The following is a 61,499-nucleotide window of genomic DNA, read 5'->3' as shown; positions in this document are numbered from 1 at the left end:
TTCCCTTCCTGGAACCACCCGCTCCTTGCCCCAGCCACGGAAGCACTGCCTGGCAGGGATAAATAAGCCTGTCACAAAGGCTGGATTCTTGTTGCTGCCTGAGCACTGGGCGGAGTGATTCAGGCTGGAGCCCCTAGATCTAAGGAGGCTGGTGCGGGAGGTGAGCTAGAGCTGGGTAACCATCTCTAGCAGGTTGGTGGAGTCTCCTTGTCCTGCCTGCATAGGACAGAGAGTAGAGGCTGGGGTGACTGGGGTGGAGTGCCTGCTACATGCCAGGTCTGTGCTGGGCCTTTGCCTGGAATGGTTGGCTCCTTGGCCAGTGGGGCCACTCCCAGTGCCTTCAGGGCAGACAGTTTTAATACTTTCAAAACTATTCCAGGAAAAAGAAAATCAGATCTGCCTTTGAAGAAGGAAATTCCTCAGCCTCCCTGAGCTACCGGACAACAAGTCCTGGAATCCACTTCAGGCCTTTCCTCTAAGCAGGGTAGAGTCAAGCCCATTGGTGGGAAGTAGCAACGACCCAACCTTGGTAACCCTCAGAGCACTCATCCGTGGGTCAGGCAGACCTGTTTCGTGGTGTTCCTTGTCAGGAGCATCAAGACTCCGCGCTGATGGTCAGAGCCTTGGCAGCTTCGATATCCCTGCGCCACGCCCCCCCCCCCCCCCCAGCTTTGGGTACCGTGATTCCCCTGGGGGAATCAGTTTCACACTAACCAGGCACGCTTACCGAGCTCGCACCCGAGCTCCTGGGAAATGCAGCCCGGATCCTGGACCTGGAACCCGAGCACAGATGCGGAATCCCCGGGGTGGCTAGGATCCGGACTTGATGGAACCTCCCTCCGGACGAGTGCCCCCCCAACCCAGCCCACCGGAAGTGACGGCGCACGCGCAGGCCGCGCTGACGTTGGAGGGTCCCGGCGTTCCTGGTTATACGAATGACGCTGGGGGAGGGGCCGGGTGCTCAGCCCGCGCCTCTGGGCCCTCGGGGTATCCACCGACCCCACACGCTGCGCATCTAGGGTGCTCCCACCCCTGCAGGCCTCTCTACCCTCCCTGTCCCCAGACTCGTCATTCCAGCGCTGGGCTTAACGTTGCACTGAAAGACCTCACCCCTTCTGTCCCCTCCAGCGGCCTGAGGTCAGCCCCTGGCGGGGTAAGGCGCTCAGTAATACATTGGATGAGTGGGGTCATCCGGGGTCCACCCCACCTTCCCCCCTCCACCATCTGAGTGTGTTCCAGACAACGGTCTGTTCTGAAAGAGGAGTTATGTTAGAGTCTCACGAGTCCTTGTGGTCAGGAAGTGCTACTGTGTGTCTGCCTCAAATCCCTACAGTTAATCCCTGCCATCAGCAGTGACCTTTAGGATCCTGCTGCGGGGGTGTTCTCCAGTGGCGTCATTCTTACTCCTTCAATACTTGCTCGTGGGGTTGTTTGGAGGGCCCTGAGTTAACACAGACCGAGGGTTTAGAACAGTGACTGGGCCAGGGGAGCACTATTCAATATTTGCTCTTAGGATCATTATTATCGTCACTTTTGGGGGGGGCTGTTGTGGGCCTTAGTTGCAGCATGCAGGATCTTTAGCTGTGGCATGTGGGATCCAGTTCCCTGACCAGGGATCGAACCCAGTATCCCTGCATTAGGAGCATGGAGTCTTAGCCACTGGACCATCAGGGAGGTCCCTATTGTAACATTTTTACCTGCAGAATCCACTGTTTGCCCATCACTACCCCTCTTCTGGCATGGGCCCCTGTTAGGGGCTGGGGAGACAGTCCAGGGGCCTTACCTTCCTGGTGGGGGATCAAGGGGTCAGTTCAGGCCTGCAGTCAAGGCCTGAGATGTGGGCCTAAGAGAACTGGCTGTCTGGACTCCCATCACAGCACTGGGCCCCCTGCATGGAATCCACTTACCTTCCAGCAGGCTGAGAGCTCCTTGAGGGCAGAGACTCCAGCTGGCACATAGCAGGTGCCTGATGAAGGAACAAATGAATGCTCTAAAGCCAGTGGCAGGGGACTTCCCTTGCAGTCCAATGGCTAAGACTCTGAGCTCCCAATGCAGGGGGCCTGGGTTCGAACCATGGACAGGGAACTAGATCCCACAGGCATAATTAAGATTGAAGATCTAAGACCCGGCACAGCTGAAATAAAACAAAGACATTGGCAGAATCATATTCCTTGACCCTCCTTCTTTATCCATGTCCACTCCAAAACACTTGCATCACTTGAAAGACGTGTGTGCGTGCTGAGTTGTTTCAGTCGTGTCCAATTCTTTGCGACTCTATGGACTGTAGCTCACCAGGCTCCTCTGTCCATGGGATCCTCCAGGCAAGAATACTGTAGTGAGTTGCCATGTCCTCCTCCAGGAGATTTTTCCCCACCCAGGAATCGAACCCCCGTCTCTTAACATCTCCTGCAATGGCAGGTGGGTTCTTTACCACTAGTGCCGCTGGGAAGCCCTGAAATCCTCTCAAAGGAACTAAAAACTGAATCTGAGAAGCAGCTGGTGAAAATGTGCCTTTCCCATCGGTTGAAGTGGATTACCAAAGTGGCTCCATCTTCTGTGATCACCTAGGAGTTCTCTCTTCACTCAGTTCTCTGTGTCCTAGGCCTGTGCTGGGTGCTGGGAGTACAGAGAACAGAACAGAGCTGGCCCCTGCCCTCGTGAAGCTTGCATTTCAGTAGGAGACATAAATCAAGGAAAAAGGCAAAAACGTTGAACACGGTGGTGAAAGTTTTAGGAAGCACACTGAGGGATGAGATAGCAACATCTGGGGACGAGAAATCGCTCAGGAAGAGTTTTTTCTGGCAGTGGCGTTTGAGCTGTGCAGCCTGTGAGGATCCCGATCAGGGATCAAACCCGTGTCCCCCGCAGTGGAAGCACAGAGTCTTGATCACTGGACCACCAGTGAAGCCCCTGGGAAAGGAGACAGGACCCTGAAGCATGAGAAGGGCAGCGACATGAAGAGCAGGCAGAAGGATGTCTCAGTCCAAAGGCACCACTTGTACACAGATCTCAGGAAGAAAGAACTTGGAGGCTTTGAGGAAATAAAGGCAGACCAGTGTGAGAGCAACCTCGGGGCTCCAGGGAGGGAGAGCAGACTCAGGATGGTGCAGGTCCTTGGAGGTCACAGTGGGACCCAGAGAAAACTGACCCTAACCATGGGCTCCGAGGTGTTTTCGGGGGGAGCATCTTAAGCGGTATTGTACATTTCCTCGGGCTCTTGCGCAGAGAATAGATTAGAGGGGGCGGGAGTGGAGGCTGTGGTAGATGTGGGGTGATGGGTGTCCTGGCAAAGGTGCCAGCAGCAGAGGGGTTGCTGTTTAGTCGTTAAGTCGTGTCTGACTCTTTGCAACCCTAAGGACCATAGCCCGCCAGGCTCCTCTGTCCATGGGATTCTCCAGACAAGAATACTGGAGTGGGTTCCATGCTCTCAGCCAGGGGATCTTCCCGACCCAGGGATTGAACCTGCATTTCTTCCATGTCCTGCATTGGGAGGTGCGGTCTTCACCACTAGCACCACCTAGGAAGCCCATAGAATAAGAAAAGCTCCTTAATGGGATGTGAGCCTCCCCTTATGGCCTGGCCCTGGCCCACCTCTCAAGCTTTCTCTCTTATCACTTTCTCCACTTTACCCCAGTTTCTATGTCTGTTCTCTGGATGAACAAGGCTCCGTCTGCTTCTGGGCCTTGCTTCCACTCTCTCCCACTACCTGCATATTGGACACGTTCCCTTTGCCCTTTAAGATCTCTTTCCATCTGCTCCATCTGCTCCATGCCTGGATGGCTGAAGCTCTCATGGGCTGCATCAAGAGTCTTGTGGAATCCATCAAGTCTTGTGGGCTCCCTTTATTCCTTGCTTTCTGTTGGTCCACGGAGGGAAGCAGGAAGTTGGGGGCCAGAGACGAGTGAAGGTGGGTATCTATCTCACAGCTCTGTCCCTCCCAGATTCTGGGAGCCCGCTGCTCCTCTTGGCCCTCTCCTGTGGCTGGGCTCTCTTTCTCTGTGTTCCAGCAACCATTTCATGTCTCACCACTTTAGGTTTAAGGATAGCTGAGGCTCCCTACTGCTTCTAGCCCCAGAGTGCCTTGCGACCCTTGTTGGTTTCCCTTCTCCTTATAAATCACCCCTTGATTAAACTCAATTTGGCCAGTCTTTCCAAGTGCCCATGGGTGACCAGTAATATCTCAGTGCCACCTGGAGTCCCTGGTTGCAAACCACAGAAATGGCTCTGAACAATGGGCAAGACCAGAGGGCTCACAAACACTGTCTTGGGGGATTTCCCTGAGGGTCCAGTGGTTAAGACTCCACGCTTCCAACACAGGGGGTGCAAATTCAATCCGTGGTCAGGGAACTAAGATCCCATATGCTGCATGGTCAAGAAATAAAAACAAAAAACAATTCCTCCCTTTGAATGGTCAGTTAGCACCAGGTCTTGTTTTTTCTTTTTTTTTTTAATTAAATTGAGCTATAATTTACTCACAGTAAAATTCATCCCTTTTAGGTGTAAAGTCATGTGAATTTTGATAAACATACACAATCACAGAACCGCCCCCACAATCAAAACAAAAAATGTTTTCATCATTCCAAAAGGTCTCCTCATACCCTTTCACAGTCAATCCCCTCATCCTGCTCCCAGCCCATGGCAATCGCTGGCTTGTTTTCTGTCCCTATATTTTGTCTTTGCCAGAATGTCATAGAAATGATGCAACACAGTACGTTGCCTTCTGTGTCTGATCCAGCCCTTTTGAGATTCATCAACACTGTTGCTGCCTGTACCAATAATTTGTTCCTTTTTATTACTGAGTATGGGCTTCCCAGGTGTCTCAGTGGTAAAAAATCCGCCTGCCAGTCCAGGAGAGGTGGGTTTGATCCCTGGGTCAGGAAGATCCCCTGGAGAAGGAAATGACAACCCACTCCAGTGTTCTTGCCTGGGAAATCCCATGGACAGAGGAGCTTAGTAGGCTATGGTCCATGGGGTCGCAAAGAGTCAGGCACGACTGAGTGACTAAACAATTGCTGAATACTAGTCCACTGTATCAACGAACCACAAATGATGGACATTTGGTTTGTTTCCAGGTTTTGGTGATTATGAATGAAACTGCCATATGCATTACTCAGTCTTTTGTGTGGATCTATGTCTTCATTTCTCCTGAGTAAATTCTAAAAATGGGATTATTGAGTTATACAGTAATTGTATATTTAACTTTATTTTTTTATTTTTTGGCCACACCAGGGATCAAACTTGTGCCCCTGCATTTGAAACACGGAGTCTTAACCACTGGACCACCAGGGAAGTCCCTAGAATTAACTTTATAAGAAAATACAAACGCTCCCCATCTTCACCAGTATTTGGCATCATTAGGTTTTTGTTTTTGACCTATCCTAATAGGTATGTAATAGTAACTGTATTGTGGTTTCAGTTTGCATCTCCCTAATGAATAAGATTCAGATTTTTTAATGTCACACTGGCCTGGACTGGGACTGGGTGATTTGTAGAGTGGACAGGATTTTTTTTTTTTTAATGCCAAATATAGGTACTATTCATTTGTTATCTTGAAGTGATTATAAAAGCCATGGAGCCTGTCCAAGATTTCATCCAGGGTAGGGAACACCCACCTCAGGAGCAAACACAGAGCTGCCCGTCCAGTCTGTTCACTCAGGGGCGTGAGGACAACCTTGTCCCCCTCCTTCCTGCCCTCCACCCCGTCCTGCCCTGCCTTTGTGCCTAGACAGTGCACCCCGCATTTTTTACCCTTGGAATTCCAATCTAAGCTAAATGTCACCTCCTTTTGAAGCAGCTAGGATTTCTAGAAGCTTCCAGACATAGCATGCAAGGCGATATTGTCGAAAAAAACGCGGCCTCTTTTGGGGCCAGAGTTGGATTTGCTTTTTTGGTTTTGTTCCTTACCAGTTGTGTGACTTTGGGCAGCTTAACTGCTTTGAGCCTCAGTTTTCCCTAGCGTAAAGTGGGTACAATACCTACTTCAGAGGTAGGTTTTTTGTTGTGTAAGAGATGTTGTTGTCACTATTGATTATTAATTTGCCTCTATCGTAGCCTCACTGGGCTGAACCATGGCTAATCTGTTCCTTGTTTGTCGCTCTAGCTAACTGGTCTTAAAGGGCAGACCCTGTGCCTTAAGCCAGACCCTGTGCCTTAAGCCTCCTCGGCCCCAGGCCCTGACACCGTGTTGATAAATCCTAGTCCCTAAACGTATCTGTTGACATGGATGAACCTAAGAGGATTCTCAGGGAAGGCAAGTGGCCAGAAAGGAATTGTGGGACTCAGAAAGGACCCCTCGCTCTCACCAGGCCGCGGAGCCCGATGAGACAGGTCAGAAAAAGGGGAACCAAATGAGTGGATGCCCGGAATGCGAGTACGGGGAGGGGTGGACAAGAAAGATGCTGGAGAGGACTGGCTTTGAAACTGTGGGCCTAGTGATGGCGTGGGGACCGAGGGCGAGGATGGGGCGGGGGACGGAGGCTGGGAGGGTTGCGGGCCCGGGGGGTGAGGGGGGTGCGCTGGGTGTAAATGGGAGAGACCGAGGGGGGATAACGCTCCCACGCAGAAGGCGCCCGGTACAGCTGAGAAGGGCGTGGGGGTGGATCCGCGGGCCAGGCCCCCGGACCGCGAGGGGAACGCGCGGCGCGGGAGCGGCAGGTGCGGGGGGCGGGGTCTGGGGGCGGGGCCGACGCCGGGCCGGCGGGCGGGGCGCGCGGCTCGGCTCCTGCGAGAGCCGCGGGGACCGCGGGGCTGGAGCTGGATACTGAACCGGGGCCTGGGCGGGAGTCGGGGCCAGGCCGGAACGGGCTCCTACGAAATGGGGTCGGCCGACTCCAAGCTGAACTTCCGAAAGGCGGTGATCCAGCTCACCACCAAGACGCAGGTGCGCCCCGGGCCCCTGCCTCCCCACCCACCTGCCGGGCTGGGGGCTGGGCGGGGCTGGCGCGGGGGAGGGGGGCGGCTGCAAGAACTTGGCTCGCCGGGGTCTGGGGGGATCAGCTGGCCAGGAGGGTGACGCCGCAGCCAGGGCCGGAGCGAGACCCCTGGGCCTGTACCCCAGGGCTCCATCCCCTAGTCCCCCACCCCCAGCCTTCTCTCCCGGGAACATCCCTATTTCCCGCAGCTGCTGCTGCCACCTTAGGCTGACGTGTGCCTACTCCCCAGGCCGGCGTCGCCGCTGTCCGCCCCGCTGTCGGCCCCCTCATCGCCCCTCCAGCCCCGCAATCTCCAGCCTCTCCCCACCCCCACCCACCCAAACACCTCCTCTTCTCCCTGCCCCTCGGTGCCGGCGATCCGGGAGGCACAGACCCGGTTGACTCAATACAAACAAAGCCGACGGGCGCCCTCCCAGATCGGGGAAACAGCTGGTGCGCGGCGGCGGCCTCGCTGGGCCGGGTGGATGCCCACGGCCAGAGAAGGCCTAGGTCTTGATGGGAACACGCAGAGTGGGGGACAGCGCTGCAGCCTGGCCAGGGGAGCTGTTCCCAGGCCCATGGAGTCCAGATTCCCAGCTGGGGACCACTGCTCCAGGGGCTCCCCTTTCCAGGCCCTGCGGTGGAGGTGGCTGTGTTTGCTGCTACCCCGTGTTCTCTGGGGCAGGGCTAAGAACTGTCCAGGCTGCCCCTGGACTAGGTAGGTGCTGTGGGGTCTGGGGGTACCGGTCCATGCTTGCATAGTCCCCTGAGCCCGCAAGTGGCACCAAAGCCAACTCCTTGCCCCCAAGACAAGGGCTGGCCCCAGCAAGGCTATCTCCCTGCCCACCCCTCTCTTCTCACTCCTTGAGCCAGGCCTCTCTGGCCAAAGAGATGCCCACCTCTGCCTCCCCAGGTCCCTCACTTTCGAGGGAGTCAGGACCTGCTGCCAGCGGGGAATTTCCTTCTACCTGCACCCCCAGGGCTCTCTCATGCTCTCAGCAAGTAAAGTAGGTTCAAGGAAGCCATTTCCCCCACAACCAGCTGGTTGCAGCTCCAGGGGCCAGACCTCTGGTCCCACACTCTCTGGTTCCCACATGAGAAAGGTCAGGAGCCCGGCACACCCAGGGCCTCTGTAGGGTCCAGCCCCAGCTGAGAGGCATTTGATAGAAACCAGGCCTTGCTAATCGCCCCTGCCCCCAAGGCTCCTGGCTGTTTCTGGCATTTGGCTCTCTTGGCCTGGGGCTTCTAGATCTGAGGGTGGCAGGTGGGCCTGCCTCTCGGTGGGGGGCCACAGGGAGGGGAAGAGAGGGAGGCCTCCACATTTACCTGTCTGGGGAGGAGAACACCTTGTTGCTACCGGCTGTAGGTTCTGCAGCCAGGGTCTCTGCCAGGCCAGCAGGACCGGCTCAGCTGGGTCCCAAAGGATTCCTACAGGCTTGGGCCCCCTCCGCATATCACACTGGGCCTCCCTCCTTCCCTGGCTGTGGCCCTATGACAGGGTGGGCTGAGGAGCTGCTGTCTCGTTTCCCAGATGGGGACAGTGAGCTGACTTTGGACAGGCTGGAGCCAGAGACCAGCCTGAGTCTCTCTGGGAGAGCCCTGGGGCCCTGCAGGTGAGAGGGGACCTGGGCTGCCTGGAGGGAGAGACCCTCAGGGCCTGAAGCCACGGACCCTGTGCAGTGACCTGGTTCAGACAGCTCGGGAGTCAGGGCCAAACCCCAGATGGTTGTTCCAGACCTTGGCACCCAGTGTCCCGAAGGAGATTCAGGCCAGTTGTCCCCAGGGTGTCCTCTTGTCCCAGGGCCTCTGTGATCACAGGGTTTTGCAGACAAGCCAACCTAGCACCTTTTCCCCGTGGCCTGGGCCCAAGCTGGTTGGCTTTCCTGGCCTTCCTGTGCTGTATCCTGTTTTCTTCCTGCCTCGGTCTAGGCCCGACCCTGGTCCTGAGGCCGGCAGCTTTGGCTGTTGCCCAAGCCTTTCCCGGTGTGGGTGGGGCCCTGGAGGGGCATATTCCTGGACCCGGGACCCTCTCCTCGATCCTTTCCTTTTGGAGATTCTCTGTCGTAGGCCAGAGGATACCTGGTGGGTCCGTGTGCACACGTGTGCACATGTATGAGTGTGCGAATGCTGTGGTGACACAGTCCTTCAGTACAGGTTACCCTTGGCAGGCTAGACCACAGCTGGTCCTTCCCTTCTCCTCCCAGAGAGGTTCAACAGATGCAGCTGGTCCTCCAGGCTGGTGGGCGTCTGGCCTGAGCAGGTCCTGGCAAAGCTACACTAAGAATATCTGGTTTCCCTCCAGGGTAGCTCAGTCCCTGTGCCCCTGGCAGCATGGGCCTGCCCACCTCCACCAAAAATACTCTTTTTAAAGAAACTAGCTTGGATTTTAGAAGCTTCTTTGTGTTGGGTGGGGCTGGAATAACTGAGGCAGGAACTAAGCTCTGTCCCCCCCACCCGACTCAAAAGTTCCAGCGAACCTGGCCAGTACCTATAGCATCAAGCTAGCCTCCCCTGGTCTGGTCACCAAATTGAAGTATCCGAGCCACAGCTGGGACCCGGAGAAGAGGTCCAAGTTGGGGTGGGGGGGGTGAAAGTCATTAGTCCTGAAGTTCAAGGCCAGCTCCCAGAGCTGGGACTTCCCTCTGCTTCAGAGCTGGGCTGCCCTGGGGCCTCTCAAGTTCCCTCCTAAGACTCTCTCCTCATTCTTAATTCAGTCCCCAGGTGACACTTGCCTGTTGAACTCGGTCAGAGGTCAAGTGCACTCGATGAGTTTCTGTCCCTTTAAGCTTAAAGGGTAGTGGCTACATGGGAGGAGGAGAAAAATGGCTTCCCAGAGGTGCTCTCAGATGCGGGGCATGGGGGGGAGGGCGGGGAGTTGGGGCTCTGCATGTGTTCCGAGAGGCTCCTTCCCCACTTCCACCTGGTCACCCACACTGGGGCGTGCTTCCCTGGACCCCAGAGAGGGTCGGAGGGCAAGAGGACCAGCCAGCTGCAGCCCCAGGGTGCAGGCTTTGGTCTTTGTCCCTCTCCCCCAGCTAACTTGCTCTACCAGTTCTGGGACCCAGGGTGTCCTGGTGCCAGGCCAGCCCTGAAAGCCACAGGCTGCCCTGTGCCTCAGCGGGCGGCCTTGTTGGGGAGTGGGCTGGGGTAAACTGGACCCTGGGGAGGCTTGTACCCAGCCTTGTGCTCAGCTCTACCCAGTGAAGGGGCTGAAGGGAATCTCTGGGACAGATTACAGCCTTTAGCTGAACAAATACTGCCCGAGCATCTGCCATATGCCTCAAGTGCATGGTCCGGGAGAGGGGCTGGTGGAGGGATGGGGCCTCCAGGCAAGTGTGGAGTCAGGCCTGTGATGAGTGACTGGCGGTTGGGGAGCAGGCTTCCAAGGTGGGATCGAGCCCACTGGTAGAAACTCTGGGAGACTTCTTGGAAGAAGTGGCTTTAGAGAACAGAATTTTTATTTTAAAATATTTTTTCTATTTGGCTTCACCGCATAGCATGTGGGATTTTAGTTCCCTGACCAGGGACCAAATCTGCGCCCCCTGCATTGGAAGTGCGGAGTTTTAACCACTGGATCTCCAGGGAAGTCCCAACAGAATTATTATTATTTTTTTAATTCGGCTCTTTCAAACAAGGCAAAAGTCTAATTTGATTGGAGCAGCCTGGAAAGGTCTCTTGCAGGAAGTGCTATTCAGAAGGGTAAGAGGACCTTGGTTGACTCTCAAACAGATGAACATTCAAAAGAAAAAAATAGCAATACATGCATATACAGAAGAATATAAACAAACAAACAAAAAGCCACCCCACAAGATAATTGCTATTGCCACTTTGTCATTTTCTTCGGAGAAGGCAATGGCACCCCACTCCAGTACTCTTGCCTGGAAAATCCCATGGATGGAGGAGCCTGGTAGGCTGCAGTCCATGGGGTTGCTAGGAGTCGGACACGACTGAGCAACTTCACTTTCACTTTTCACTTTCATGCACTGGAGAAGGAAATGGCAACCCACTCCAGTATTCTTGCCTGGAGAATACCAGGGATGGCGGAGCCTGATGGGCTTCCATCTGTGGGGTCGCACAGAGTCGGACACGACTGAAGCGACTTAGCAGCAGCAGCAGCAGCAATAGTCTAGGCTTTTATTCCTCTATAATTTTACAAAAAATCATGATCATCCTCTAGTTAGTTTTATATCTTCTCTTTTCTACATAACATTGTACCACGAGCATTTTCCATTCATTCGCATTCTTTGAAGACACGATTCTGATGGCTGCATAATATTGCATTGTAGGACTATGTCTTAATTTTATTTTGGCTGAGTCGTGGTATGCAGGATCTTAGTTCCCTGACCAAAGATTGACCCCATTCCCCCTGTAGTGGAAGTACAGAGTCCTAACCACTGGACTGCCAGGTAATTTCTTGAGGAGGACATGGTAACACACTCCAATATTCTTGCCTGGAGAATTCTGTGGACAGAGGAGCCTGGCGGGCTACAGTCCATAGGGTTGCAAAGAGTCAGACACGACTGAAGTGACTTAGTAGCAGCAGCAGCAACTTTTTAAGCATTCCCCAATTGTTGGCTATTTAGGTTGATTCCAGCTTTTCACTGTTATCAACTCTTCAGTAAACATTCTCATACCTGCATATCTCAGATCATTTTCTTAGGAAAGACTTCTAGAAGTGGGTTCATGATTCAGATTGGTTGTTCATATGGCTGACTATATGACTTAAAAGGCATAAGTGTATTGAAGGCACGTTGCCTCGGTAGGTCTGGTCGGACTTTGGACAGTGCTGGGTGGGGTGGGCATGCGGGGAAGAGGAGATGGTCTGTGCAAAGGCGACCAGAAAATATGGCAGGACTGTGTTGCTGGGATCGTGAATCCACGTGTGCCTGTGTACGCATCCATGTGCACGTGTGTGTTTGTTGTGTGTCCGTGTGTGTGTCTGTGTGCCCAGGTGTGTGCTTGTAGGTGTTTAGGTGTGATCTTGGCTGACTGTCCGGCCGAGGTCTGGACTCAGCAGGCAATAAGGAGCCCTAAGCGTCTTTGTTGAGGGAGCAGTGCCTTCGGTGCTGTGCTTTGAATGCTGGCTGGGGGCAGTGTGGAGGCAGGATTGAGGGGGTAAATTTGGAAGGGGAGCCCTGGCAAGAGTGGCCTGAGCTGCAGCGCCAGTGGTGGGTACCGAGAAGAGCAGAAGTGGTCAGAGAGCCGGGGGGTGACTCCTTTAGATTTGCCACTAGGCTGGTGTACCGGGTGAGGGTGGAGGCTAGGATGGAGGGGGCAGCCTGCATGACTAGAAGTGGGCACATGTCCCCTTGGCTTCTTCCCAGGGGGAGGGGCACAGCCTGGCTCTGGTCCCTGGGCACGTGACTTATGGGTGTGGCCTGGGGAGGCCCCCAGGTGGGGAAGACCTACCAAAGGGGGATGGTGAGTTACTGGGGGTCACAAGTCTCTTGGGGACTGGGTTGGGCTCTGGCTACTGAACTCAGTGCCAGCCGATCCCTGACCATCTGTGTCAAGTGTCCCAGCCTGCCTGTGCCAAGCAGGACTCATGGCCACTGAAGGATGTCTCCATGGGGGAAGACTCCTGGGCACCAGCAGGAATGGAGGAGGGGGCTTCCCTTTCCGGGGCTCCCTTGGTTCCAGAATTGGGCACACTGTGGGCCTGCTGGCAAGAGATCGTTCGACTCTGGACACTCGGTCTCCCTGCAGCCTGTGGAAGCCACCGATGATGCCTTCTGGGACCAGTTCTGGGCGGACACGGCCACCTCGGTGCAGGATGTCTTTGCGCTGGTGCCGGCAGCGGAGATCCGGGCGGTGCGAGAGGAGTCACCCTCCAACCTGGCCACTCTGTGCTACAAGGTGAGGGGTGCCTGGCCCCTTGCTGTCACCCCCACCTGAGCCATTCCCCACAATCCCAAGGAGGCTGGAGCTGGCCCAGCCCTGTGGTCCAACAGGGCCGGCACCCAGGACATCCCCACCCAGTCGAGGTGGCCCCAAGGCTTCACCGCCTTCTCCCCCCGGGCTGGGCTCTGCGGGGAAGCGCTGGTGGCACTTGCCACAGGTCAGCTCGTCTAGCTCACCTTGTGTGGTTGGTGGGCTTCCCTGGTGGCTCAGTGGTAAAGAATCCGCCTGCCAATGCAGGAGACAGCGCAATTTGATCTTCTGGGTCAGGAAGGTCCCCTGGAGAAAGAAATGGCAACCCACTCCAGTGTTCTTGCTGGGAAGTCCCATGGGCAGAGGAGCCTGGCGGGCTACAGTCCGTGGGGTCGCAAAGAGCCGGACACGACTGAGCATGAGTGCAAGTGTGGTTGGTACTGTCAGTGTTGCCATTTTACAGATGAGGAAACTGAGGCTGGTCACTTAGCAAGGTCTCAGCCAGTGAGTGGTGGGCTGGGTCCCGCTCCCGGATGCCTCAGGCTGCTCCCTAGCCCATGTCCTGTCCCCCCGGGGCTTACTGACCCTGTCTGGAGGGGTGGCCCTGCAGGTTGGCCCCGCTTCCCTCCCCCTCTGAAGCCCGCGGTGCCCAGCCTGACCCCAGGGGCCAGGGCCTCATCCCCCCTGCCCCCCGCCTCTCTGCCCATTCCCACAGGCAGTCGAGAAGCTGGTGCAGGGAGCTGAGAGCGGCTGCCACTCAGAGAAGGAGAGGCAGATCGTGCTGAACTGCAGCCGCCTGCTCACCCGTGTGCTGCCCTACATCTTTGAGGACCCTGACTGGAGGGGCTTCTTCTGGTCCACAGTGCCCGGGGCCGGGCGAGGAGGGGTCTGTGGGCCTGGCTGGGACTTTGGGGGGCGGGGAGAGGTGGGGCTGTGGTGGACAGAGGAAGAAAGCTGTAGGACTGGCCACCTTCCTCCAAACCTCTTCTGGGGTTTGGGAAGGGCCGGGGGAGGGGGGTCAACTCCTCCTCAAGTCCTGGGTTTCTCTCCCATCGGGGTCCCTACCCCTGCAGCTGGGCCCTCCCCCGGCTCACCCCACTCCCTCCCTGGGCTTCTGTCCAGGCAACTGGGGGTGCACGGTGTTGGGTGGGCAGGCCCAGTGATTCTCAGCAGGGCTGAGGGTCTCAAGTTTAGGGGGCTCACCCAGCTCCTCCCAGTCAGTGGAGAGGCCTCCTGACTGCTCCCAGCCCTGCTCCCCACTGTCTCCCTTCTGCCTTGGGAGGTTTGGGGGTGATTGGGGTCCACTGCCTATTCCTTCTCCCCCTGCTTCCTCTCTCCCTCTGCCGTGGGTGCCTGCCTGGGCCGACCCTGTCCTCCACCCGCTCCCCAAGTCCTGGGGCTGCCTCTCCTTGGCCAGTCACTACTGAGGGGCCTCCCGGGGCCATGTCCCAAGCAGGGAGAGGATGATGACGAGAACGCCCGGCCCCTGGCTGAGTCCCTGCTCCTGGCCATCGCTGACCTGCTCTTCTGCCCAGACTTCACCGTGCAGAGCCACCGGAGGAGCGCTGTGGTGAGCCCCAGCCCCCACCCCAGCCCAAGAGGGCTCTGTCCCCAGGCTAGGGCCAGTTGAAGTTCCCTGGGGCAGGGACTGCCCTGGGAGGGCCAGGCTGCCTGGTACGCATGGTCCCAAGAGAGGGTGGCGGCTGGCACGGCTGGAGGGGAGCCAGCTGGTACAGGCCCTGCCCTCTGTATCCGGGAGGCAGGGCACAAGCACCCATTGTCTTGGCCTGGGCCGCGGTGGGGAGTGGGGCTGGCACACTGGAGGCCTGGCCCCTCACTTCCCGGGGGCAGTGGACTGGGCCTTGAGGGTTGTCCACCCCGCACGCCCACACACCATGAGGGGCCCCCAATTCCTCTCTGCTCACTGCCTGTCTCTCTTCCTGTCTCACACTGGACTGAGCAAGCACCAGACTGAAGGAAAATGAGCTTTCCTAGCACCTGGGGTGCTTTGAGAGTCTGTCTTTAGGAGAATATGAGGGTCTTTGCCCCCCCCAAGGACAGTGGGGGCGCTGATCTCTCCCTAAACCTGTCCCCAGGACTCGGCAGAGGACATTCACTCCCTGGACAGCTGTGAATACATCTGGGAGGCTGGCGTGGGCTTTGCTCACTCTCCCCAGCCCAACTACATCCACGACATGAATCGGTGAGCTTGTTCGGGCTGGACCCCAGGCCTAGCCCCCTGCACAGCTCAGAGAGGGAGCCATGTGTGGGGGTCTTCCAAAGAGACCCTTTGCTTCCCTGGTGGCTTCAATGGTAAAGAATCCGCCTGCAATGCAGGATACCTGGGTTCGATCCTTGAGTCTGGAAGATCCCCTGGAGAAGCAAATGGCAACCCACTCCAGTATTCTTGCCTGGAGAATCCCATGGACAGAGGAGCCTGGCGGGTACAGTCCATGGAGTTGCAAAGTCTGATAAGACCTAGGGACTAAACAGTAACAAAGGAGACCCTGCCCGCTGGTGACCCAGCTCCAGCCTCAGGGATAAAACGGAGTCACTTCTTTTCATGGGCCTCAGCGAGAGCTGGAGGGGTGGGTGGGGGCGTGCCCTCCTCCAGGGGAACTGGGAACCTCAGGATAGGCTGTCTCCTGTTCTCTCTGCCCAAGGATGGAGCTGCTGAAACTGCTGCTGACTTGCTTCTCCGAGGCCATGTACCTGCCCCCAGCTCTGGACAGCAGCAGCATCAATCCGTGGGTGCAGTTTTTTTGTTCCACAGAAAACAGGTGAGGGGCCCCTGGCCTGCCTTTACATCTCCCCACCTCCTGCTTGAGCAGCCGGGCGCTGAGGCCATTTGCTGGCGAATGTCTTATTTGACGGAGAAGGCAATGGCACCCCACTCCAGTACTCTTGCCTGGAAAATCCCATGGACGGAGGAGCCTGGTAGGCTGCGGTCCATGGGGTCGCTGGGAGTCGGACACGACTGAGCAACTTCACTTTCACTTTTCCCTTTCATGCACTGGAGAAGGAAATGGCAACCCACTCCAGTATTCTTGCCTGGAGAATCCTAGGGACGGCGGAGCCTGGTGAGCTGCCGTCTATGGGGTCGCACAGAGTCGGACACGACTGAAGCGACTTAGCAGCAGCAGCAGCAGCAGTCTTATTTGAGGGGGCACGCTGCCCCCTGGTGGTGATGACCTATAACAACAGCCGCACCTTACACCGGCACGGTCCCTATTGGGGGCCCTGGGTGACCGGTGCCTGGGTCTTCCATCTAGAGTGCTGTCCACATATGCAGTTTAAACATTTCTAGTAGCAGCATGTAAAAAGTTAAAAAGAAACAGGTGAAACTAATTTTAATAATGTATTTATTTTAACCCAATATGTTGGAAACATCAGTATTTGAGGTGTAATCACTAAACACAGTTATTGAAATGTTTTGCATTCACTTTTTATCTGGTGTGTAGTTTACGTTTACGGCACATCTCACTTTGGACCAGCCACATGTTAACCTGTCCTTAGCTACATGTAGCTTGTATTGGACAGTTTGTTTGATTTTGGCTGTGCTGTGTGGCCTTGCAGGATCTTAGCTCCCCGACCAGGCATTGAACCACAGCAGTGAAAGCACCAAGTCCTAGCCAGGGAATTTCCTGGGCAGTGCAGTTTAAATGGCGGGTGGGTAGGGGTGTGATGAATACTCTGAAGAATGGGGAGGCCTGGCCCACGTGGGGGCACTTAAGGGCTCTGGGGAGCCTATGAGTTCGTGGAGGTGTCATGTGGCAGGACTGCATACTTACAGCAGGTCTGGATGCTCCAGCTGTGCAGCTCCTATTGTGCCCCGGGGCTGTACTGGCAACACAGGGTTAGTGCCTCTAAGTGTCCTGGTTTACCCTCTTCCAGACTCTGACTCCCACGTGACATGCCCCATCTTCAGGTTTTTCAGCCCTTCCGCCCAACCTCACCCCCGGCACAACCCCCAGAGGTAGAGAGAATCCAGGTGACTCCCCCCACCAGGCAGTCAAAAGCTGGCCAGGGTTTCCTTCCTCCCCAGACTTATCAGGCAAGCGGCCACCTTTGCCACTTGATGAACCTCCCTGGGTCTCATCTTCCTCATCTGTAAGGTGAGGAGCTTGACCTCTGACACCTCACAAATCTCTGAATGGAGGAGGCCTTCTGTGGCCTGGCAGCAGGGGGGTGGGGCATTTGCTTCCCGCCTTCCCTGTGGGCCTCCAACCCTTCTCTGAGGCCCCGAGGGAGGGCATCTGCCCTGCAGAAACCTCAGAGGCATGTCCTTTATGCATTTATCCAAGCCCACAGATTATACAGCGTCGAGAGTGAACTCTGGGGAATTCTCCAGTGGTCCAGAGGTTAGGACTCTGCACTTCCAGTGCAGGGGGCGCGTGTTCGAGCCCTGGTGGAAGTAAGATTCCACATGCCACGGTGCAACCGAAAAAAAAAAAAAGTGAACCCTGATGTAAACTGTGGGCTTTGGTTGACAGTGATGTGTTGATGTCAGCTCATCAGTTGTAACAAAGATGTACCACCTGGTGGGGGATGTGGATGGTGGTGGAGACCGTGCCTGTGTCGGGGTAGGGAATCTGTGGGAAATCTCTACCTTCCCCTCAGTTTTACTATGAACCTAAAACTGCTCTAAAAAAATAAAGTATTTTTTAGGGCCTTCCTGGGAAGTCCAGTGGTTAAGACTGCACTGCCAGTGCAGGGGGATGAAGGTTCATCCCTGGTTGGGGAACTAAGATCCCAGCTGCAGCGTGTGGAGCAGTCACACACACACACACAAAATCTAAGTGGTGTGGACATGATATTCTACAAAGAGCCCCTCAGGACTGGCCATCCCTCTCTTGGTAATGAATTCCTTCTGGCCCCCAACCACCCCGGCCAGGGTCCCAGATGCAGGCAAGGAGGGGGGAGTGGCCTCTCCCAGGAAGGAGGGGGATGAACTCCCGGGGCTGCTCCCTGGCCCCCAGACCACAGCCTGGCACTGAGACACGGGGGTGAGTTGTCGTCCTGGCGGACCCGCCCAGCCGGGCCGCGGCCGCGAGGGGGCGGTGGGCGGAGTCCCTGAAGCCCCGCCCCTCCTGCGCAGACACGCCCTGCCCCTGTTCACCTCGCTCCTGAACACCGTGTGTGCCTATGACCCTGTGGGCTACGGGATCCCCTACAACCACCTGCTCTTCTCCGACTACCGGGAACCCCTGGTGGAGGAAGCGGCCCAGGTGCTCATTGTCACCTTGGACCACGACAGCGCCACTAGCGCCAGCCCCACCGTGGACGGCACCACCACGGGCACCGCCATGGACGATGCCGACGTGAGCATGGGAGAGGGTGGGCCCCGCCAGGCTGTGTGCGGGTGGTACCCCCTCCAGCAGCCCGGGCAAGGGATACCCGGCGGGCACCTCGTGGGGGTGTCTGGGGTCAGAGCGGGCACTGCCACCTAGGCCTGGGGTAGGGCTTGGGGGTGGTGGTGAGGACACCTGCTGAGACCTGGTTCCACCTTCCGCAGCCTCCAGGGCCCGAGAACCTGTTTGTGAACTACCTGTCCCGCATCCATCGAGAGGAGGTGAGTTGAACGATGCTCTTGCTCTGGCGGCTTGGTTTTTTTTTTTTTAATTTTTAAGTAAATAATTTTTTGGCCGCGCTGGGCCTCCCTTGCTGTGCTCCGGCTTTCTCTACTTGCAGTGAGCAGTGGCTGCTGTTTGTTGCGGTGCACCGGCTTCTCATTGCCGTGGCTTTCCTTGCTGTGGCGCACCGGCTCTAGGCACGCCGGCTTCGGTAGTCGCTGCACACGGACCCAGTGGCGGCGGTGCACCGGCTTAGTTGCTCCATGGCGTATAGGATCTTCCCAGACCAGGGGTCGAACCCATGTTCCCTGCTTTGGCAGGTGGATTCCCATCCACTGTGCCACCAGGGAAGTCCTCCCGTGGGTTCTTGATGCCCACAAAGGTTGTGACCTTGCAGGGGGTGAGAGGAAGCAGATAAGATTGGGGGTAGGGAGAGTTCTGACCCCTACCTGAAGGAACCATGATCCCCGTGGACTCGGGGTTGGACCACAAGGGTCTTGAGCTTCAGAAAAGGGCTGATGGCCTCAACTGGGGAGGGTAGCCGGGAAGACTTGCCGGAGGAGGTGGCTCTGATGGTGGGTTTGGTAGAGGAATTGCAGTGGACGGAAAGGCCAGTCAGACCTGGGTTCCTGTGTCTTGTGACCTTCGGGGAGGTTGTTGTGCCCCCTAGACTCTAACATCTGCAGCTGTGACGTGAGGACAGGAACCGCGTCCTTGCCTCCTAGTGAGGATTGGCTGAGAGCACTGTCCGAATAGTAGGTGCTCAGTGATGGACAGCTCTTCTAGAACAGACTGTTCCTCACGTGTGACAGGGTGCTGGGAAGGGGCGGGAGGATTGCAACTGTCCACAAGGACTCCAGGTGGGCAGGAGCCCAGTGTGTGCGTGAGGGGGTCACAGAGTAGATGGGGAGCCTGTCATCTGATGGAGGAGTAAGCTCTCTAGACCTTCCCTGGACCCAGCTTCTGAGGGGCTAACCCCAGGACAGCCGTTGATGACCCTGGAATCTGGGCCCCTCTGGCTCTGAAGGTGGGAATCAGGCTCCTGGGTGGTGGAGTGAGAGGAGGCATTTATGGGGGGCCTGGCCAGGAAGCCGGGACTACAGGGAGCTGGACTGGACAGGTCCCTGCTCTTCCCCCACCCAGGACTTCCAGTTCATCCTCAAGGGCATAGCCCGGCTGCTCTCCAACCCCCTGCTCCAGACCTACCTGCCCAACTCGACCAAGAAGATCCAATTCCATCAGGAGTTGCTGGTCCTCTTCTGGAAGCTCTGCGACTTCAACAAGGTGGGCCGGTCACCGTGGCGGTGCGGGGGCGCGGGCTGGCCGGCAGTGGTCCGCCCCTGGGATGCGGAGGGCATCTAGGGAGACTCCTGGGAGGGGCGGGGCAGAACTGCCCCTCCCCTGACCCCGCCCACCCGCCTCCGCTTCCCCCCCACCAGAAATTCCTCTTCTTCGTGCTGAAGAGCAGTGACGTTCTGGACATTCTGGTTCCCATCCTCTACTTCCTCAACGATGCTCGAGCCGATCAGTGTAAGGCTGGGGAGGGCTTGGGATCCCTGGCGGGGAGGCTCCTCGCCGAGGGGCAGCTGCGGCCAGTCTGTCCTGCCTCCCAGCAGCTCGGGCCCTGTGCCCTGACCTCCCGGGAAGGGCTTCTCCCCCACCCCACACACACCCCAAGATGGGTCCCTGTCCCAGGCTCCCTTCCTCCCCGCCCTACCCAGCGAGGTGACTCTCCCACGCCCCGCGCTGCAGCTCGGGTGGGCCTGATGCACATCGGTGTCTTCATCCTGCTGCTTCTGAGCGGGGAGCGGAACTTCGGGGTGCGGCTGAACAAGCCCTACTCTGTGCGCGTGCCCATGGATATCCCGGTCTTCACCGGCACCCACGCCGACCTGCTCATCGTGGTAAGTCAGGGGGGGACCTGGAAGTCTGGGGGTGACGTGCCCTCGGCCTAGACTGGAGGCCGCGGGGACCCCGTGGCTGACCCTCTGCTCCCCGCGTAGGTTTTCCACAAGATCATTACCAGCGGGCACCAGCGGCTGCAGCCCCTCTTCGACTGTCTGCTCACCATCGTGGTCAACGGTAGGGGAGGTGACCAGGGCGCGCCTTTCCCACGATCACCACCAGGGGGCGCCAGGCCACAGGCTGACCTGCCACGGGCTCCCTGGTTCAAACCTGCTGGGTCCAATAGAAATATTAACGTAAGGGCAGCTAAGTGCCTATAGGGCTTCCCAGGTGGTGCAGAGGTAAAGAGCCCATCTGCCAGTTCAGGAAACGCAGGAGACTCGGGTTTGATCCCTGGGTTGGGAAGATCCCCTGCAGAAGGGAATGGCAACCCACTCCAGTACTCTTGCCTGAGAATTCCATGGACAGAGGAGCCTGGCGGGCTGCAGTCCATGGGGTCGCAAAGAGTTGGACACAACTGAGCACATAACACAACAACAGCAGACAAAGTACCTACTGGTCAGTTTTCTTCCTTCCTTCCTTCTCTCTCTCTTTCATTTTTTTCCCCTTTTTTCTTTCTTAATTTTTTGACTGCACTGCAAAGCCTGTGGGATCCTATTTCCTCAACTAGGGCTCAAAACTGGGCCTTCCATCACTGGCTCCATCCCACAGATCTTACCTGAGAATGCATTTGTGGACAAGACAGCCACCGACCCTGCCTCATCCTGATGAGGGAGAAAGATACGAGGCAAGATCGGTCTATGACAGATCAGTCTGTGACGTCAAGCCGTGTGCATCCTTGCGTCTCTGACTCCCCCTTCACAGGCTGTGCAGAAAATCCGTATATAATTATATGTGGAATATCAGCTTGATAGTCTACTTAAACATTTTTTTTTTTTTAATTTTTGTTTTGGCTGTACTGCATGGCTTGCAATATCTTAGTTCCCCAACCAGGGATGGAACCCAGAGCCCCTGCGGTGGGAGCTCAGAGTCCAAACTGTTGGGCCACCAGGGAATTCCCAGCTTGGTTTTCTAGAAAGATGTAATGATCCTGAGTTTGTATCCGTGCCCATTACTTTATAACTGGGCAATTCTGGGCAAGTTTATGAACCTCTCTGAACCTCAGTTTTCTCATCTGCAAAATGGGAATGGTCTCTGTATCTACCTCCCTATCAGGTTTGAGGAGGAGTAGGGGAGATGGAGTGTGTGAGTGGCTTTGTAAACAACACGGCTGTCCACAGGGGCGGGGCCGAGGTGGAGCCCTGAGGCTCTGCGGGAGGCATGGCCAGTGTGGCCTTGGCCTCTGGGGCTTGGTCTTCCTGACTTTTGGGGGGGACTTGCCAGGCAGGGGGCAGGGAGGATGTGGGAGCAGGAGCCCTGTGTCCCTCCCGGGCCCGGGGTGTGCAGCCTGGTTGGTGGGGCCCCAGAAGTAAGCCGACCCCTCCCCTGTAGTGTCCCCCTACCTCAAGAGCCTGTCCATGGTGGCCGCCAACAAGCTGTTGCACCTGCTGGAGGCCTTCTCCACCACCTGGTTCCTCTTCTCTGCTGCCCAGAACCACCATCTGGTGTTCTTCCTCCTGGAAGTCTTCAACAACATCATCCAGTACCAGTTTGATGGTGAGGTGCCAGCCCAAGCCCCTGGCCTGGCCGTGGGGAGGGGGGGAACTGGAGTGGGCAGTGGGCGAGGACTCCTTCCCATCCGAGGAGGACACAGCCCTCTGATTCCCAGTTTGTTTGTCCTGCGTGCATTTATTGAGTGCCTGCTGTATACCAAGCCCTGGGGCTGGTGAGGGGATTCAGTGGGAAACCAAGCAGAGTGCCTCCTGCCCCGTGGAACTTGCAGCTGGGGAGGGAGGCATGGAGGGGGACTCTAAACAGATGGTCACCCAGACAAACAGGTCATCTTAAGTCTGATGGGAGGGAAGTTCACGGTGTCATGGGCCTGCTGGGTGTCAGAGATGCTGGGCTGCCTGGTGTCAGTTAGGGCCTTGCCACTTAGCTCTTAGGGGAGGAGGAGAAGGAGGCAACAGAGGATGAGATGGTTGGATGGCATCATGACTCAAAGAACACAAGTTTGAGCAAACTCCAGGAGATGATGAGGGACAGGGAAGCCTTGTGTGCTGCAGTCCCTGGGGTCACAAAGAGTCAGACACAACTTAGCAACTGAACAACAACAATGGATATGCTTTTGATGATATCTGGTAATCAGACATTGCGTTAAGTGCTAGGCTGATGGAGATCAATAGGATACATTCTCATCCTTGAAAAGCTCTAGTGTTTAGAGGAGGCAGACATGTACACATGTAACTAAAATATAACCCTTTTTTCTATGATGTGGTGGTTTAGTTGCCAAGTCACATCCAACTCTTGCAACCCCATGGATTGTAGCCCACCAGGCTCCTCTGTCCATGGGATTCACCAGGCAAGAATACTGGAGTGGGTTGCCATTTCCTTCTCCATTTTTCTATAATAAAATTATATGTATTTGGGGTTAACATATGCACACTACTAAATATAAAATAGATAAGCAGCACGGACCTATTGTATAGCTTAGGATTGTTGTTGTTTAGTTGCTGACTTGTGTCCCTGATGCTGGGAAAGATTGAGGGCAGGGAAAGAAGGGGGCGACAGAGGATGAGGTGGTTGGATGGCATCACCGACTCAATGGACATGAGTTTGAGCAAGCTCTGGGAGATGGTGAAGGACAGGAAAGTCAGGCGTGCTGCAGTCCATGGGGTCGCAGAGAGTCAGACGTGACTGAGCGATGAACAACAACAATGAACATTTAGCTCTGTGACTGTGCACACATCAGCTCCCTGAGCCTCAGTTTCTTCATCTGTAAGATGATCATAATAATAGTCCTAAGTCGCTATCTCAGAGGGCGTTGGGAAGATTAAGTGAAATAATACAAGAAAACACTTAGCACTTGGCTGTGACTTAAATATTAGCAGTTGTTATTATTTCCAGAATAAGTAATATTTGCACTAATTGATCAGGGATGAAGGGCTTCCCTGGTGGCTCAGATGGTAAAGAATCCACCTGCCAGTGCAGGAGACCTGGGTTTGATCCCTGGGCCAGGAAGATCCCCGGGAGAAGGAAATGGCATCCCACTCCAGTATTCTTGCCTGGAGAATCCCACGGATAGAGGAGCCTGGTGGGGAGTCCATGAGGTCACAAGAGAGTCGAACACAACTGAGTGACTGACACTAACTCATCAGGGATGAATGGGGTGGGGACAGTAGACACGGAGGGAGCACAGTCTACACAGAGACGATGGGGTGAGATGTGGACATGGAGCAGGGTGGTGGGAGGCAGGGACCGAGGTGGGGGGGCGAACGGGGGGACGGCAGGGCACTGAAGGCCCAGAAAGCATTCCTGTCTCCCTCGGAGCTGAGGGTGTTCAGCGTGGGCACACGCCGCATGGTCCTTCCTCCCGGTGACCTGGCTTGGGGGACCATCAAAATATTGAACAGCTGGCTTAGTGGGACCCTGACATGCTTTGCCAGGTGTTGCCCCTTCGTGCTGGGTGGCGAGAGGGTCCTCCGGGTACCAGGGAGGGGCAGAGGTGAGCTCAGCTCAGAAGCTCTTTCCCTGATCGGTAGCATCCTGGAGTAGCCTCAGCCTGCCCACCGCCCCTCCACCCCCAGCACCAACCCTGCCCACACTCTCTTCTGTGCCCTTTGCTGTCGCCTCCCCCGGGGTAGACACCCCTCTTGTCCTCCAAGCTCCCCTGTCTCCCAGGAAGCCGCTCTGGTGGAGGGGATGGCGAGGGGGCCTTGCTGAGACACCCCCCACCCCCCCACCGCCCACAGGCAACTCCAATCTGGTCTATGCCATCATCCGGAAGCGCAGCATCTTCCACCAGCTGGCCAACCTGCCCACCGACCCGCCGGCCATCCACAAGGCGCTGCAGCGGCGCCGCCGGCCGCCTGAGCCCTTGTCCCGCACGGGCTCGCAGGAGGGCGCTTCCATGGAGGGGTCCCGCCCCGCCGCGCCCGCCGAGCCGGGCACCCTCAAGACCAGCCTGGTGGCCACCCCAGGTCCGGTGCTGATGGCTTGCGGGGGTCTGTGGAAAGTGACAGCAAGGGTTGGGGTGGAGGTATCGGGGGAGCCCATAGGGGCTAGCTTGGTGGAGGGACCGGGCCTCCGTGCTGGATGGCGGGGGGTCGGACACAGCATCTCTAAAGTGGAGAGAGGCCGGAGACTTGTGGGGCAGGGCTGTGCAGAGGCGTTCAAGGAGGGGCGCTGGGGCAGGAGTCCTAACTGCCCCCCGCAACCCCCAGGCATTGACAAGCTGACGGAGAAATCCCAGGTGTCGGAGGATGGCACCCTGCGGTCCCTGGAGTCTGCGCCCCAGCAGAGCTCGGCAGACGACAGTCCAGCCTCGGAGGTGGGCCCCGGGGACTCGCGGCGGGGGCGGGGCTGGGCGTTTTCCCATCCTCCTTGGTCTCTGAAATGCGGGCCAGGCCAGGGCACCCTGGGGTCCCCTGCTGCAGAGGGCCAGGGACCAGGTGCTCAGGGCATTGAGGGTGACCCTGCTGACTCTCTGCTGCAGGGGTGGGGGCTCTCTTTCACAGACCCCTCCCTCGTTTATTGGTCACGGGCTCAAGCCCTTGGCCTTCAGTCTTCTCATCCATCACCCTTATCAAGGCTGGGCTGGCCTTTACCCCGTCTGCCCAGTCAGCCCCTGGCCCTAAACCTGTCATCAGGCTGGGCTGGGTCGGGCAGGGCCTGGGGCCCAGGGCAAAGGGTGCTGGGCTGGACCATCCCCTCCTTTGGGAGGGGGCCCTCTCCCCCAGCATGGGCCAGGCAGAGACCTCCTTGCCCTCCGGGTCCCAGGCTGTGGGAGGGACTGTTCGAGGACCTGATGGCCTGCCCTCCACCCCCATCCGTACCCTCTCCCGCCGTCCCTCACTCTCATTCCTTCTCGGGGACCAGGAGCCCAGCCAGGGTTGGCGGGAGCAGCGGCGACTGTCCAGCGCATCGGCCAGTGGGCAGTGGAGCCCGACGTCGGAGTGGGTGAGGGTGGGGCAGATGGCATAAGGCGTGTGTTGGTGGGGGATCCGGGGCTCCTGGCTCAGGAAAGGCTTGGATGGGAATGGGTCCAATTCCAAGGACTGGCCTGGGGTCAGGTTTGGGGTCAGTCCTTTCTCGTGACCTTGGCCTCTCTGGCTTGGTTGCTTCCTCTGTCTACACTGTCCAGAGCTGGTTCCCCAGCAGGGTTAAGGTACAGCTGTCCACAGCCCTTTCTCAATAAATCACCCTTCCCAGCTTCCTTCCTTGCATCACGTGCTCACTCCCTTACTTATTTCCTGACATCACCACTAATTGTATTTGCACGGGGATACTAAATGTCCCAGCCTCATCACTCTATCGTGAGGATCAAAGGGGATTTTTTTCTGGCACACGGTACACGCTCCATGAGAGGCCGCAGCCCCTGCCACGAACAGCAGTCACTGTTCACGGGCCCTGCCCGGTTGCCAGGCCCTTGCTGTGATGAACCAGGATGCTTTCTGCCTTGGGGAGCCCATGGTTCCAGGTCAGGGGTCGGGTCTGTGCCAGAGCCTCTGGGGGACTGCTTTGCCAGCCGAGGAACCCCGGTCCCTCACCCAGGTCCTTTCCTGGAAGTCGAAGCTGCCGCTGCAAACCATCATGAGGCTGCTCCAGGTGCTGGTTCCCCAGGTGGAGAAGATCTGCATTGACAAGTGAGGCTCGGGGCGTGGCCGGGCAGGTGGGCTCTGGGGGCCAGCCCAGGCCGGGGCCGGGGCCGGGAGCATGGGTGAGCCCCCTGCTTCCCTTGACCTTCAGAGTGGGCACACTGGAGACCCCCGTCTCCCTGGCAGGGGCCTGACGGACGAGTCGGAGATCCTGCGGTTCCTGCAGCACGGCACCCTGGTGGGGCTGCTGCCCGTGCCCCACCCCATCCTCATCCGCAAGTACCAGGCCAACTCGGGCACGGCCATGTGGTTCCGCACCTACATGTGGGGCGTCATCTACCTGAGGTGGGCCCCTGGGGGCTGCTAGGGGGCTGCTGTCCCCCCTGAGGGTCAGTCTCAGGTAGTGGGGTTGATGTCAAGACCGTCCACCAGGGTGGTCTTGTCTGGTGCGGGGTGGGCACCCACTGCCCGGGGCGGTGGGGAACACCAGGGTGGGAGGAGGACAGCCCAGTTCCTCCCCTGTCTTTTCCTCGAGGCCGCCGGCCCCGGGTGACCGTTGACTCGCTCCGCAGGAATGTGGACCCACCTGTCTGGTACGACACGGATGTGAAGCTGTTTGAGATCCAGCGGGTGTGAAGATGGAAGCCTGCAAGGGGCAGGGGCCAGGGGAGGGCAGGGGCCCTGGGTCCCCAGTGCTGACCCCCGATGCCCCACTCTGAGCTTTAAATGACTGCAATCAGGGCTGGGAGCTTGAGTGGCCGAGTCCTGGGTGGCAGGCCCCAGAGGCCCCCTGTGGCTGGGTTGGTGGGGACCCACCCTGCCCCCCGCCTGCAGGCTGGACTCGCAGGAACCTTCTGTCTCTGGGGCTGCAGCACGCCCCCCCCCCGCCCCCAGAGCTCCCATCTCTCTCTGGCTGCCCTTCAGGACCTGTTTCTAAGCTGACCCTCAGTGCCCGCCTGGCTTCTGAGCTGCCCAGTCCTGGAGGGCACCAGGTTGCTGTGCCCTAACGGGCTGCCCACAACGAAGTCTTGGGCCGTCATTCCTGGAGGCGCCTCCAAGGGTGGGAGGAACCTTTCCAAGCCTCCTACCCCGAAACCACCTGGTCCAGCCCCTGTCCGCTATTGGGAGTCCGGGAAGAAGGGTGGCCAGGATGCTCATGGAGGGGACTGGGGGCGGATGGACGCCAAGAGCCAGGCTAGAGGACCTCATGCTTGTTAGGGTTTGGAATGGGGTGTTGAGTGTCTCCTGTTGTATTTTTCCGAGTCAAGGGATGTAGCCTGCCTGGCTCTTACACAGAAAGGGGATGGGGGTGGGGAAGCTGCCGATCAGCCCTCCCTCTCCTTTCCCACGACCTGGATGTTTGGTGGGGAGAGGGAGACCGGGAGGCCACCCCTCCCTCCTCTTGGTTCTGGCCTCTGGGTCTCCCTCACCCCGCCTGGGTCAGTACAATCTTTGCTCTGTACAATCGGCCTCTTTACATAATAAAACCCCCCTCTCCAGGCCCTGCGTCCTTGTGCTTGGAGGGGAGGCAGGGCGGTCAGTCCATGGCTCTTGTTTTCAGGGACGCTGGGGCTCCACCTGCCAGGGTCAGGCCCAGAGGGCCCTCGGCACACGACCAGCATCCATCATTTCCTTGGGTGAGGAAGTGGAGGGTTGGGCTCCCCTGGCCGTGGTGCCCCCAGAGAAAGAGCTCACATAGGAGAGGCGAAGGGTCTGCCTCCCAGCCTCCTGCATGGGGCTCTGCTGGCCACCCTGGGGGTCCCTGGGACTCTAGCCCCGTGCTCACCAGCACCCACCCAGCGTCATGGGGTACAAGCGGGCCTGCAGGGGCGGAGCTGCCTCCCCAGGCCTTGCCCCAGGCCTCACCCTGGGCACAGCTCACTGTTTGCACTAGGCTCAGGGAGATGGACAGGCTGGCAGTGCCCGCCCTCCCCGCCCAAAGGCTCAGAGGACCCAGCAGCTGGGGAAAGTCCCCCAGGGCTGTGTCCTGGGGAAGAGGGGGGCTGGCGAGGGGTGGGAGGATGCGGAAGCCCCAGCCTCTCTCTTCCCCTCTCCTGCTGTGGATCAGACAAGGGGAGGACCAGACAAAGGGTTTAGGCTCCTCCTGGCCCAGAAATAGGACTGTCCCAGCCCCATGGCCCCGCCCAGGAGGACTGTCCCTTCCCACTGTACGTGGAATGGCAGCTCTGTCCCCGGGACCAAATGCCATGAAGCCCGAGTGGAATCGATCAAACAAACAGGGTTTATGGCAGCAGGAGAGAGAGCTGTTGAACCCTGCCTGGCAGCTAATTAAGGAGCTCATTAGGAGACAGGGCGTGTGGGGAGAGAAGGGCAGGGTGGCCTGCCGAGCCGCGAGCTTCCAGATGTCCTTGGCCGAGCCCCCAGGCCTGGCTGGGGAAGGGCTGCGGCTCCCCAAGCTCCCAGAACTCAGCCGCGCAGGGCTGTCCCAGAGGGTAGCTGTGGGGGCTTCCTCCTGGGCTGTGCTGACCGTGCTGGTGAGCAGGGGGAAGGCACATGCTCGGTCCTGGCTGTGGGCTTTAGCAGCTCAGTGTCCAGGCCCTGCCCTCAGTCTGGGGCTGGAGACAGTGACACCAACCCCCAGTGAGGTTCCGGGGCAGAGCAGGCTGGGACCCCCGGCTGGTCTAGGTGCCCCTGGAATGGGGCATCTTGGTAACATTCTCCTCGGCCCTGGCACTTTGGGGGTCTGCAGGATGTGGGTTCCTCGGGTGCCCTCAGGCCCCCAGGTAGACCTCCACCAGCCCCCCCACAGAGTGCATGCGGTAGAAGACCCCCAGAGGCAGGCCAAAGTTGACGATGGTGAACCACGTCCGGTAGCCATAGAAGTCCTTTTCCAGCCCATTCTCAAACTCAGGGTGGATGCCGAATGCAGGCATCATCCATAGCTGGGAAGGAGAGGAGGGTGTTGAGTGAGGCAGGGGGCTCTCCCATCCCCCAAGGCCCCCGGCTCAGGGGAAGCCGGCCCCCCGAACCTGCGGCTCCTCCACGTCTCCTCCTCCTTAGGCTGTCAGAGCCAGCCTCTCTGCCCTTATATCTCCCTCCCCCTCAAGGCCTCGGCCCCCTCCTTGGCTTGCCTGGGGCCAGCCAGCCTGAGTTCCAGCTGAGACCGCCAGGCTGCCACCCCCATGGGACAACCTGCTCCATCAAGTGGGGATCCCCTTGGCCTCAGGCTCCATCCCCCTTTTCTGCTCTGTGTTCATTCTTCCGCTGTCACGACTCTCTGCCCGCTCCACTCTGACCCTGCCTTCTGTCCAAATTCTGCTCATTTCTCAAGGCCCAGACCAAGCTTTCACAAAGCCTTCCTTGGCCACTTGAGTCCACATTTCCTTCTTTGAGCTCCTACCTCTCTTTAGGGCCAATTTATTACTTATGCTCTGCCTGGACCAGAGGTTTCGCCAACAGAGGTGTTGCCAGCACAGCTAGTACCAGCATGGGCTCAGACAACCTGGAGTTGTCCCAGGATTGCCCCTTGCAGAGTCTGGGAATATGGGCAGGTCAAACAGCCTAAGCCTCAGTCTGCCCATCTGTTAAATGGGGACAGTAATAGTGCCTGCTTCATGGTGTTAGTGTGACGATTCAGCAAGGTGCAGGGAAAGGTGGATTTAAGACTTAGCAGCCACCAGGCACTGAGTGTTACTGTCAAGACCTTCCCCTAGAGGTTCTTCAGAAAAACATGCACTTTCTGATCTCTTCCTTTGACTGAATTCAGTGGATGATTAAATATTTGGTAACTGTCTAACTGGTCCCCCCGTGTCTCCCCAACTAAGCAGTAAGCTCCTCTGGGGAGCAATCCTACACACATGTTTATAAAGAGCACTTGGCTACAGGCTTGGCACCTTCATCCATGCCAGGTACCTTGCAAGGAGCTGGGGGACACTCTCAAGCAGCATCGAGCTCGTTGGAAAGAGCCTGTGTCCTTGGCAATCAAAGGACAAGCCAGTCTCCCTGGGGACTGTCAACGCACAGTGAGTGCACCTTGATCCATTCCTTCCTAAATGAGGCTCTCTGGGGCCGTCTCACCAGTTCCACCCCCATGTCTCCCAGCCCCAGCACTCACTGTGATATTGCAGAGGATGAGAAAGAGTGAGATCTCCTTGAGGGCTCGCCGCTTCCAGTTGAGGTGGCTGTAGGAGTGGATGTAGGCCAGCGAGGCCCGCCGCAGGTCCTGGCCCAGCTCCAGCAGGGAGCCCCTGCGAGGTGGCTCGGCTTCCCACTTCCCGGCCAGGCTCTCCGGAGCCACCTCCCAGAGCGGGCGCCGGTGCAGGCCCTCGATGATGAACAGGTTCTGGGCCATATGCTGGAGGATGAGTAGCAGCGAGTAGGCCAGGATGAGGCAGTTGAGTAGCTCGTGGGGACGAGTGGCCACAATGGCCACGATGGAGAAGTAGGAGATGCCCATCTGGCCCAGCGCCGCGCCCATCAGCAGCACCACGTCCAGGCTGCGGGTGGGGTTCTTGAGCGTGTCCAGCTCTCGCTCCTCCAGCCCGTGGATGGCTGTGCCCGCCAGGCACGCCAGGCTCATAGCGGGCAGTGTGGCCACGTAGAAGGCATAGTAGACGGTGAAGTACTCGCGCGCGATGGCTGGGCCACTTGCTTGGATCTGGAAGAGCACAAAGACGCACACACCTGCCACCAGCACCAGCAGGCCCAGCAGTGGCCCAAAGATGGCCCCGTGCAGGTGGAAAGACGGGGCGCCGGTGGGGGCACCCGCGGGGGGTGCCAGGCGGCGGCCCACGTTCTTCCACATGACGAAGAGCACGGCGCAGCAGATGAGGCAGTACTCGGTGCTGAAGGGGTAGAGCATCAGGTAGCCCTTCCGGAAGACCTCACACATGGTGACATTGAGGCACAGACAGGTGTTGGTGCCGTTGCCTGGGGGGGGGCAGGGTGGGAAGGGACAGAGGTTCAGGTGGGCCTTTCTTGGGGGGAAACCAGATGCACGAATCAATCCCGTTCACCTCCTGGAGTGTGGCCGAGGTGGAAGAGGCCCAGCCACCCATTTTACAGATGTGGAAACTGAGGCCCAGAGAGAGAAATCGGAAATCACGGAATGGGTGGTGGCGCAGCACGTAAGCATCTGCCTGCCAATGCAGGGGACACAGGTTCGATCCCTGGTACGGGAAGATTCCACGTGCCTCAGAATAACTAAGCCCATGTGCCACAGCTACTGAGCCTTGTGCCACAAGAGAAGCCACTGCAGTGAGAAACCCACACACCACAATGAAGAGTGACCCCCGCTCGCAGTAACTAGAGAAAGCCCTCACAAAGCAACAAAGACCCAGCGTGACAAAAATAAAATAAATACATAAATAAACAAACAAATATATATACACACACACAGAGCAGAAATAACAGGGTGGTCATCTCTATTTTTTTTGGAACCTTAGCTCCCCAACCTGGAATCGAACCCTGTGCCCCCTGCAGTGGAAGCATGGAGTCTTAACCACTGGACCTCCAGGGGAGTCCCCAGGATCATCATTTCTTGACAAAAGGATTCTAGACCTCAGGGGCCAAGCTTAGATAAAGCATTTGACATGTGATGTCTTTGGTGCCAAAGCTCTACGGATGACTTGCTGAGCACGAGGGGAAACCTGTAACTTGACACCGAGAGTCTCTGGCTGCTACACCTGGTCGGTCAACAGCATCCACCATGCAGTGATCAGACGACTTTCCTGTGATGAGGTGCCCTGCAAAGACACAGCATCCCCGGTGGAATGCTGGTGTCCAGAATGCTCCTCCTGAATCTAATCAACACTTCAGTCCACACTTCCCATTTCTAGGAAGAGCAGGGAAGAGGGGAACAAGTCAAATGCCACCACGAGGAAGCAACCTGACCAATCTCAATGTCATTAGGGAAAAAGAGGCTTAACTGAGCCACCGACCGTATCGCATGTTTGAACAAACCATCTGTAAGTGACATTTCATAGGCTGACTGGACAAAGTTGAATATAGATTTATCCATATAAATGGGGGTGGGGATGATGTTAAGGAAGTTAGCAGTTATAATAGCATTTTGCTAATGTAGGGAAATATATTATTTTAAAGGCTTGCATACTGAAATGTTTTGAGATGAAATGATAGGATTTCTGTAAGATAAGTAATTCACCAAAAATATTGGAATAAATATGGCAAAGTGTTACCAACGATTACATCTAGGTTGTGGGTATGTCCTATTCTACACATCTAGACGTCTGAATTGTTTAATAACAAAAAAAGATCCATGATGTCACTTGCCAAAAATTCTCTTTGCATAGGTCTTCTGAAAAATGGATCTGGAGCATAAAGAATGGCACAGTATCCAGGCGTGCCAAGATTTATGCAATGGGTGTGTGAGTGCATGAGTGTGCTGAGAAGGCGCGGCTGTACACAAGTCAAGATGGTGATGGCACCTGGGAGAGGGGGTTGTATACATACAGGTGTGGCCGAATCCCACAGACAGCAGTGTTCCTTCCCATGTAGGTTTATGGGACGTGGCCTCTAAGGGCGCTCTGTACAGGTGGGGTACTGCGTACATGGGAGAATCCAGGGCGTTCTTTCTGCCTAGGAATATTCTGTTCCTCCTGGTATCTGATATGTCCAGGGGCCTACAAGTGTGTTAGGAAGACATTCCTTTCAATCTTAAAGGCTCCTCAGTCTCTTGCAAGTAAAATGAAGATACCAGGGGTGGAGGGCATACCTGGGCTTATCGATGGATTAGTGGCCAGCTCACTGATAGCTAGATGGTGCCCAGAGAGGGCTTGCGCAGCACCAGCGCCTGGTGGGGCAGGCCCAGAATGCAGGCAAAAGTCAGTACCCCTGGCAAAAGTCAGTTTTTGTTGAGTCTTGATCTGGCCTCTAGAGTTTGCTCCCAACCGTACAGAGTCACCGAGCCTCATCCGTTTGAGGAAGTGTGATGTATGCATGTGTGTGTGTGTGTTTGTGTGTGTATGTACATTCAGGGATGGGGGGTGGTCGCGATCTCCTCTGTACCTGAGAGCTTTTCCATGAGGGCGCTGAGCTCAGCCTCGATCTCATGGTGCATGGAGTCGTTGGAGACGGCCAGAAGCCACAGCAGCAGATTCGTGGCCAGCGCCAGCATCAGGCCACACCTGGAGGAGGTGCTACACTCTGCCCACACAGCCTGGCCGGCGCCCTGGGTACCGCGCGTTCACCATCACTGACTTTGGGGGGACCACTCTCTCCCAAAACCAGATCCCACCTGCCATTAGAACTTCTGGAGAGGCGGCCCTAGGGGCTACCCGGGACCCAACCCCAGACCAATCCATAGTCCCAGGGCCACCCTGTCCAGGGTGGGGGGCCGGCACGAGAGGGGGACGGGGTGTCCCAGGAATTGTTGCAAGGAGAGAAGGTGCCCGCATCTCACCTAGTGAAGTTGGTTTGGATCTGAACACAGTCCTTACAGTGTTTCCAGAGCACCCAGGTCTGAAAGAGAACGGGCCTTGAGTCCGGGGACTGGGGTGGGGTGGAGGTGGGTGGTGGGTTCATGGTGTGTGTGCGCCAGTGACGCGTGTGTATTTACAACGGAAGAGAGTGAGGATGCCTGACTTGGATTCCTGGCCGCACTGTTTCCTTGCTGTGTGGTCTTGGACCAGTGGCAAAACATCTCTGAGCCTCAGTGTCCTCGTCTCTAAAATAGGACTGAAATGGGAACGCCTGGGCCTCTCTGGTGGCTCAGTGGTAAAGAAACTGCCTTCCAGGGCAGGAGACTCTGGTTTTAATCCCTGATCTGGGCAGATCCCACACGCCTTGGAGCAGCTGAGCCCGTGCACCCCAGCTACGGAGCCTGCGCTCTGGAGCCTGCGCTCTAGAGCCTGGGGCCGCAACTACTGAAGCCCACACGCCCTAGAGTCTGTGCTCCACAAGAGAAGCCCACCCGCCAGAGCTGGAGAGTAGCCCCTGCTCCCTGTAGCTAGAGAAAAGCCCATGCAGTAACGAAGACCCTGCACAGCCCAAAATAAATAAGATTATTAAAAAAGAAAACAAAAGAGTAGTCCTGGGGACTTCCTTGTGGTCTGGTGGTTAAGACTCTGTACTTTCACTGCAGTGGGCACTGGTTCCCTCTGTGGTCAGGGAACTAAGATCCCACATGCCAAACGACCAAATAAAAAATATATTGTAATTAAAAAAAAAAAGCTCTGCATATCCGGGTGGGGGTGTAGATTTAGGTACACATAGGTCTGTACTGGCAGATGTATCTATAGGTGTCTGCGTTTCAGTGACTCCGTGTGCAGCGCTGATGCTGACGCTCGTGGGTGGCGTGGGTGTGTGTGCAAGGGGCATATCGGGGTGGGGGGTCGGCGTGGTGTGTGTGCACTTCCTCTGGGCCCTGTAGACGTTTGCTGATGTGGCTGTTTCTAGGCATAAGGTGGAGAGTGGGGGTGGGCGAGGCCAGTCACCTGGATGCTGATGAAGATGACCTCGATGGCGGGGAAGACCAGCTCCAGCTGTGACTTGCAGCGGATGTGGCTCACGTCGTAGCCCACGCGGAAGACGTTGAGGCAGACGGTGCAGCTGCCGAAGAGCACCAGGGAGCCTGGCCGGGCCGGGGGTGGAGAGGGGGAGGTGGGCCATTGGCACCTCCCGGAGCGGGGACCCTTCCTCCCCCGCCCTCTGCACCTCGCCCCTGCCCCGGGGCGCCTGGACACTCACCCCGCACCCACACGGGCCCCGCGTGTGGGTCCTGGTGGAGCACGGCGTGTGGCCGCTGGGTGGTCCCCGCGGTGTAGTAGAGGAGCCAGAGGGCGGACAGGACCTTCAGTGCGGCCAGCAGGATCCACACGTCCCCCAGCGTGACGGCCACGTTGTTGAAGACCATGCTGCAGATGAAGGCTCCGCCCAGGAGCACCACGTTGAGCGCCAGGAGCCCTGAGAAGAGCTGCCCGGCCTTCTGGGCCTGCCGGTCCCGCCGCAGCAGCAGAGAGAAGTGCCGGGCCAGCCAGGACTTCTCGACTGGCGAGGCGGGGGCCCTGGTCTGCTCCAACCCCAAGGCCACTTGGTTCTCCTTGACCGGAGTCTCTCCAGTCCTCTGAGCCTCTAGAGTGGCCATGGGTGGAGCCTCAGCAGGGGCTGGGGAGGGAGACAGGGTTCTGGTTGGCTGCCAAGCTGTCCCAGGCTCCATTCCACTCTTGCCTTTCACCGCTGTGTGACCTAGGGTAAGCCAAGCAACCTCTCTGATTGCTACATTGGAAATCATAGCAGCTACCCCATCCACCTTACAGGACCAGGGAAGGTTCAAAGAGACCAGTCCTCTATGTTCCATATAAACATAGGGATTATTTCAACTGGCGGGGACCACCTCTCCCCCACCCCTACCCCTGTCTTCCTGCCTCAACAGGGTTTGATCTTAAGGTGGAATAGTGACGTCCATCAAGGGAGCCAGGGGTATCTGCCCAGTGCTTGGCCACCCGGGTGTTGCCAAGGCTGTGACTTTTCACCACTGAAAGGCTGTTTGTGCCCTGTCTCCTGGAAGGAGTTTCACTCCTGACGTCAGGGAGCGCAAAGTCGGTGTCCTCTCTTATTCTGACTCTGATCAGTTGGGTCGTGGTTGCCTAGAGTGTTGTGCTGAGAAGGATCCCGAGGCTGAGTGTGGGCTTGGGCTTTCCCATCCTTGGGAAAGAATGATGTGATCTGAAATAATGCTCTATTATGGGTACTTATGGGTGTATATAAAATTACTTTGAAAAGATCTAGAAGACACCCATCGAGTTCATGATAGGAGCTGCTTCTGGGAACGGAGGGGAACGCTGGCACCGGGAGGAGTGGTTAATGTTCTAGTTTTTCGCTTTTCTTTTTTTTAAACATTACTTTTGTAAAGTTATTATTTTTTGACTGCGCTGTGCTACATATGGGATCCTAGTTCCCCAACCAGGGATTGAACGTGTGCCCCCTGCAGTGGAAGCGCAGAGTCCTAACCACTGGACTGCCAGGGAAGTCCTAAAGTTAATTTTATTTTATTTCCTAAAAATAATTTTACAGCACATTAAAGGCTTAAGGAAAAAGTTCTGAGACTGATTTGCAGTGTCTACCATGAGCATGGGATATCCTGGGATCAGCACAAATGCCATGCCCTTGACTCTTTTGTTTGGCCTTGCTGTGAGGCTTGTGGGATTTTAGTTCCCCAATCAGGGATTGAACCTGTGCTCCTGACAGTGAAAACACAGAGTCCTAACCGTTGGATGACCAGGGAATTCTCATGCCCTTGACTTTGATAGAACTGAATTCCATCTGCACCCTCCCTGGATGCCTTGATGTCTCAGGAGTGCACAGCTCAACACGGGGAACGCCATCCCTGACTCTTCTCTTCCCCTGAATGTCTCCTGCTACTTCCTCACCTTTCACTCGAGCCTACTTCCTTTGTTGGGCTTCCCAGGTAGCTCAGTGGTAAAGAATCTGCCTGCCAGTGTAGGAGATACGAGTTCAATCCCTGGGTCGGGAAGATCTCCTGGAGAAGGAAATGGCAACCCACTCCAGTATTCTTGTCTGGGAAATCCCATGGACAGAGGAGCCTGGCAGGCTACAGTCCACGGGGCCGCAAAAGGGTCTGACATGACTGAGTGACCAGACAACAACAACAGACCTCTTTGTTACCCCTTGCTTGGACCCAGATCTTGGGTCACCCCCATACCTGCAGCTCAGGGTCCCTTCCCGAAGTCTAGCACCCTCCCCCCATGGACCCTTTGGGTTCACGTAGAGCTGCACTGGAGAGCAGGGATACCCCCCTGGTCCCAGCTGCTGTCTTGGAGAGAAGGTTCCTTCAGCATCCCTCCCATGCCAGATGCTCTACCTGCTGCTGCCCTGCGTCCCTGGTGCTCTGGGCTCAGGGTCCTAAGCGCTCACTGTCCCCATTCTCCAGGCTGCCAGAGGCCTGATTTCTAATTCACCGTCTCAGAGCAGCATTGCCATCCCTACGTCTCCCAGAAGGAACCACATGTCCACCTCGCCTGTCCCCTCGCCCCATGTATTCCAGTTCACAGACAGCTCTGAGATTTTCTTGACCTCAACTACTACCCTGCTTCATGGCTCCCTCCTAACCTAGTCTCTCTACCCACTATGTCTCTCCCCTACTGTGATCCCTGCAAAGGCAACCAACTGCCCTCAGGATAGAGGCCATACTACCTGGCATGGCCGGCATGGCCTTTCAAAATGAAATGAGGGGACCTCTCTGGCAGTCCAGTGGCTAAGACTCTGTGCTTGAAATACATTACGGGATCTCGGGTTTGATCCCTGGTCAGGGAATTATTAATAGATCCCACATGCTGCAACTAAGAATCTCAGTGCAGCCAAATAAACTAATATTTTAATTGAAAAAAAAAGAAAAACGAGGCAGTGTATGTTTAGCATGGGCTTGGACTGTGCAAAGTGATCAAGGCAGGGTAGCTGCCGTTGCTTCCTGGTCTAGCCTTGACCGCCCTCTCCAGTGCTGTTTTCAGACCCCTCCCCCTTGCCCATGGACTGTGCCATCTTGCTGCCTAGTTCCTAGAATCTTCTGCTTTTGTTCACCTCCCTGTCTTTCCCACACCCCACCCTTGACCCATCATACCCACCCCCTTACCCTTTGGCTAAACTGCAGGGTGTCCTTCAGGACTCAGTGGAGTCCTACCTTCTCACAGAATCTTCCCCTGAACCCCCTCACCAAGGCTGGACTAGGTGTCCCTCTAGATACCTGCCCTGCACCCACGCTTGAGGCTGGAGCATCTCTGGTCATGCTCTGGTTTAATTAGCTGTGCTCTGCCCTGTCTCTCTCTTTGGACTCTGAGCTTTAGACTCTCCCTCTGTGGAACTAACAGAAGACCCTCAGCACATTTGGCTTTCATATGCAGCCTCAGTACTTCCCTGGTGGTCCAGTGGTTAAGAATGTCCTTCTAATGCAGGTGATACAAGGTTGGTTGGTGGTTGGGGAGCTAAGATCCCGCAGTGTTAGTAGCTCAGTTGTGTCTGACTCTTCGTGACCCCTGGACTATAGCCCGCTAGGCTCCTCTGTCCATGGAATTCTCCAGGCAAGAACAGTAGAGTAGGTCAATTCAGTTCATTCGCTCAGTTGTGTCCGACTCTGCAGCCCCATGGACTGCAGCACGCCAGGCTTCCTTGTCCATCACTAACTGGAGTGGGTAGCCATTCCCTTCTCCAGGGGATCCTCCTGACCCAGGGATCAAACTCAGATCTCCTGCATTGCAGGCAGATTCTTTACCATCTGAGCCACCAGGAAAGCTCAAGATTCTACAGGCTGAGCAGCAAATAAGCCCATGAGCTACAACTAGAGAAGCCCCCCCACACCATAACAAGGAGCCCGCACAGTCGAAATAAAAATAATAAAATGAAATGCAGCAGCTTCAGGCCCCCATTCTCCCATGTGCAATCTGCCCAATATTTACACCTTCTAAGGCCCTCTTCTAGGGCAAATAGAATAATGAAACTTGGTACTATTTTAAAGATTTCACCAGTGGTTTCCTATCCTTTTCTCAGTCCTTCTTGCTCCAGTTCACCCTCCTGCCTGTCTGGCCCCCTTTTCACACTCCAGGCACACGCCCACCACAGGCCCAGCCAGAGGACTCCCTGTCTCCCCCCACCATCCCTCCTCCAGCCTGCTGTTCCTTCCATCTCATGTGCTGTCCTCCCGCAATGGCTCTTGCCCACTGTCACCATCCAGCTTAAACACCTCTCCTGGGAAGACTTCTCCCTTCGCCCAAGCGTCTATCGAGAGTGGGTGTGCCTGGTGGGCAGAGACCAGGTCCTGCTTACCTCAGACCCCACCCTACCCCTACATGTGTCACAGGCAGGACACTGAACCAGTGTTTGCTGACTGCCTCTGGCATTTTCTGAGGAACTTTCAGCACCAGAGCCATGGACAGAGACCCTTCGGCATCAAACCCTTGATTTTCCAGATGACCTTTATTTTTTTCCCCCAGACTCCCCCACCCAGGTTGAGCAAGTCTGAAGCTCACAGGGACACCTCCCTGCTCCTTTCCTCCCAAACCTGACTGCCCCATCTCGCCTTGCCAGAATCTGCACCAAGGCTGGAGGATAGCCTAGTGCCAGAATCCAGCACTTACTACCAGGGTGATCTTGGACAAGCTCTCTAGACTCTCCGTGCTTCCGTTTCCTCACCTGCATACACACACACACAACTATGGAATAGTATGTGCTACATAGTAGATGTTCAATAAAGATTTCTTGAAGGAGTAAACGAAAGAATTAATGCATGATACCTACCTGATGGAGTTCTCTCAAAAGTAAATGGTTTAACACATGCAAATACCTATAGAGCCATGCCTGGCACACAGAATGATCTGAGTGTTAAGCTATTTATGCACTTCCTCCCTGTTCCGTCTGGTCGGAGAGGAGCCCTAAGGGTCAGGGTTATTGGTGAATTTGGGGGGCAGTTTTGATTGGACTGCAGACCTAGACAGGTCGCCGGAGGACAAAGTCCTATCCTCTGGGGTTCTCGCCTTGACTATCTTCCCCACCCCATCCTCAGGGGCCAACCTGCCATCGGAAGCTAGAGGGAGCATTCTTTCCCTGGGGGAGGGTGCCGGGGTGGGCAAACTGGGGTCGCGGGAAGGGGGTGAGGGCACCCGGACTGACAAGGAGAAATCCACCACCCTCTGGCACGCCCTTCGGGGCGACGCCAGTCCGAGAGAGGGCCCAGACACCAAACTGGTTTGTAGGTCTCGATTAGAGGCAGTGATGAAAGCTGAGGAGCCGTCCGGGCGCGGCGCCGGGCCGGTTCCGAAGGAGGCTGCTGAGCACCGGCCTCAGGAGCTTCGGGATTTCTTTCCGAGCCACTCGAGGGACTGCGAAGCCTAGGACAGCCGCCACACGTCTGCCTCGGGCTGGGCGTCCGGGCAACCTCAGCCGTCCGGGCGTTTCTCTTCCTCCCGGCTTCGGCTCCTCGCTTCGGCTGTGCGCGCTCGGACGCGGCTATGGCAAGGGGAGCTCTGTGCGCCCCCAGCACGCGAAAAGGAGATGGGGCGCAGAGCCGAGGTTGGGGTGGTGATCAGGGAGGAGCTGGATTTCGGGTCCCCAGGGGTTGGGTTCCCTCCCGCCCCAGTCCTTACAGCCCCCGGTCTCTGAACCTCACTTTGGGAGCGCAGTAGATGTGTGTCGAGGGTGGGCTCGCCTGGAATGCTCCTCCAGGGGTCCGAGGGCGCTCCAGGCCCTAACAGTGCCGCGAGGGAGCCTTACCTGAGGCCTGGGCAGGCATCGCCGCCGGCTGACTCCAGTCTGTCCAGATGAGGCCCCCGCCCGGGGACCGAGGCCCCCGACGCCCTGCCCCCGCGGGACTGCGCAGCTGCGGCCTCTCGGGCTCCGCGGCCCATTGATTTTTCTGTTGACTTTGGGGCTCTCATTAATCCTTCATTAATTACCCCGCCGGGGGCTCCCCGGACGGCTCAGCCAATAGCGAGGAGGCTGGACCTGCGGGCGGGGCCGGAGGCGGTGCAGACTCGTGGCCCAGGGGTGGGGTGGGGTGCAATGTCCTTAGGCCAAAGTAGAGGCCTTGGGGGCTCAGGCCACACTTTCCTCTGGTGGCCCAGCAGGGAATGAGCCGTCCTCCATAGATCTGGGGTCGCTCCCCGCCAGCCCCCCCAGTACCCCAAGTAGCACCAGCCTTGCTGCACACTCTCTCTCCCTAAGTCAAACGTGAACTTGGGGCGGAAGAGACCTGGTTCCCACGGGGTGGGAGGTGCCCCCTCTGGCTTTCTCAGCTCTCCCTGCAGCCTGGCGTCCTGCCCGCCTCGTCCTGCTGGTGGAGTCCGGGCAGATTTTTCTCTAAAGTCCCCTGTGCGCCAGGCCCTGTTGCTCCCACTCTCCCCACTAAATGCTCTTTCTTCCCACCCCAGGCCCCATCCCAGCCTGTCCCCGTTCTGACTCCGCTAGCTGCTGGCGCCTCCCATGCCATCTCTCTTTGCACCATCTGACTTTCTCAGTCTCTCCTTCTCTATCTCCCCCTCCCTCCTTTTTGGGATCAAATCATTTTATTGGGGGGCTTCCAGAGAGGGTCAAAGGGCTGGGAGAACAATGTCCTCTGCCCCACCCGGGTGTCCCCACTTCACAGTCACCCCCATCTCTGTATCTTTTGTAGAGGCCAGAGGGCTTTGGAGAGGCGCCTTGGGGACGGCAGGGAGGGGCAGGTGGGTGACGGGAGGCCTTGATCAGAGGGGTGGTGATGAGAAGCTGTGCCACCCACCCCCTGCTAAGCTAGAACAGCCAGGTTATAAGGTGGGTTATATCAGCCTATGTTATAAACATGGGTCCCTGAAATGTTTTATTTGAAGGGGAAACAAATGCTCCAATGCTTGAAAGAAAAGTTTGAAAATTATTATTCTTAGTAGAAAAGTGCTGGCTTCCTTTTGCTGTGTGACTGTGGGCAAGTCACTATACCTCTGGGCCTCAGGTTTCTTCTGTGTAAAATGGTAGTTGGATTAGTCAGTCCTTCCCAACCTTTCACGTGTCATGGAACACATTAAAAAAATGTCTATGTCACTTGAGGATAAAGCAAAGAGGGAGGTGGAAGCCTGGGGACTCCACCCAGCCGCTCCCAGCCACCCAGGTGCTAGTCTGTAACTCGGATTTGGCTTGCCCACAGAGAAGCCTGAGACCTCAACATCTCCAGGGGTCCCTGCAGCTTTGACCCCAAGACCCCCCTCCTGCGATCATCTTAGAGGTGAGTGCTGAGACAAGAAGTGGAGGGCCAGGTGGGGTAGGGCAGCATCAGGTTTATTGGTTTCCAGCTCCAGGTGGCAGCACTAGCCAGGACACCAGGCTGGGGCAGGGGAGGAACCAGAGTCAAGGATGCTTCCGGATCTTGTCTGGTCCTAGAAAGGGGTGCAGCAAGGGGTCCTCCTCCTCCAGTAGCCCCACCCCCCAGGCTCATGCTGGGATGACTGTGCATGTCCTGATGGTGATCTAAAAACTCATCCTGGAAAAATAACTCTTGTTAAAATGCCACTCTGGGGCCAGTACGGGGGCGAGAATGGATAGTACGTGGCACAGTGACTGCCAGCCTGGGGCTCATTCCTGGGGGTCTCTGGGTGGGTGCATGAGCCGAGCCCCTCCTCCCGAGGTCCTGAGCAGGGCTTCAGGACAGCACATAGACCTCCAGCAGGCTGGAGACAGCGTGCATGCGATAGAAGATGCCGAAAGGCAGGCAGATGTTGACGATGGCTGCCCAGAGGGAGTAGCCGTAGAATTCCACCTCCACGGTGTTGCTGAAGTGAGGGCGGGCCCCGAAGGCGGGCATGATCCACAGCTGTGGGAAGACAGGAGAGTCAGGACCTGGCCCGAACAGGGGGCTGCGAGTCATTCTGTGGGCAGGGGGACAGGATGGGGGTCCCAGCCCTCTGGTTTTGTGGCTAGCGAGGGCTGGGTGTTGCTGGGTGGGGGGCTGCAGCCCCTTGGGCAGAGCCTGGCACTCACAAAGGAACTCAGTAAACATGCCCAACTGAACTTGTCCACCCCCAGGCTGAGGCTCCACCCTCAGGATGGCCCGCTTGTGGGATGGGGAGAGAGGAGAAGAGGTTTCAGTAGGTGACGTGAGAATTTGGAATAAATGGTTAAACCAGCAGCTCTCTCCTGGAGAGATGTCTGCTGGTGAGGATAGTAGAAGCAGATAGGCCCAGGGCAGGAGGGGTCAAGATCCTGCCAGAAGGCTTCCCCACCCCAGCTCTCTATGAGCTCCACTCTCCACTCCCACCCCCTTCCCAGCTGTGGGAGGAGGTTGAAGCTGGAATCCTGCTTCATCTCTGCTTATGAACCCAGACAGTTCAGGCGTGGGGTGTGAGGCAAAGGAAAAAGGCTTCTGGGCTAGGCTGGACCCTTCCCCCACCCCGCCAAATCGATCACATCCTTAGGCACATCACAGCCCAAATCAAAACCTGCTTCTGTCCTATAAAACGAAGGAGTTGGAGATGACACTCTAAGAGCTGATCCAGACTCAGATACCTGGAGCAAAAGTGGGTGCCCAAGTGACTCTTACCCTGTAGGCTTGGCCTTGGGAGAAAGTGAGAGGGTGGCCGGGGCTGGAGGAGGTTTTGATCCTTATTGCTTCTACTCTTACGTCAGTGATTGGTGACTACTCTTTTTTTTTATTTTTTAATAGGTTATCTGTGCTTATGTGCATGCTCAGTCATGTCTGACTCTTTGCGACCCCCATGGACTGCAGTCCGCCAGGCTCCTCTGTCCATGGGATTTCCCAGGCAAGATACTGGAGTAGCTTGCCATTTCCTGCTCCAGGAGATCTTCCCAACCCAGGGATCAAACCTCCTGCATCTCCTGCATTGGTAGGCGGATTCTTCACCACTGTACCTCCTGGAAAGCCTTGGGTTACCAGTAGGAGGGGCAATATTCAAAGTGGGGACTTTGCCAAGAATGCACCTCAGTTTTTCAGGTAGACCCCACTGGAATGCAACCTCTCTGGAGATGTGTTCTCTTTTGGGGTATACCCATATTCCCATCTATTTAAGGCTGTTTTCTATATTAGAGGTATTTTTCTGTTAGAGGTTACAGCTAAAAGGACTGTATTTATATTGAGCAAGACTTCATTGAGGTGTGCCCTCTGTTTGGGATGTATTCACAGGGGAACATGTTTCTCTGTTAGAGATTTCCCTCCCAGGGGTTCTTCCTACGCTGGGGCCTTTCTCTATTGGGTTGGAGCTATACACTAGGAGATTTTTCTATGAGGATGCACCTTCACGAAGAGTGTTCTCCTACAGGATGCATATTTGTATTGGGTGAAGCCGGCCAATATACAGAGTTTTCTTTTGGCTCAGACAGGGAAGAATCTGCCTGCAGTGCAGGAGACTGGTGTTCGATCCCTGGGTTGGAAAGATCCCCTGGAGGAAGGCCTGGCAACCCACTCCAGTATTCCTTTGCTTTCCTGGTGGCTCAGGTGGTAAAGAATCCGCTTGCAGTGTGGGAGACCTGGATTCGATCCCTGGGTTAGGAAGATCCCCTGGAGGAAGGCATAGCAAGCCACTCCAGTATTCTTGCCTGGAGTATCCCATGGACAGACAAGCCTGGCGGGCTACAGTCCACAGGGTTGCAAGGAGTTGGACACAACTGAGTGACTAACACTTTCTCTTTCTCTTAGAAAGGGGCTTTGTTGGCACCTCCCTGGCGGTCCAGTGGTTAAGACTCTGCCCTTCAAGGAAGTGGGTGTGGATTTGATCCATGGCTGGGGAATGAAGATCCCACGCACTGAGCCAGTGCAGCCAAAAAAAAAAAATTAAATAAATAAAATAAAAAAATATGAAAGGGGCTCTGCGGACTCACTGGGGAGGGAGCGGCTGCCATGGGTGCTCCTCTGCACTCTGCTGCACTCTGCTGACAGACCACTCACGGAACACTGGTCCCCGCCACTTCCGGTGGCTGCTCTGATTATTCTAAGAAGCAGGCCGGTCACAAGTTCCCAGGAGCAGTCACACCTCCCATCTGGGAGCGAGGCCCCCCGCCCCAGCTCCCTCTCACCTCCTCCCAGCCCCCATGTCAGCATTCCCCCAGGGCCTCTATGGCTCCATCCACAGCCTCGAGGCCAGAATCCTGGCATCTCATTCTCTCCTGTTTGCCCTGAGATGGTGTCTGCCCCGGGGCCGCTCCCGACCCTCCCTGAACCTGCTCCTTTCCTCGAGAGGCATAGGATGCTCCCAAGGGGATGGGGGCAAGACAGAGAAGGCCAGGTGAAGAGACCATAAAAAGAGCATCTTTCCTTGGCTTTCTCTTCCCCCACCCCTGTCCCCGCCCGGGTACTCACAATAATGTTGCAGAGCAGGAGGAACAGGGAAATATCCTTCAAGCACCGGCGTCTCCAGTGGCTCCTGGGGGCCACGATGACACTCGCAGCCTCCTGAGGTCCTGTTGGGCTGGGGCCAACCAGCCTGGGGGTCGGTGGGCAGGCGGGCAAGGTGTGGAGGGCGTCCAGGTTGGCAAAGGTCAGGCCATGGCAGGGCTCCTTGGGGGCAGTGTCGTGAGGCTCAGCACCGGGGGGGCCCCGGTGGAGGCTCTCGATGATGAACACGTTCTGGAAGGTGTGCTGAGCGATCATAAGCAGAGCGTGGGCTAGATTGAGCCCCGCCAGCAGGTCCCTGGGGGTGCCCGCCACCACAGCCACGATGGAGTAGTAGGAGATGGCGTACTGGCCCAGGGCGGCGCCCATCAGCAGGGCCACGTCCAGGGTGCGTGTGGGGTTCTTGTGCTGGTCCATGGCCCGGCGGTCGAAGCGGTAGATGACTGAGCCACTCAGGCTGACCAAGGTCATGAGCCCCAGACAGACGATGCTGAAGCTGTAGTAGGTGACCAGGGCCTGCTGGGTGCGGCCCTGCTCCCCACTCACTTGTACCTCGTAGATGATGAACACAGCCAGCCCCACCACGAAGAGCATCAGGCCCAGGACTGGGCCGGCAAAGAAGGTCTCCCGGAAGAGGCTGATAGCGGACGGGGTGTGGCTGTGGCCGTGGGTGGAGGAGGCGAGCAGCCTGCCCACGTTCTTCCACATGACGTAGAGCATGGTGGAGGCGAAGAGGCTGTACTCGATGTTGAAGGGGTACAGGTAGAAGTAGCCCTGCTGGAAGATCTGGCAGACCGCCGTGTCGCAGGAGCAGTCTCCCGCCACCATGCTGCTTGCACGCTCCACTGTGGAGAGATGGCACGGAGCGGCACTGCCCTCCTGCCTTCCCGGAGGCACCCCATCTGAAGAGCCTCACCCCTGGACCGTGACCTTTGGAAGGGCAGGCTTGTTAGCTGCCACCACCGTATCCCAAATGCCTACACAGGGCCTGGCATGTTCATTCATGCCACAAGTATTTGCTGAGCACCTACTATGTGCCAGAGACCATGGGGGCACGTCCCTGAACAATATTCAGGGCTCAATTAAGAAAAAAAATATCTGGGGGACTTCTCTGATGCTCTAGCAGTTAAGAAGCTGCCTTACAATGCAGGTCCAATCCCTGGCTGGGGAACTAACATCTCACATGCCTCGAGGAAGCTAAGCCCAAGGGCCACAACTAGAGACCCCGTGTGCTCTAGAGCCTTGCACTGCAGCAAGAGAAGCCCTGGTGAGCTGCAACTAGCGAAAGTCTGTGTGCCGGAACAGACCCAGCGCAGGCAAAATAAAAGTAAATAAATATATAAGTAAATAAAGTTAAAAAAAATATGAACTGCAGAACTGCCTGCTTCATCCCATCCCATTCCTGCAGAAACACACTCCCAAACCTTCCCCACCAGTCATGACCCCTGGCTGCTCAAGACAGGCAAGGCTCCAGTCCTAATAGGTGGCCTCCTTGGCAACCCCTAAAATCCAAGCTTCCTTGCCTCTCTCTCCAGCATCTGCCCCAGCCAGAAAGCACGTGCTGTGCCCAGATTTCGACCAGGACCTTCCATCACTTCGGTTTGTACTGTACCGATAGGAATCTCGTCCCACATCCAGAGTGTGCTCTGCTGTGTAGGATACCTCGGGCCTTGGTAGACATCTATTTTGATCCCCAGAACTATCTCAGCTGATTTTACAGAAAAAGGAACTGAGGCTCACTGAGGACAAGTGGCTTGTGATGGCGGAGTTGATACAAATGCTGTGACTCTCACCCCCGAGGCAGGTACCTCGCCGGGCACCTCTCTGTACCCCCGCAGCCTCAGCATTTTAGGTCATCCACCTCCCTGGGCTGGTTTTAACCATCCTCAGGAGCCCTCTGTATGTGGAGGGTGGCCCTTTGTCAGTTCTGCTGGCCTGGGATTTCCTGGATCCATGCTTTCCATTCCTGGACACTGCCAGGCTGGCTGTGTGTGTATCTTCAGGTCCAAGTAGATTTGGTCATCTAGTCTGATCCTGGCGGTGGGGGACCCTAAAGAAGTCCAGAGAACCAGGACCGGGGGACTGTGGGCCTGTTCTTCCCCACAGCATATTGTGTGTTCAGTCGCATCCGACTCTTTGCGACCCCATTAACTGTAGCCCCTCAGTCTCCTCTGTCCAGGGGATTCTCCAGGCAAGAACACTGGAGTGGGTGGCCATTTCTGTCTCCAGGGGATCTTTCTGATGATACAAAGCAAAGATGGGTCTTAACGCTAGTTCTCCATTGTCAAGCTCTAAGACCTTGAGCAAGCTACTTAACCTCTCTATGCCTTAGTTTCTGCATCTGTAAAATGGGAATACTAATAGTACACATCTCATAGGGAGGTTGCAAGAGTTAAGTAAGATGGTGTTTAAGACACTTAGCGCCTGATGCATAGCGCTCCGTGAATTGTCACCATCATCATCACAGTTATTATTTCTACCTTCTCCTCCTTGCCAGACACTCCATTCTAATCCTACGCTTCCACCATTGAGCCACCCTGCTTCCCTTCTACTCTCTCCAGGTTGCTCAACCTCGCCCTTTGTTTCTGGAGCCCAAATCCCTTCTCTGGTGGAATGGAGACCTGGACAGTGGGACCAAGGCTGTACGATGAAAAGATGTCCCTTTCAGCCTGGATGGGAGGGGAGTTTGGAGGAGAATGGATACATGTATATGTATGGCTGAGTCCCTTTGCTGTCCACTGAAACTATCACAGCATAGTCTGTTAATTGGCTATGTGCATGGGTGCTGAGTTGCTTCAGTCAGGTTAGACTCTTTTTGACCCTATGGACTGTAGCCCACCAGGCTCCTCTGTCCATGGGACTCCCCTGGCAAGAATACTGGAGTGGGTTGCCATGCCCTCCTCCAGGGGATCTTCCCAACCTGGGGATCGAACCCAAGTCTCCTGCATCTTCTGCATTGGCAGGCGGATTCTTTACCCACTGGGCCCCCTGGGAAGCCCTAATTGATTATACCCCAATACAAAATAAAAGGTTTTAAAAAAAAGAAAAAAGATCTCCCCATACCCTTCCTCCTGGGTCACCCACATCTAAACTTCTTCAGAGGCATAGCCTGGAGCAGGAGGGGGCCTCTGGCCTCCCTCTGTGCCTCCATGCCCTCTACAGGTCCACAGAGCACCCAGCCCAAGGCCTGGCCACCATGGGGCCAGGGTTAATCTGGAGTGGGCACTCACGGTCCAGAAGGAGGCGGGTGTGGCTGGTGTTGCTGTGAGAACTGCTGTGGGAGTGAGCCTGATGCACGGATTCATCCACCACGGCTGCCATCCAGATGGCCAGGTTGGTGGTGAGTGTGAACATGAGACCACACCTGTTCGGGGAGGGAGAGCAGAGGTCAGTGAGAGCGTTTGGCTCGTGTTAGGTCCCCAGCAAGGTAGAAAGCTGGAGCTATACTGGGAGATGGTGCTGAGAAGCAAGAAAGCAGGCAAGCCCCCGTGTGAGCAGAGAAGATGAGTTTGGAAGGAACACAGCCTGGCTGAGATGCCTCCCAAGAGAGAACTGGGGGTGTCCAGGGGCCACTCTGCTCCCTCCTCTAAGGGAGAGGATGTTTGTACATTACACATACCATCCTACCGAGTACCCCCCACCCCCACAGCACAGGGTGGTGGAAGCCGGGCTTACAAAGCGAGGGGGCCTCGACTGAAGCCCCATCTGGGGGCAGAAAGAGGACCCATGCCCCAGGTTGGGAAGCGCCCATCTCATGCCAGGTGAGCTCGGCACTTGAGCATGGGCATCGGGCCATGGACGTGGAGCAGGCACTCACCGGGTCAGATCCAGGTGGATGTGAACACAGTCTTTAGCGGAGACCCAGAGAAAGTAAGTCTGTGTTGAGAGAGAGTGGTGGCGTCATCTACTCTGCAGATGGGCTCACCCTGGGAGCACCCAGGTCCACGCCTGGCACTATGTTTGCTCTGTCTCAGGAACTCTCCAACTACGTGATCACGTTTACTTCAGCTTTACAATGTGAGATGCAAGGTTTTCTCTCTCTCTATTCTGTGGGGCAATCTGTACCAAATACTTCTCTGTTCTTTGAAAATTTGCAAAACGCCACCAGTAAATTCTCTGTGTTTGGTTTCTTTTCCTTCGCAGGGTGGAGGGAGTGGAGTTTTGAGTCCAGTTTATTCCTGGGTGCAAGTCCAGCCTCAGGCTAGGTCTTGTCCAAGGTAAAAAGAATTTCGGGGGCTTCTCCACTCTCTTTGGCAGCACCCCCCCACCCCATCCTCATCCTCTGTGGCCCCGCAGGTCCTCCCCCTCACCTGGATGCCCACAAATTCTTGCTCTGGTGTTTATCAATGTTGTTGTTGCTTAGTTGCCAAGTCATGTCCGACTCTTTGTGACCCCATAGACTGTATGTAGCCTGGCAGGCTCCTCTGTCCATGGGATTTCCCAAGCAAGAATACTGGAGTGAATTGCCATTTCCTTCTCTAGGGTTACTGATGTTGGGATATCTGTATTTCCCATTTTGCCTGAGTATTCTTTAAAGTCATAAAATGTAAAATTAAAACTATATAAATGCTAAGGTCATAAGTGAGTTAAATTGTGGAAACCTGGGCAGCATGGATGATGTTTCAGGAGAGGGAACCATACATGTGGCCACTCTGGGCTGAGGTCTGTTCTCAAACCAGTCCTGCTTCAGCTCAGTCATATCTTTCCAGGGCTTATTTGTGCAACAAATAAAAACTTGAACTTGTTTGAAAAAGCCCATGTACAGGACACTCTATTTTCTGAACAAATTCAGAATACAGGGGACATGGCTGAGGCCAAACTGGCCATGCCCATGGCAGGACCCTGACCTGAGGCCGATACCCTCTATGGGCCGCCAAGCAGGGCAGGGCAGGTTCTAGGAGACAAAGCAGCTGCCACAAGTGACACCTCCTAGGTGTTAACTACTGGCACCACTTAAGTTGAAATGAAATCGCAGGGCCCCAAAGCAGGTGCTCACATTTGGATATTACTTCATTACCAGGTGCTTCCAGATTTATGGACTTGTGATCTTCACTACAGTCCTATCCCCGCCTTAATTAATTGCTCAGCGTAGAAGAGGAGTAGAGATCAGACCTCCTGACCCCAGGCGTTGGCTCCTTGCCACCACACTCAAGGACACTCCTCCCACCCACCTGGACAATGACAAACACAGCCTGGGTGAGAGGGTACAGGATCTTGATGGCTGACTGGCACTCAAAGAAACTGGAGTAGTAGCCGGTCTTGAAGACATCCATGACGAGAGTGCAGATCCCAAACAGCACCAGCCCACCTGGGAATGAGGGGTGGGGGTGGATTAGAGAGGCAGGAGAGAGGGATTATAGATTTGAGGACGGATGGCTAAGTAATGGGATGACGGGATGGATCCGTGGATGGATGGCTAAGTAATGGGATGACGGGATGGATCCGTGGATGAATGGGGTAGGTGAGAGGATGGATGGATGGATGGGTGGACAGGTGGATGATGAATGGGTGGGTGGAAGGATGAGTATGTGACTGAGTGAGTGGATGGATGGATGGATGTCTGATTGAGCCCCCATCTCTGTGGCTCCATGGATAAGGGAAAGGGCCCTAGAGAGGCTCTTTGAACTGCAACAATCATCTGTTCTGTGCTCTCCATCCAAGTCTCTCTCGTGATCACCCTCTGTCAATCTTTAGACAGCACAAGGAAGTTCCTTTCCGGCCCTTTCCGCATCCCTTTTCCAGGACTCTTTCCCCTCCTCTTCTCCCCCAAATCACAGCCCACCTCACCCTCGGGCACATCTAATCCTGGGAAGTGTTGGGGGTGGGGGAGCGGGGAGGCACACTTCTCAACAGTCTACCTCCAAGGGCCCGCAGAGGTTCCTGCGAGAGCTCCCCAGCCTCCCGCTCCCAGCCTGGCCCACCCCACCTCTGCCCCCGCTTCCCCCGGCACCTCGCAGCCAGATGGGGCCTGCGTGCGCGTCCCGGTAGGGGACGCCGTCGGGGCAGCGCGCCGTGCCCAGGAGGTAGAAGAGGATCCAGACCATGGCCAGCAGCAGCATGGTGGTGAGCAGAGCGAACACGTCGGTGTCGTACACCGCCACCTTGTTGAAGGCGCCGCCGCTGATGAGCGTGCAGGCGAGCAGCAGCACGTTCACCGCCAGCAGCACCGAGAGCAGGCGGCCGCCCTTCTTCCAGACCTCGCGGGGGGCCGGCCGCGGTGCCGGCGGGCTCTCCTTGGGGTCCGAGGGCAGCTCCGTGGACATGGCAGGGGAGACTGGAGGAGGTTGGAGGGGTTACTGTGGTGAGGAGCAGATAGGACCCAGGTCAACCTCGAGGGCTCTCCCTGCTGTATCTTATCCGTATATTTGGGGACCGGGGGTAGGGGGGGAGCTCCTCGCCCGCGCAGAGGGTGGGGGCTGCGGGTGGTGAAGGATGCGCGCGCGGAAGCGGAAGAGAGAAGCCGACCTAGCGCGTCTCGCGCTCGACGGGGAGGGAAGGAGAGGCGGCTGCGGCCCCTTCGCACCCCCTCCAAGGTCCCCCACTCCCCAGATCCGTTGGCCGGCTAGCCCCCAGGGGCACCCACCTGACTGGGCCGGGAGCCCGTGCTGAGCTGGGGGTCAGGGGGCGGCGAGGGCGTCCTCTCTCTGACGCCGGGCTGGACGGGCGCTTTATACCGGGGAGGGCAGGGTGATTTACAGCCGCGGGAGCTCAGCTCCATAAACCTCTCAGTCTCACTCACATGATCCATCTTTTTTCCGGGCTGAATTTAGGGAAGAGCGTGCGGGAGCCAGATAAGGTGAGATTTATATTTACCCGTTAAGAGGCGTCCCCTCCCCCGCCGCCCTGTCACCTCGGCGCAGCCCGGCTCGGGCGCGGCCCCGCAGTGCGGCACCCAAAGGACACCCCGCCCCCGGCGCCCACCGCGACCTGGCGCCCCGCGATCCCGACACCCAGAGCCCCGAGAGCCGACGCTCAACAGACGCCCCAAGGGCCCGCAGGCACCCCGACGCGCCCCCAGCCCCGGCAGCCCTTACCTCTGTGCTCCTCTGTTGCCGCCCCAAGATCGGGACCCTAATGCCCCTTCCCCAGCACCCTCACCAGGACTCCAAGTCCCGTCTTCCTCTAGCCCTTCTCTCATCCTTGCTCCGGGGGATGTTGCCAGGTCGCACTTGGGTATCAAGTCCCTGGCCTGTCTTCCAGCGCCCTCTACTGGACAGCGCGGGCAGGGGGCAGCCTGGACAGCTGAGTGAGGATCGCGGACGGTCCGGCGGTCCGTCCTCATAAACTTCTTGGACCCTCTGTCCAGGGCGGGAGGGGGCGGTCAGGACAGCCCTCAGACATCCCTCCCCAGTCCTTGGCCCTTTCCCTCGACGGGTAGCGACATCGGGGGCCGCCGAGCCTGGGCTCTAATGAGGACAGGCCTCGAACTGCGCCCAGTCTGGGCCTCAAGGGGCGGGACGCTGGGGTGGACCCTCTGTCAGAGGGGCCAGCCCCGAGGGCTCAGGGACAGGGTCACCGCCGAGCGCTCGGCAGCAGGGAGTTTAGGACCCAGGGGCAGCGCGGGGCGGCGGGCGGTCCTCTCCGCACCCTCCCCGGCGGGTGCGCGGCTCAGATGTCCCAGTAGCGGCGGCTCTGGCGCTCCCAGTCCTCGGTCTGCGGCGGCGGGGGCTGGCGGCCCCCGCCCCTGCCCGGCCCCCTCCCCCAGCCCCATGCCTCAGCTCTAACCCCGCCGCCCTCCCCCGTGGGAGGCACTTCCCCTTGTCCCCAGTCCCCCCCGTCCAAGTCAGGCGCCATGAACGACCAGTACCACCGGGCGGCTCGGGACGGCTACCTGGAACTCCTCAAGGAGGCCACCAGGAAGGAGCTGAACGCCCCCGACGAGGATGGCATGACCCCCACCCTCTGGGCCGCCTACCACGGCAACCTGGAGTCGCTGCGCCTCATTGTTAGCCGGGGGTGAGTGCTGGCCCGTCCAGGCCCGTGGGGGAGGGCAAGAGCCTCAGGGCCCATCTGGAGCTCCTAAGACCACCGCCAGCCCAATTCTATGGCATCTTCCCCCCACCTCATCTGAGCCACTTCCTTCCCTAGGCCCTAAGGTGGGACCTGGGAGACTGGCAGCTGTGGGAGGCGGAAACAAGCCTGTGACATTTGTGACCTGGATGTGGGGCTGAGAGGGGAGGAGGCCTAGGACTTTGCGGGGTGGGGGGTGGGGGTCCATGATTGTGGTTGGGGCTTCAGAGCGAAGAGAAAGGGGGAGGGGCCGCCTGGGTGGGTAGCACTAGGAAGCCAGAGCGAAGGGCATGAGAGGCTGCTGGAGAAGGAGCAGAAACCTCAGAAGTGGGGCTGCCAAAGGAGCCCCTCCCCACTGCCCACCCCCACCCCCCCAGCCGGGGGCCCAAGGGGTCCTCCCTGCCATCGCCCACAGTCCCCACACACTGGCTCTCACACAGCTTGCTCCCTGCTCACTCCCGGGATTTATGGGCACTGCCCACAGGAGCAAATGTCACTCAGTTCAGCCACCCCATTAACTAGCTCCCTCTGTCCCCCTCCCCTACACGGGCTCCCTCATCCTCCCTTTGGCGTTGTCTGGGGGGGGATGAGTGGGCATTGCATCCAAGTGTCAGGGCCAGGGAAGGGGTTTGGAAGTAGCAGTTGAGGAATGCGGTGCCCAGGGCTACTGACTTGGGCTCCCTGGGGCTGCCTGACTCTGTGAACCACTTGCCAGCCCCAGTGGTGTAATAAAGAGAAGCCAGGTTGACCTGGACACCAGGGCGGCCTGGATGGGGCAAAGGGACGCCAGAGATGCCCCCGGAGGGTTAACATGAATGTCTCAGGGCCTGGGAAATCATGATGCAGGCAAAGGGGCCCAGCTGGCCTGGTGCCAGGCCCTGGCCTGTGGTTGGAGCATGGGGTGAGCGGGGAACCCCCCCTTTGCCCCCCCTCCATGGCTGCTCCCCAGGCCCCAGCAGCAGGTGACAGCTGCCCCCAAGACTAGGAGCTGAGCCACGTTCTAAAAGGCCAGGACTGGCCCCTGTCCATGCCAAGAGGGTACACAGTGATCCTGCTTGCCCCTCGGAGAAATTCATGGGAAGAGGGGACAAGGGGGCCCCCTGAGTGCGCCAACCCCCCTCAGCTCCTACGGAGGGCAAGGGCTGGTGCTTGATGGGGAACGGGCTTGTTGCCCAGCAACTCATTCCCACGTGCAGGACTTGAAGACCTGCAGTGGAAATGAGGAGGGGGGTGCGGGGTGGGAGGAGGAGCGGTCACACAATGAAGTGATTCTTCCTCCAGCCCTGTGGGGTGGCCTCCTCATTAGCTTGGGGCAGAGGGCCTGAGCTAGGTCCTTGAGGGAGGGGCGAGCCTGGAGGAGCCAGCGGACGTGTGCCCAGTGGGGACACAGTCTGGCATGGAGGGGGCTGAGTGGGTCCCCTGGACAGGCCCAAGCCAGCCTGCCTCCCGGGGCTCGTGAAGATGCGGCGGCCTGGGGACCGGACGGCAGCTGGGCCCAAGTGGCAGGCTGCCCGACCCTCCCCTCCGGTCCTGGCTGCCCCCACGCTCCCCTCCTGGCCCAGGCCAAGACCCAACACCTGCTCTCACACGCCGGCTTGCCAGGCCTGGCCCTGCTCCCTGCAGACGTGGCGGGTCCCGGGGACACGCAGGCACGCACTCACACACTCTAGGGGTCTCAGGCCCAGCACACGCCACTAGTCCACCACTCCTGTGCTGGCAGCCATGTTCACCATGCCTGCCTAGAGACCCGGACTCGGCCCTGGCCCACCACCTCTCTGGGCCAGCTCCCCGCCGGGCACCATGAATAATTCACTCCTTTCTCTCTGGGCATCAAATATTTATCCCCTGAGATTCCCAGCCCACGGTTCTCTTGGGGAGAAGGCCCGGCACTGGCCCCGCCTTCTCTGTCGCCCCACCCTCTGCGAGCCTGGGCTCGCTCTAGGCGCGTGCGGTGGCTTTAGGCTGCGGCGGTCCCGGTCCGGTGTCCTGGAGTCGGAGAAGCGATCTCAGGCGTCGAGTCCCCTCTGGGGTGCCTCTGGGGGGTGCTCAACCAGGCCGGCCGCCTCCCCCGCCAGCAGCCGCTGCCTGTCGACTGTCATCGGCCTGAGCTTGCCATAGCTCCTCACCCCTCCCCGCGTGTCGTCCCGCAGGGGTGACCCGGACAAGTGCGACATCTGGGGCAACACGCCCTTGCACTTGGCGGCCTCCAACGGCCACCTGCACTGCCTCTCCTTCCTGGTGTCCTTCGGGGCCAACATCTGGTGCCTGGACAATGACTACCACACGCCGCTGGACATGGCCGCCATGAAGGGCCACATGGAGTGCGTGCGCTACCTGGACTCCATCGCGGCCAAGCAGAGCGGCCTCAGCCCCAAGCTGGTGGGCAAGCTGAAGGACAAGGCCTTCCGTGAGGCGGAGCGGCGTATCCGCGAGTGCGCCAAGCTGCAGCGCAAGCACCACGAGCGCATGGAGCGGCGCTACCGGCGCGAGCTGGCCGAGCGCGCCGACTCGCTCAGCTCCAGCCTCACGTCCAGCACCCTGAGCGGCCGGCTGCAGCATCTGGCGCTCGCCGGCCACCTGCCCTACTCGCAAGCCACCTTGCACGGCACCGCCAAGGCGGGCAAGACCAAGATCCAGCGGAAGCTGGAGCGGCGCAAGCAGGGCGGCGAGGGCACCTTCAAGATCTCCGAGGACGGCCGCAAGAGCGTGCGCTCACTCTCGGGCCTGCAGCTGGGCAGCGACGTGATGTTCGTGCGCCAGGGCACCTACGCCAACCCCAAGGAGTGGGGCCGCGCCCCGCTCCGGGATATGTTTCTCTCCGACGAGGACAGCGTCTCCCGTGCCACGCTGGCGGCCGAGCCTGCGCACTCGGAGGTCAGCACCGACTCCGGCCACGACTCCCTGTTTACCCGCCCAGGCTTGGGCACCATGGTGTTCCGCAGGAACTACCTGAGCAGCGGGCTGCACGGCCTGGGCCGCGAGGACGCGGCGCTGGACGGCGCGGGCCCGCCGCGGGGGCGGCTGCAGAGCTCCCCCAGCCTCGACGACGACAGCCTGGGCAGTGCCAATAGCCTGCAGGACCGCAGCTGCGGGGAGGAGCTGCCCTGGGACGAGCTAGACTTGGGCCTGGATGAGGACCTGGAGCCCGAGACCAGCCCGCTGGAGACGTTCCTGGCCTCCCTGCACATGGAGGACTTCACCCCCCTCCTGCAGCAGGAGAAGATAGACTTGGAGGCGCTCATGCTCTGCTCAGACCTAGACCTCCGCAGCATCAGCGTGCCCCTGGGGCCCCGCAAGAAGATCCTGGGCGCCGTGCGGAGGCGGAGGCAGGCGCTGGAGCGCCCGCCGGCCCTGGAGGACACCGAGCTGTGAGTGCGCAGCGCCTCCGCAGGGATGGGAAGGTAGGGCTTGTGTGTAATGCCCTAGGGTGGGCGTGGATCTGCCTTTTGGGGAGGGAGTGGGGGAGATAATAACTAGGTCGTTATCAATTGCAAGAGGCCCCAATTTCTTACCAGGGTTTCCCTGGTGTTTCAGATGGTGAAGGATCTGCCTGCAATGCAGGAGACCAGGGTTCAATCCCTGTGTGGGGAGGATGCCCTGGAGAAGTGCATGGCTACCCACTCCAATATTCTTGCCTGGAGAATCCCATGGACAGAGGAACCTGGCGGACTATAGTCCCTGGGGTTGCAAAGAGTCCCACGCGACTGAACGACTAATGCTTTCCACTTATTTACCCCCGATTCTGACCAAGAAGCTGCCAGTTGACATCGCTGATGTCAAATGCACCTCGATTTTGAAGATGTCAAAATGCAGGAAAGTAGGTGTCTCCCTATGGGTGACAAACAGCAGTAATCATAGCCAGGCTGTTTTGAGCCCTCCCATCTCCTGGGTACTAGAGATGCCTTTGCGCGAGTTCTCTCAGTTAATCCTCCCCAGCTCTCACCTGAAGGGGCTACATCATCCCCATTTGACAGGTGAGCAAGTGGAGGTTGAGAGGGTTAGAGTAGCTCGCCAGAGGTCCTGTTGCTGCTGAGTGGAGAGTTGGGCTTGATCCTGTGGCTCTAGAGCCTAGGGACAGGGTGACTCCCATGGGATAGAGGTTGCGGCTGTCAGTCATCTCTCCAGATGCCCAAACCCTCAAGGAAGATATTTTACCTGCTGGTCCCTGAACCCTGTAACCAGGAACATGAGCAAATGCTCCCAACAGGGCCAACAGCAGCCTTGAGGGTGGAGTTGTCACCTTCAAAAAGCCGCCATGGGAGCCAAGGGCTGTTGTCTCACTGGCAGTGTAGTTGGCCTGTCCTTGCGCTGACTCTCCGTCATGACATCCCACAAGCCCAGCAAACACTGCTGCCCCATTTTGGTCTCTCTGGCCTTTATGCTGCACAGCTGGGCGGGGGTGGCGGGATGGGGAAGGACGTCTGGTTTAGAGTTTGGGGGATGGGAGGGCACCCTGAGACCACTCTTTGCATCCCTGACCATCAGCCTGCCCAGGGAAGGCAAGTGGTCAGAATAGTTGGTCTTGGCTTAAAATAGTCTCCAAAGATTCTTAGCTCAAGTCTGTTTCTGTCTCTCCACAGGTAACAGGGGGCTCCTCTCCCCAGACCAAAATGAGTTGCAAGTTGCCACAACCCACAGTGGGACCACGAGGTCCTCACAGTTGCCAGCCCTGCAGCTCCCCAGCCCCTTCCTCGGAGCAAGGACTGTGTGGGTCATCTCTCTTGAATGCCTGTCCACACTCTGCAATGAAGGGTATGGCCTGGAGGCACCTGGAAGTCTAAGAGAGTGACCCAGAATGTCAATTCTGAGGGGTCTCAGGGCCCCTAAGCCACGTCTGTTTGAGTGGCTTTAAAGGACATGTGCATTCGTGGAAGACCAGCCCCAGTGCCAGGGCAGGGGCGGCTAAATGACGCGCCCGTTAGAGCTGGATGGAAGTGTGGGTGGGGGGGTGAGGGCACCTGTCTCGGGGACCAGGGTCTGTCCTCACCCCTCCTCCAAGGGTCCTGTTGTCCTGCTCAGTCTGGAGACTCACCTCCTACATTTTTGTGAAGGAAGGGTTTGGGCTACCTCCCCTTCCCCCATACACCCCAGGAAGGAGGTTCCCAGCTAGACTCTTCAGCCAAATGCCCGAGCTTAGTCCCCTGCCTGTCACTGAGCATGGCTAGCCCCCTCTCCTTCTTCTACTGGCCATGCTGGGGGTGGGGGGGTTGGAGTGCCAGGCTGGGCTGGGGTGGGGTGACTGGTGCCCTTCCGGCATACTCCAGGGCGGGGTCCAGCCTGACTTGGCCCTCCCCACCCTGACCTTCTCCACTCAGTCTCTCCTTGGATGTGCAGCCTGGTTCCCCACCCTGTCACCCCCTGCCTAAGGCCCCAGAGGGTCAGGGCCATAGATCCAAGGTGCTAGAGCAACTGGCTGCAGTATTATGGCCCGGCGGGCATGCTCTGGGCTGGGGAAAGGCATCTGCCAACTGGTTCAGAGTCCCACAGGCCCAGGAGGGCAGAGACTGGTTGTAGCCAGGTGTCCAGCCGAGTGTGGGCAAGTCCTGTGAGGTGGACCCTGGGACCCTGAGGATGTGGACAGTCTAAGCTCTGACTGTCCCCAGACCCTCAGGGCTCCATGTCAGGAGGTTGGTTGGTGGATGTCCCTCAAGCTCTGGAAGCCGCTGGGTGCCTCTCTTGGTCTGTATGGGTAGCGGGTGAGAGAGAGCTTAGCTAGAGTCCCTGCCCTGTCATGCTGGTGAGTTCGGGGGAAAGGCTGGCCTCAGAGGGTCCTCAGACCAATATCCTGAGTGTGGGAGAGTCACTAAAGCCCACACACGGGGGGCACATATACCCCCATGCAGATGCGTCCTTGCTCCTCTGTCAACAATGCTCCCCCTGTCCCTGATCTTCAGCTTGGGAAGCGGCTCCGACCGGGGGGGGCATTGCCACATCCCCCAGCTGCTCCTTCCTGGGGCCTCTTGGCTGGGGCAGAGGAGAGAGAACCCCCACAGAATGCCACAGGCCCTCCTGCGGTGTGTCCGTGTTTGAGGATGGCCCCCAGGCACACACATGCTCCAAGGTGGGGGCGTGATGGAAGTGGCCCCTGTTCCCACACTGAAGGCCTGGCTGCCCTGAGTCCGCCTCAGTCTTTCTGCCTGTTCTCTGGGCCTGGGGCCGCTCCCATGTGCCGACGCAACTTTCCTGGAGCCCCAGGATCTGCCCTTCCTCTCCGGTTCCCTGTCCACAGATGGCTTCAGCCCCCTCCCGGTCCTCTCAGTGCTGGGGTGGGGCAGGCTCCCCGATTCCCACCACTGTACGAAGCACCCCTCCGACGGGCTCATTATAATTTTTGTAGAAAACATTCTGCATCCTTGTCATGCCTGTGTCTTGTTTTACTCATGTGGGGATGGGAGATGGGTGGGTGAAGAGAGCAAGAGGGTGGAGGCAGGAGAGGGTCTTTTTGTGTCTATGAGGACTTGGTCCTCCTCCTTGGGGCGGAGGGGGTCCTGGGATAGATGGTAGGGCAGCCCCCACGCATCTCTGCAGAGCCTCCCTCATTCCCAAGTCTTCACCTTGCTCTCTCTGGACCTAGGATTTAGAGCTAATGGAGAGAGGGGGTTCAGAAGAACCCCCAGCAGCTGAGTGAGGAGGATCTCAAGACCCAGCCAACCCCAGCCTCAAGTGGGGTCTCCATTTCCCTCATCACCCCCAGGAAGCTCATGGGGCAGTTCTATTTAGCGATGTCCTTTCTCCCAGGGGTAAGCCTTGCCCTGAAGCTGCAGGACAATGGGCTCTATATTCTCAGTCAAGTCTGGGAAAGGGCCCTGGAGTCATTTTGTTTCTTCCCCTAAGGTTGCTGGGCCAAGTGCTGCTGCCAAGGGCAGTTCAAGACAGCCTCCTCCCTCCAGGATCATCAGAAAGTTTCACCCGACATCAGAGCCGCAAGATTGCCTAGCAAGCGACTAGAGGTTCTAGGCCACCTCCCTCTACTTTACAGATGGGAAACCTGAGGCCTACCGAGGAGACCCAGGCCTCCTGATTGCTGCCAGGCCTTCCTCACCCCCATCCGCCCCATCCCCACCGCCACCTCGGTTGCCAAGGGGGCCAATTAAGATGCAATAGAGATGCCCCCATCGGATGCTCCTAGGCGTTCCGCCACCTCGCGACCCCTACTGGCGGTCCCGGTCACTGCACCTACCTCACCAAAGACCCTCCTCCTGGCGCCGCTGGTCCAGGGAAGGACATGGGAGTGAGGACGCGCGAAGACAAGACGGAACAGATCCGAGCTTCAGCGTGGAGGCGAGACTAACCGGAAGCAGTGGGGGCTGGGGTCCCCACGGGTGGAAGTCTGGGGTGCAGCAGCTGGTGTGGCTCCAGGAGGCCTAAGGGGACTTTAAACACAGTGAAGGGGGGCAGATTTACACAGTAGGGATTCACCTTTCTCTGCTCATTCCCCGTAAAATTTATATCGAGGTTAAGGAAATTCTAAAATGCTAGACTAATCAATGATTCTTAGCTTTGGGGAATTAGAACCTGGTGCCAGTATGAACACTTGCCCTGGAAAAATGCACATTGAACACGTTTACACTCACATACAACTTTCCTCCTGATTCCAGGCAGCTCCTGTAGCCGATAGAGGTCCAGGGACCCCAGCTTAGGAAGGCTTAGGGTTTCCATGATGGCTCGGTGGTGAAGAAGCCACCTGCCAATGCAGGAGACATGGGTTCCATCCCTGGGTCAGGAAGATCCCACATGCCTCAGGGCAACTAAGCCCATGCACCACAACTGCTGAGCCTGTGCTCTGTAGCCTGAGAACCACAACTCCTGAGCCCACACACGCTAAAGCTCGTGCTCAGCAACAAGAGAAGCCACCGAAATGAGAAATCCGTGCACCGCAACAAAAAGTGGCCCCTGCTCACCACAGCTAGAGAAAAGCCCTTGCAGTGGCAAAGACCCAGTACAGCCAAAAATAAACACATAAATAAATGAAATTAATTTTTAAAGAAATAATAAGAAGGCTTAGTGAGACTGCTGTGACATTACATCATAAATGAGATTGCGAAGTTGCTGCAGGTGGGGGCAGTGGGATGAATCAGAGGCAGGAAGGGCCTCGAGGTATGTGGCACATTTTTTTTTTTTTGCTTGCTCTGCATAGCATGCAGGATCTTAGTTCCCTGACCAGGGATCAAACCTGGGCCCCCTGCATTGGAAGCGCAGAGTCTTCACCCCTGAACTACCAGGGAAGACCCAACAAACTTCTCTTTTTAGAGATGAAGTAACTGAGGCCACAGGGCAAGGGGGCTGGCCAAAGATCACAGAGCAGCCAAGTGGGTTAAGTAACACTAGGTTGCCTGATGCCTCTTGTGGTGCCAGCTGCCTCCTGTCCCCAGGTTAGACAGTCCCGGGAGGCACCGTCCTCCGTCCTCCCAGCGTGTGCCTGTCTAATCTTCTCTGAGACAAGCCTGGGTTGTTCCGGAGGTGGTCGCACTCCAGGAGGCAGCCAGATCTGGGCAGCGACACTGGCTTTTCCCCTCTCCAGATGTTGCCCTAGGAAAGCTACCCAGCCTCTGAGTCTGTTCCCTCATTTGTAAAAACAGATCTTATAATATGTTATGAAAGGTTTACCCGCACAGGTCACTGGGAGGGGTAATGACAATGTGTGGAAAGCACTTAACTTGCTGCCCAGTAGTTAGTGCACGTCAGTTAGTAATGATCGCAGCTATTGGTGGGGTCTGAAACGGGCCCACAGGGCACT

At 57.3% G+C, this 61,499-nt stretch overlaps 4 protein-coding genes and 1 non-coding gene across 8 annotated transcripts; 2 read left to right on the top strand and 3 right to left on the bottom strand.

The window, feature by feature from the left end:
- Positions 1-6,658: 6,658 nt before the first annotated feature.
- Positions 6,659-27,496, top strand: HID1 (HID1 domain containing). Of its 3 annotated transcripts, none has more exons than XM_081575191.1 (19): positions 6,659-6,880; positions 12,618-12,767; positions 13,498-13,668; positions 14,239-14,352; positions 14,879-14,985; positions 15,446-15,562; positions 17,881-18,103; positions 18,298-18,354; positions 19,499-19,639; positions 19,795-19,885; positions 20,108-20,259; positions 20,359-20,437; positions 21,752-21,916; positions 24,112-24,339; positions 24,583-24,689; positions 25,238-25,318; positions 25,913-26,004; positions 26,143-26,301; positions 26,529-27,496. In XM_081575191.1, the coding sequence occupies exons 1-19, from the start codon at positions 6,815-6,817 to the stop codon at positions 26,590-26,592; spliced, it is 2,364 nt and encodes a 787-aa protein (XP_081431317.1). In that variant the 5' UTR covers positions 6,659-6,814; the 3' UTR covers positions 26,593-27,496. The 3 variants fall into 3 exon arrangements, 2 of the variants coding, with proteins under 2 accessions (XP_081431317.1, XP_081431316.1); XR_014078385.1 differs by having other exon boundaries at positions 6,673-6,880; positions 26,108-26,301; XM_081575190.1 differs by having other exon boundaries at positions 6,680-6,880; positions 14,236-14,352.
- A 1,192-nt stretch (positions 27,497-28,688) lies between these two features.
- On the bottom strand, positions 28,689-37,105 carry OTOP3 (otopetrin 3). The gene is made up of 7 exons (XM_081582090.1): positions 37,090-37,105; positions 34,624-35,121; positions 34,371-34,507; positions 33,338-33,396; positions 32,944-33,062; positions 30,032-30,846; positions 28,689-28,859 (listed from the first exon to the last, which is right to left on the bottom strand). Exons 1-7 carry the CDS (start codon positions 37,103-37,105, stop codon positions 28,689-28,691), a joined length of 1,815 nt encoding a protein of 604 aa, XP_081438216.1.
- Positions 37,106-41,667: 4,562 nt separating this feature from the next.
- On the bottom strand, positions 41,668-51,947 carry OTOP2 (otopetrin 2). 2 transcript variants are annotated; one of them, XM_081575188.1, is made up of 9 exons: positions 51,787-51,947; positions 51,336-51,512; positions 50,703-51,048; positions 49,924-50,060; positions 48,570-48,628; positions 47,983-48,116; positions 44,720-45,597; positions 44,242-44,351; positions 41,668-42,220 (listed from the first exon to the last, which is right to left on the bottom strand). In XM_081575188.1, the coding sequence occupies exons 3-9, from the start codon at positions 51,013-51,015 to the stop codon at positions 41,983-41,985; spliced, it is 1,869 nt and encodes a 622-aa protein (XP_081431314.1). In that variant the 5' UTR covers positions 51,016-51,048; positions 51,336-51,512; positions 51,787-51,947; the 3' UTR covers positions 41,668-41,982. The 2 variants fall into 2 exon arrangements, with proteins under 2 accessions (XP_081431314.1, XP_081431315.1); XM_081575189.1 differs by lacking the exon at positions 44,242-44,351 and having other exon boundaries at positions 51,787-51,885.
- Positions 51,948-52,544: 597 nt separating this feature from the next.
- Positions 52,545-56,134, top strand: USH1G (USH1 protein network component sans). Its single transcript, XM_081576005.1, has 2 exons — positions 52,545-52,708; positions 54,913-56,134. The coding sequence occupies exons 1-2, from the start codon at positions 52,545-52,547 to the stop codon at positions 56,132-56,134; spliced, it is 1,386 nt and encodes a 461-aa protein (XP_081432131.1).
- A 4,780-nt stretch (positions 56,135-60,914) lies between these two features.
- TRNAG-UCC (transfer RNA glycine (anticodon UCC)) lies at positions 60,915-60,987 on the bottom strand. The gene has a single exon. It is a non-coding gene; the product is annotated as a tRNA-Gly (tRNA).
- Between the last annotated feature and the right edge of the window lie 512 nt (positions 60,988-61,499).

Source organism: Giraffa tippelskirchi, chromosome 3 (genome assembly GCF_054371585.1).
Source record: "Giraffa tippelskirchi isolate mGirTip1 chromosome 3, T2T-mGirTip1v1.2.pri, whole genome shotgun sequence".
In the NCBI taxonomy this organism is placed as follows: Eukaryota; Metazoa; Chordata; class Mammalia; order Artiodactyla; family Giraffidae; genus Giraffa; species Giraffa tippelskirchi.
The sequence above is the reverse complement of the archived record's forward strand: the minus strand, read 5'-3'. Positions and strand labels throughout refer to the sequence as shown.

Excerpts from the sequence above, each read along its gene's own strand:
- HID1 (XM_081575190.1), top strand. The coding sequence starts at position 6,815 with ATGGGGTCGGCCGACTCCAAGCTGAACTTCCGAAAGGCGGTGATCCAG. Across the intron at positions 15,563-17,880 it reads TTTTGTTCCACAGAAAACAG|ACACGCCCTGCCCCTGTTCA; the intron begins GTGAGGGGCCCC and ends CCTCCTGCGCAG. Across the intron at positions 20,438-21,751 it reads GCTCACCATCGTGGTCAACG|TGTCCCCCTACCTCAAGAGC; the intron begins GTAGGGGAGGTG and ends CCTCCCCTGTAG.
- USH1G (XM_081576005.1), top strand. The coding sequence starts at position 52,545 with ATGAACGACCAGTACCACCGGGCGGCTCGGGACGGCTACCTGGAACTC. Across the intron at positions 52,709-54,912 it reads CGCCTCATTGTTAGCCGGGG|GGGTGACCCGGACAAGTGCG; the intron begins GTGAGTGCTGGC and ends GTCGTCCCGCAG.
- OTOP2 (XM_081575188.1), bottom strand. The coding sequence starts at position 51,015 with ATGTCCACGGAGCTGCCCTCGGACCCCAAGGAGAGCCCGCCGGCACCG. Across the intron at positions 48,117-48,569 it reads ATCCACCTGGATCTGACCCG|GTGTGGTCTCATGTTCACAC; the intron begins GTGAGTGCCTGC and ends CTCCCCGAACAG. Across the intron at positions 45,598-47,982 it reads CACCCGCCTCCTTCTGGACC|TGGAGCGTGCAAGCAGCATG; the intron begins GTGAGTGCCCAC and ends ATCTCTCCACAG.
- OTOP3 (XM_081582090.1), bottom strand. Across the intron at positions 30,847-32,943 it reads CCTCATGGAAAAGCTCTCAG|GCAACGGCACCAACACCTGT; the intron begins GTACAGAGGAGA and ends GCCCCCCCCCAG. Across the intron at positions 28,860-30,031 it reads TCATCCTCTGCAATATCACA|CTATGGATGATGCCTGCATT; the intron begins GTGAGTGCTGGG and ends TCTCCTTCCCAG.